Source organism: Capsicum annuum, chromosome 7 (genome assembly GCF_002878395.1).
Source record: "Capsicum annuum cultivar UCD-10X-F1 chromosome 7, UCD10Xv1.1, whole genome shotgun sequence".
In the NCBI taxonomy this organism is placed as follows: Eukaryota; Viridiplantae; Streptophyta; class Magnoliopsida; order Solanales; family Solanaceae; genus Capsicum; species Capsicum annuum.
In genome coordinates this window covers 201076502-201148590 of record NC_061117.1, presented here as the reverse complement: position 1 = coordinate 201148590, position 72089 = coordinate 201076502, and positions in this window count along the sequence as shown.

Here is a 72089-nt window from a genome sequence, read left to right as displayed (position 1 = left end):
AATTCAAAACTCGTTACAAAATAAAGAGTGAAAAGAATAAAAATAGAAAGATAGAATTATTTCGAGTTTATAAAAGACAAATTAATACCTTTAACGTTAAGTAAATTTTTTTAGGCAAGTTAAAATATTTGTTTCGATTAACAATGCGGCGTACGCATCTTTCTGAGATGTTTAAAATAATTCGAGGATGCAATATTGCACTTCGACAAAGATTGTCTTAAAATTAATTTTCACTAGTTTAATACAAAAGTTTTAAATGTTTTTAGTATAATAAAAAATGAATGAATTTAGGCCTTAACATAATTTATCAAAAATAGTTTTAGTTAAGTATAAGTCAATAAAAGCGACCGTGATAGAATCACGGGACTCAAGAGGTGCCTCACACCTTCTCCTCGGTCAACAGAATTCCTTACCCGGTCTTCTGTTTTCGCAGACCAACTAAGAGTCATTTCCTTTTGATTAGGGATTCAATAAGGTGACTTGGAACACCATAACTCAATTCCAAGTGGCGACTCTGTAAATAGAATAATTCCTATTCAATAACCGTCACTTTAATTGGAAAAACCCTTTGACTTCGATCTCCCTTCGGGCGGAAAAAGGGGTATGACACGCACTATGCCACATCAGTGTCATGTTTGTAATTATGCTTAATTGAAACGTTTTGTGAAGGATTAAAGGGTTCAATAGGTACATGGCTTAATTGAGGTGGCTATACGAAAAAAATCGAATAGTTAAGAAGCCCGTATATGTATTCTTCCTCCAAAAATTATATACATGGAGGATGGGTTGTCCCAATGCCTCACATTCCCTAAAGAAAATTGAACATGGTCAATTTTGAATTTATTTTGATTCTCCACCAGCTAGGATGTACTACGCCAATTTATTCTTGGGTCTGAGAACATTTTATTTTCATTTTTTGTAATAACTTCCAAACTTAATTAAAGAGGTTGGAGGCGTGCTCGCAGACCCCTGACCTGTCTCCCATTACTGAAAGTGAATTTATTTTTAGTTATTCAAAGCTGACCTATCATCAATAGATTAGTTTAAGAAAAAAAGCTAACCAGAAGTAATCAAATTTTAAAATATCTTGTACATCTGTTAACGCGTCTCAAAATTACGTCTCAAAAGTATAGATAACCTCAAGTAAATTTCATATACCTTAACCATACATTATTCATAAGTCATTTAGCTATTAAATTGGTCCAAGCTAGTTGAAAGAGTTTGCAGGGTCTTGCAGTTTAACAGAATGAAGGCTTGAAATTGCTGAAACTTTAGGAAGTTTTTGCCATGGTCAAAATCATAATTTTATAAGTATCATCTATAAGTTGTTGTAGAACAAATCACAGTTAGTAATTTATCGTAGTATACAATCGAAACAAAATTAAAAATACTGAATCATATTAATTAATTCAGTATGATGACAATATAGTATTTTGAAGTAAAATTTTTACCCTACATAAGCCAAGGTCGAACAACCAACCGTACTTACTATATAATTCAAAATTGTATATATCAAAACCAAAATTAAAAATACCAAATTATATCAAATAAATTGATCAGCATTATAATAATATAATATTTTTAAAAATTAAAACTCAAAATATCGAACTGATATTTTCAGTGTACCATATAATTGTACGTTGAATATCCGTATTTGAAGCACGTAACTCAAACTTTATGTGGTTTCTGTTTATTGAAAAATCTGTGTAGTTGAATTTATCAGGAAGTCATGGAGACATGAATCGATTTAACTTAGATAAATGAAGATTAAGTTAATAGAGTGTTATTAAATATGAATATAATTAAAAGATGTTGATTGAATTAAATAAACGAACGAAACGTAAATCCTTGATTTATTGCTTTAGCCGAGGCCGATAACAACCTTCATAGATTTGAAATCGGATGGTCTGCGTAAATATCCTAATTAATTTGCCATTAATAACTTATAAATTATAAGTAAATAAAAAAGAATTGAGTGTGTATGAGTTCCAGTCTTGTATTGCTAAAAAACTCTATCCTTTACAAGTGAATGAGACAACTAATGAAATGCTTAAATCAATGAAATATATAGCCCTATTAATTTCATTGTAACTCATTCTTTCACTTTATTTTCAAAGCCATGGGTCTCCGATCCCATGTGATCACGTATTTATGATAATCTTTTCTATACAGTTTCTTTTTCTTTATTTAGGCTTTGAAGTGGTGTGACCTAGTAAATCTATTTGATCCGCATATAATCCGCGCACCCCCTATAAATGGTATCAGAGCCCAGCAATTTAAAAAGTACGGAAGAGAAATATATATTAGAATTAGATCTAGAGTTAGAGTTAAAAAATTTTAATTTAGAGTTAGAGTTAAAAAATTTACCTACAAAATTATTAAATTAATTATGCGAAGACCATTTAAAAATAGAGAAGCTTTTAGAAAAATTAAAGAATCTTTAATTAGTAATTATTCAGAATATATAAGTCTAAATAAAACAAAAAAAAACCCACAAAAATTAGCCTACTTAATTACATTAATATCTAGTATTAAATCAAAATTAATAACACATTTAAAATCCAGAAAAATGAAACACATACCACCTAATTATGATAAAATTAGATTTAGATATCCACCAAGATATTATAAATATAATTTAAAATGAATAAGGTACAACAATACAAAGAATTAAAACAAATTATCTCTGAAAAACGTAAAGAATTAAAAATAAGAATAAAAAGACTACATTATAATATATTTGCCGGAGTTAGTAAAAATTCAATAGATACACAAAAAGATGAAATATCAAAATTAGAATCACAAATAGATAGTTTAGAATATATATATATCAACATGACCTATTCACAATAAAATGAATAAAGAAGAATTTATAATAGATGAAAAAATATATGAAAACTACGAAGGATCAAAAATAAAAATAGTATTTTCTAATCTAGGACGAAGATATAAGAAAATAGGTGAACATTTATATCTAATGTTAGAAAAAGAAGAATTAAAATTAGAAGATAAATTAACAGCAATGGTAAGAATAGAAAAAGAAAATGAAGAGATAGATAGGAAAAAGGAAATAGAAAAAATAAAACAACAAACTACGGAAGAAATACGAAAAATAGAAGAAACTAAAAATAGTAGGATTGCTGAATTAGAAAAAGAACTACAAATATTAAAAGAGTTGTATGAACAAAGACAAAAAGAAAAAGAAGAAAAAAATAGAGAACAGGAATTACTGAACGAAATAAATCAATTTAAGGAAAAATTAGAAATAAAAAATGAAGAATTAGAAATAAATAATATAGATATTGAAGAGACAGAGACAGATAATTATGATTCCGAAGATAGTGAAACATATACAGAAATATTAACAAATACAAAAAATTAGAAATCAATGAAGAACAAAAAGAAATTAATGAGGAAAACTTAGAAAATACCCACACAGAAATAAATACTCTTGATAAAAAAGAAAATGAAAATATAATACCTAAAACAACAGAAATAAGAAAACCTATATATTACAAGAATAAGTTTAAAAAATATAATGAATATGACAAATGGATACCAAAACAAATAATTAATAAAAATTATAACTTTTTAGATCTAGACTGTGTAATAGATACAGAAAAAATAATACAATTATGGATAGGATATATGACAAAACAATTATTAGATAATAATATAAATATAACGGATGCACCGGAATATATAGAAAAAACCCTAATAGGATCAGTAAAACTATGGTTTGCAAATTTAACTGAAAATAGCAAAAAGGTATTAAGAACTAATAAACCTATAGAAGGAACATCATCGACAACAACTAAATTAACACCTATAGAATTATTAAAAAAATATGAAACAGCTATAAAAGATGAATTTGGTAGTACGACAACAATCGAAGAAGAACAAAATGAAGAAAAAGATACAAATAGGAATTTAATGTTAAAATTAGCAATATGTAATATGTGTTATATAGATGAATATACTTGCGCATTTAAAGAATATTATTACAAAGGAGCATATAGTATAGAAGAAAGTAAAGAAATAAGAAAATTATATTTTAATAAATTACCCGAGCCATTTAGTACGAAAATAATAAAAAGTTGGGAAGAAGCAAAAATAGTAGATACGTTAGGAGCAAGAATAAAATTTTTACAACAATGGTATAGAAACTTATGTGAAAAATATAGAGAAGAGTTAAAAATGGAAAAAACATTAATAAGAAATTTAGCATGTTGCAAAAATAAAATAGCACCCCAATTTGGATGCGAAGAAAGATATTATAAGAAAAGAAAAAGGCATAAGAAATATAAAAAATATAAAAAATCAAAATATAAATATAAGAAACCAAGGAAAATATATTATGTAAAAAATTATAAACATAAAAGACCATGTAGAAAGAAGAAATCTATAAAAAAATGTACTTGTTATAATTGTGGAAAGTTAGGACATTTAGCTAGAGATTGTAAATTACCTAAAAATCCAAAAAATAAACAAATATCAGAAATAAAAATAGATAATACCGAATATATGCAGATAGATTATATAGATTATGAATTAGAAAGCGAGGATAGTATATATGAAATTTCAGAAAACGAAACAGATAATGAAATAGATAGTGAAATAGATGAATCAAACGACTGAAGAAGATATAAAAATAATAATAAAGGAAGAATATTTACATGATGAAGGAACGGAACAAAAAATAATATTTGATAGTAATATATTTGATGAAATAAAAGGAAAAGAATTAGATTTAAGTGTAGAAAAAATATTTAAAATACCAACAATAAAAAATATTTTTACTAGGAAAAAGGATGAATATTATGTAGTATGCCAAAAAGAACATGTAATAGACTGCAGATATGCAAAAGGAAAAGCTAGTATACCACTGGTAACAAAAAGAATAATTAATAAAGAAATAAATGATATAAAAAGTAAAGGAGATCCAATAAAATATGTACACCTTGGAGGTACAGAGATATTAATAAAAACATGTTTTAGAGAAGGAATAGATACACCAATAGAATTATATTTAGCAGACGATAGAATTATAAAACCTATAGAAAAAAGCATAATAATTGCCGTAAAAGGAAATCTAATATATCAAAAATTTAAATTTATAATAAGTGCAAATTATTCAGTAGCAGTAACAAATAGAAATATAGATAAATCATTAGTATTATATTGGAAAATATCAGGAATAGAATTAACCCCAGGAAGTAAAATATTTACAGCAAGATGCAAAAATCTATATGTATTAACAACAAAACATAAAATAACAGGAAAAAATAAGATTAACAAAATACAAATAGAAAGCCCATTCGAACAAATTGTAAAAACAATAGATTATAATGATTATACCTATAGAGACATAGATACAGAAGAAAATTTAGAAATAGTAAATGATAGAATAAGTACAACGAAAAGAATAGCTAATGAAAAACCAGAATCATCAAGCTCATCAAAAAGAACAAGTTATGAAACAAATTCAATAAGTAATTTAAACCAATATTACATAACAGGAAAAATAAATGAAAAAGAATATCTAATACTTTTGAATACAGGACAAGAAGAAAATTATATAGCAAAATATCTAGTAAAAAATGAAGAAATAAAGACCGACAATGATATGTGCCCAGATCTACCACAAAGTTTAATAAATAATAAAAATATAGCAGAAAAAATAATAATAATAGGAGTTAGGAAAATAAAAATAGAATTCGAAGTAAAGGAAGAAATGCAAAAAGCAGATATAATATTAGGAATAAAATGGTTAGAACAAGTAAAACCATATAATATAGAACATACACAATTAACCTTAACATATAACAAAGAAAATTTATTCTTAAAAAGAGCCTTAACATGAAATGAAGATATATGTATTAATGAAGCTAGTAGTAGAAGGATACTACAGTAGATATTATACGCCTATGATAGATACAGGAGCAGAAGCTAATTTATGTAGATATAATTGCTTACCAGAAAGCAAATGGGATAAATTAAAAACACCAATAATAGTTAAAGGATTTAATAATGAAGGAAGCTTAATTACTTATAAAGCTAGGAATGTAAAAATACAAGTATGGGATAAGATATTAACAATAGAAGAAATTTATAATTATGAATTAACATCAAAAGATATACTTTTAGGAATGCCATTCTTAGATAAATTATACCCACATATAATAACCAAAACAGACTGGTGGTTTACAACACCATGTAAACAAAAAGTAAGAGCAAAAAGAGTTAATAATAAAATAAGAAAGAAAACTGATTGGATAAAAGGAAGTGAAAAAATTACACAAAAGTTTGAAAATATAAAAAATACTGAAGATACAATAGAACTAGTAGTATTTTCGATAAATAAAACAGAAATAACTATATTTTCAATAAATAAAATAGAAATAATTCAGAAAAAATTAGAACAATTATATAGTGAAGATCCATTAAAAGGATGGGAGAAACATAAAACTACTATAAAAATTGAATTACTAGATAAAAATAGCATAATAACCCAAAAACCATTAACATATAATTTTGATGATTTAAAAGAATTTAAAATGCACATAGATGAATTATTAGAAAAACAATATATACAAAAAAGTAATAGTAAACATAATAGTCCAGCATTTATAGTAAATAAACATAGTGAACAAAAAAGAGGAAAAAGCAGGATGGTTATTGACTATAGAAATTTAAATGCAAAAACTATAACATATAATTATCCAATACCAAATAAGATATTAAAAATAAGACAAATCCAAGGATATAATTATTTTAGCAAATTTCATTGTAAATCAGGATTTTACCACCTAAAGCTAGAAGAAGAATCTAAAGAATTAACCGCATTTACGGTACCACAAGGATTTTATGAATGGAACGTGTTACCATTTGGATATAAAAATGCACCAGGTAGATACCAACATTTTATGGACAATTATTTTAAACAATTATCTAATTGTATAGTGTACATAGATGATATATTATTATATACAAAAACCAAAGAAGAACATTTAAAATTATTAGAACAGTTTACAGATATAATAGAAAAATCGGGAATAAGTCTAAGCAAAAAGAAAGCTGAAATTATGAAAAATCAGATAGAATTTTTAGGAATACAAATAGATAAAAGTGGAGTAAAAATGCAACAACATATAGTACAAAAAATAATAAATTCGAAAGAAGAATTAGATACAAAAAAGAAATTACAATCATTTTTAGGACTAGTAAACCAAGTAAGAGAATATATTCCAAAATTAGCAGAAACTTTAAAACCACTACAGAAAAAATTAAAAAAGGATATAGAATATAACTATGATGAAAAAGATAAAAAACAAGTTCAAAAAATAAAATTACTTTGTAGAGAATTACCAAAATTACAATTTCCAGATGAAAATAGAAAATTTATATATATAGTAGAAGCAGATGCTAGTGAATATAGTTACGGAGGAGTACTTAAATATCGATATGAAACAGAAAAAATAGAACACCATTGTAGATACTACTCAGGTACGTTCAACGAGACAGAAATAAAATGGGAAATAAATAGGAAAGAATTATGTTCATTATATAAATGTTTATTAGCATTTGAGCCATATATTGTATATAACAAATTTATTGTACGAGCAGATAATACACAGGTACGCTGGTGGTTAACAAAGAAAATACAAAATTCAGTTACAACAAAAGAGATTCAGAGATTAGTTTTAAATATATTAAATTTCACATTTACAATTGAAGTGATCAGTACTAACAAAAATGTTATTGCAGATTACATATCAAGATAAAGCTACACAGATTGAAATAATAGAAGAAGATATTCTAGAAAAAATACTTAACACCCTAACTACGCTTTCAATGAAAGTGGACAGTATGGGTAATGAGATAGAAAAGCTAAAGACTAATGAAGATAAACTGAAATCTATAGCTACAAATCAGTTAACTCAGTAGTGTGCAGAACTATGTTGATCGGAAGACATTAAAAATCCAGAGCTAGAAGGAGACGTTGGGACACTCCATAAAACCCATAACATTTATCAATCTACTTCTGCAGGTACAAGCAAAGGAGTTAATCGACCCAGATACCAGAATATGAATATGAATAAAATATTTGAAAAACATTTACACCAAAAACACAAAAAGACCATTTATTCATACCCCCACAAGTTAACACATACCGAGATAGCCTAAATCAAGACAAAAAAGTTTACAACTACACCGCCCAGAAATACATAGAAAATATATACAGAGTACAAACCTTTCTAAACCACAACCCCAGAGCTACAAATATCAAAGAACCAAATACCAACTATATAACCCAAAAATTACAAGGATATAATAAACTAATTGCACTACCCAAAACTAACCCAAGCCTAGTTAAAACCTGTTTTGACTATGGACTACTAAACACCATATATACCCAAGACGGAGAAGAGCTAACAGCTATGGAAGAATTATACAAGATATTCACCACCTACAAAAGAATAACAAAAGGAAATTTATTTTATATAAAGTGTTATACTGCACCAGCAGAGATATTATATGACGAAATAAAACCAGTTATACAAGTTGTAAAGATAGGATTAACTAGAGATATAATTATACCAGAAGATATTACGCAACAACCAGAGATACCCAGAATTGAGATACCATATTTTTATGCAAATAAACGATTTATTGGACTAGCTACTATCATTCAAGAACTGGCAAATAACTATACTAACGAAAATCCAATATGGAGCTATTATTCAAGAGATCATCAAATGATTTACTCAAATTCAAAAGAGCTACGAAAGCAGATATGGAAGATGTAAGACAATGGATAATGACGCTACTCAACTCAGAAAAACAATCTACCGCAAGAGCAATAAAAAAAGGATTTATTTCAGACGGACTGCTAACAAGATATTGTAAGATAATTGGACATAAATATCCAGATCACCAATGTTCGAGGTGTAATGGAGAAGATAATATTATTCCAGAGGTACATCTAGAATAAAAATCAAGAAGACAAAATGCCAGCTGGAAAGATAAAATAAGGAGCAATAATGGAGCAGATACGACAAAATCAACGGAGACAAGATACTGTACAAAGTCTGAATTATTGAACAAAAGTCTTGATTGAATTATTGTACATTGATTGAAAAAAAGAAAAAGATGAAATCGAAGAAAAAAAGATGAAAACACGTGGACCACTGTCAGCTACGGAAAAAAAATCAAAAATAAAAGTTTAACGTCCATGAAAAAAGAAAAAAAATACCGTGTCGTTTAATTATTCTAATATTTTTAATCATTTAGAAAATAATGAAAAAGCTCCTATGGTGAATAATTTCTCTTCTCCTGTGTGTAAAGCCCTTTCACCACTCAAACTTACATAACCTTCACCCCAATCATCCACAAAATCCTTTGGAAATTAACCCCTCCACGTCTAACCCTCCAATTCTTAACAATTCCATCCCCACACAACATACTCCAACTACGTATACTACTACTACTACTTGAGAAATCACATCAAAGCACCCTAATACTATCACCCCTAGTACCTATTCTAAACTAAAAGCTGCCCAAACTTATCATAGTACTACTACAACTATTACACAGAATAGTTGTAACTCCTACAATCCTCGTAGTACTCCCTTCGTTTTGAAATAAATAAATTATTAAATTTTGACACACAGATTAAGAAAAAAATATCAAAGATATACATTTAATTTAAATTTTTATTTTTACCCTTGAAGTCTCTTTTACCCAAAAAACAGAAAAAGTTGTAGTCTCTTTTCTTGTCAAGTCCTAAGGGTAATTTTGAAAAAAATATTAACGATTCACTTATTTTAAAACATCAATAAATATTTCAACAATTTATTTATTCCGAAACGGAGGGAGTAACTCCTTGTCCTTCCAAACTACTCCTACTTACTCAGCCTCTACATCCTAGTCCCCAACGATCTCACGTATAGTCCAAACCTACCCCAAAACCCTCTAAATTCATCCAAATCCTTAGACAATACACACCAAATCCCCTAATAACTCCTCTAAGTACCACATCAAATCCCCCAGACACATCTCCTCATAAGATTGGACATGGAACTAGACAAGTCTTTAATACTTGTACTTCTAAAAATGATAAGGACAAGAGAAGAGTTCGGAAAATAGTCACTACCATTAATTAAAAACTGCAAAAAATTGAATCCTATGAACTACCTAAGGCACCCGCATCTGAAACTCCCATCATTAAGCCTATTGCTATACTACAGAACCTATAATTTCTTCTACTATAACTCAAGACACACCAATGGAAACTGTCAAACCCAACCCCATTCGTACTCAAAATGCCACGAAGATATCTAAGAAAAAGTAGACAATTCAACAACACTTCAAACACTCTCATGGAAAACAACATGCAAGATCAAATATGGAATGACCAAGCCAGCAACTTGAATGCTCCCAATCCAAATGTGCTACCCCCAACAAATAATCCAAAACGTACCATTATACCAAGCAACTGGAGCCTTCCAATACCACAAAACCAGCCTCAATCTCTTCCTTATCTTACTCCACACGACAAATTCAAATTATGAACATGAACTACAGGTAGAACATGAACAACTTTATCCCGATGGAATTCATGTCGTCGATGGAGACAATGCCAGAAATGGTGCAAAGCTACCAGAACCAACATCTCATAGAAATCGAAAGGAATATGATATATATATAGGCCAGCAACATGATGTCACAGATGGAAAGCTTGAACTCATTTTCACCCCACCAATGAGCTACTCGGAATGGTCACTTCCTCAACTACCAGACACACTGGATGACATATACTCACAAAAACGAGTATATGTCCTCCAGTGTGTCTGGTTGTTGTGGAAGTAACCAGTTTGAGTAGCTTATTGGTGGGGTGAGAATGAGTTCAAGCTTTCCATCTGTGACATCATGTTGTTGGCCTGTATGTATATCATATTCCTTTTGATTTCTATGAGATGTTGGTTCTGTATGAAGTGTGCATGCAGTAGGTTCTGGTAGCTTTGCACTATTTATGACATTGTCTCCATCGATAGCATGAATTCCATCGGGATGAAGTTGTTCATGTTTTGCCCGTAGTTCATGTTCATCATTTGAATTTCGTCGTGTGGAGTGAGATAAGGAAGAGGTTGAGATTGATTTTGTGGTGTTGGAACTTGGAAGGCTCCAATTTGATTGGTATAATGGTACATTTTGGGTTATTTGTTGGGGGATCAGCACATTTGGATTGGGAGCATTCCAATTGCTGGCTTGGGCATCTGATCTTACATGTTGTTTTTCATGGGAGTGTTTGAAGTGTTGTTGAGTTGTTTGTTCTTTCTTGGGTATCTTCTTAGCATTTTGAGTAAGAGTGGGATTGTGGTTGGTTCTCAAAAAGAATTTGACCCCTCTTATTATGGAAACGGACTCACAGGTACCTATTCAAATATTAAACTCGAAAAATGAAGATATCTCACATATGATTTCTGATTGTAGATTCATCATTAAATTGTTGAATGAACCTGAAATTCACCACGTCTACAGGGAGGCAAATGTCGTAGCGGACAAGTTGGCATCATTAGGAAAGTCACATCTGTAGTGCATGGAGAATAATTCAATAACTTTTATTTTTCCCGTCTTTTATTTTGCAAGCACTTCCAAAAGACTCTCAAAGTTTGGATTCTACCCGAACAATTTCAGATTGTAATAACCTATAGGTTTCGTTCTAATAAAAATTCCATTTTCCAGCCAAAAAAAAAACAACACCTCCTCATGAAAATCATGCGCCAGGGCAGGTATGTACATCCACAGCCGCAGTATATATATTGTAACTGAAACTTTAGAAAACCATGCTCCAAAGCCACAAGAATTCACAGCTAAAAGCCTCTAGTTTTATTGAGCCATACTCACCAATATATTCAGAAGCACCAAATCCCTGAGAATTGAGCTAAAAAAAAATATAGTATCCAAGTCCATACAAGATCACTAGCCTTCTAAAGCAAATTAGCTAAGATTTTCAAGAATCAAATCAGAAAATTATGAGTTCAACAAGCAAGGCATGGATTGAGGCACTGAAAGATCAAGGACTCTCTAGGTGGAACAGCACCATGAAAACAATAAATCAGCACGCGAAGAACAATGTAAGGTCATATTCACAAGCCAAGAAGAACTCTTCTCAATCTTCTTCTTTGGTTTCTGCTAACAGTAAAGCAAAGCAATCCGAAGAGTCTCTTAGGACAGTCATGTACCTGAGCTGTTGGGGTCCCAATTGAATCCTAATAGTAGTTAAGTTTAGTGTTATCTTTCTGTAGTTTTAGTTTGAGGCTGAATTGTTGACTAGCTCGTACATAAATTAATGGAAAGAAATATTTCTGGCTTTCTACAATCTAAGATAACTTGTTATTCTAACATCACATCATTTCACATACTTGATTAACATTATTCGTTTAATTAGTTTTGAAAAGCGAATTTACAAGTAAATGTTGAATGGTACTACTTGTTTCAGCTCACAATATACATAATTAAATTGTCATGTATCAAATGGAATCTTTTTTGAATGTACACGTCCCTAATCTAGCATTTCGCCATAAATTTTAAAAATTTATTTTCAAATATTGTTTGATCATAGATTTTGAATTAGATTTTGGCAATCCATCTTTAAAAAATTTTCAAGTTCCAAAAACTAGTCTAGACCAATTTCAATGGAAATTTAACTTTCGCTTGCAAGAAGCTCAATTTTTTAATTAAAATGCATATCCAAACATAACTTCGAATTTCAAAAACTACAACTTCAAAAACTCAATTTTTCAAATTTCAAACTTTAAAATCTATAATTGGAGAAACCAAATTAGTGCCTTGATTTTACTAATTCTAGCACATAATTATTAGAACCTTGTATCTGTTCTTTTCTTTTCAGATTTATTTATCACTATTTTCTTAATTTAATTTCTATTTTTACTTGTCATTTTTGATAAATTTTTTCTCATATTTTATTCTTAGCGTTAATTACCTATTCTCCAAATCATAATTTTCTAATACCTATTACTCTCTCTATTTCATAATAAGTGAATTGATGAGGTAATGCACATCTACTTAAAAAAAATAAAATTAAGACATAAATCAGACATTATTTCCATTTTTGTCCATTTTTATTATTATCAAACTACTCTTGAAAATTCAAAACATTAATCATGATAATTACTCCTAAACTGATTTTCATGAAAATAATTCTAAACAAATAGTAAATAGGAGCAATTTTTGAGCTCATCACACAAAAATTTCAAATGAAGGGTAAAATTGAAAAAAAAATTTCAATATTTTTGGTAACCAATCAACTTGTATTAATCATAAGTGGGAAATTCAAACACCACAGCATAACCACATTTCAGTTTGCTGTCTTGAAGAACAAAAAGGAAACTTTTGCACCTATACAAATACTTGTTAAAATGATTACTATTCTACTCAATTTTGTCGGGGCTTTGAGCTATAGGTGATAAAAAAATTTTAAAATAAGGTGTAGCTGACTCAAGTTTTAATAATTGAGTGTGGGTGACAATTACTTTATTATGAATTAAGAAAGTTGGTGAAGTTTGAAAATAACCCACAAGTTTTTTAATTTACACTTTGATCCAAATATTAGTTAATATAACAGGAAACGGAAGGAAAAATGCGTGTTTCTCTCCCTTTTCATTCGTTGTTGTTTTCTCTCTCTTTACGATTATTGTTGTTCATTGTTGTTGCTACTTTATTCATCATCTTCTGCTTCATTATCATCATCTTCTACTTTATTATCATCTTCATCTTCTATTTGTCGACCATTATTATTGTTGTTGTTACCACTACTGCTGCTATTTGACCAATTTCTTAGGTCAAATTTTGTTCCTACGTCACTTTCCACTTTGGCATTACTTCATAGGTGACTTTGGTATGTAAGATTATGATTTTCATTCGAATTTGTCATCTGGATACACAATTACTGCTGTTTTTTCCAACAATGGATAGAACCCGATTATAAATCCAATATAAGCGCCCACAATTTAAACAGATCACTCATCTGGTGCATCAGATGAGTAATCTGTTGCAACGGAAGACCCATATGTTAGATTCATGTTTATGGTTCTATAGTACCCGTAACATGAATCGGACAGATGGATAATCTGTTGCAACAAAACAGTTATTTTTTGCAATAGACCAGTTATCTATTACAATAGATTTATTATTTGTTGCATCAGACTGATTATCTGTTGCAACAAATGAGTAATCTATTTGGAACAACATAAATCAGCCCCTGCTACAAACCCAACAGATAACCAATATGTTTCAACTTTTGCTATTGCTACTGGATTCAAAATTATTCCTTACATCCAATCGTCAACATGTTTGTTGAGAAGATAATAGGCAGAATGAAAATTAAATATGAATTAAAACGTCAAAGCTGATGAACAGACTAGTCTGTTGCAACAGACTAGTTATCTGTTACAACAGAGTTATTATCTGTTGCATTAGACTGATTATTTGTTGCGTCAGACTACTTATCTGTTGTAACAGATGAGTAATCTGTTGCAACAGATGAGTAATCAGTTGTAATAGATGAGTAATATGTTGCAACAGATGAGTAATATGTTTGGAAGAACACAAATCAGCCTCTGCCACAAACCCAACAGATAACCAATATGTTTCAACTTTTGCTATTGCTACTGGATTCAAAATTATTCCTTACGTCCAATTGTCAACATATTTGTTGAGAAGATAATAGACAGAATGAAAATTAAATATGAATTAAAACTTCAAAGCCGATCAAACATAATAATTTTATTAAACCAAAACAAATAAAAATACATAGACTAAAAGTAAAAAAATAATCTAATAATAATAATAATACTAATAATAATACTAATAATAATAATAATAATAATAATAATAATAGTAATAATAATAATAATAATAATGGATCCTTGTCATATAGTATCAGAGACCGGTTATTTCATAGTTATCTGATATACAGATGTGACAGTTTTGAGCATAGGCATGAAATTTTAAGATATGGATCTGGGAAAAGTTAGTACAAAAAGTACTAAACGTGAAGAGGTAGATTTACCTCAAAATCTCAATTTATTAAATAAATGGACTCTTCCAAAAATCGACATAAAAATTATTTATGAATACAGATATTTTGATAAAATTCTGCATAAACAAATTGTTAAAACTACCGAACAATCTATTGCCTTAAATGCTGATGAACAAACTATTCACTTGCTTAATAAAAATGATGTAGATACTTTTAAAAATCGTTATAATTTCATGCATATTGGCTTAGTACAAATTTCTTTTAAACCCCTTACTCTGAGAGGTCTGCCAGAAACATTTTTAGCGGCACTACGTGATGCTAGAAATCTAAATTTTAGACAATCTTTAATGGGAACTATTGAATCTACTCTTGTATATGGCCATGTATATTTTAATGTTCAACCAAATTTACAATTATCTTTGACTGATAGAAATATTCTTGATGTTTTGACCTGAAATGTAAAAACCCATGGTTATAATTATGCCCCTGGATATGAACTCATAGGAGTATCTTATCGCATTTATTACCTGCTTATGACTACAATGACTCCTAAATGTAGATTAATTGAAGATCCTTCTGATTATACCATTCTTATAGAAATCAATTTTCTAAAATCCAAGGTTAGTACCAGAAGGCCTATAAGATGGGAAGAAATTAACTTCCCTGACACCTGGATTTTAAATTTGGTCGTTTCTTCCAAACAGCTTGCAGGAGAAGTGACCAATTCAGAATTAACTCATGTAACTCAAAACTCCAATGGAAAAATTTGTCTTCAATTTGATGATAATTCTACTATTTCTTATCGAAATTCCTTTGCTATGTCTCGTAGTATGCCTTCTAGATAATATATTTCTCCTATTGAACCTCCTGTTTATGGCCCATCTAGGAATCGTGTTGCATCATTGCATACTCTAAACTCTGCAGATTTGGATAATTCTTTTAGAAGTGTTAAAAAGGTTAAAATCAATCCTAAAACTCATATAGTTTAAGATAATGATAATATTTTTGATAAAGAAAATCCATCTCCTTCGGAGATGGAATTTGATGTTAACAGTATTTAAAATTCTCATATTGATTTATAAAAGTTATTTAAATAATTCCACATCAAATAGATTTTAGTCCTGGTTCACAGACAAGAAATTATGTTAGAAAAGAATTCTTTGATAAAAAATAGAAAAGCTTTAGAACATGGTTTTTCGAAACATATAGTCCTGACGATATGAGAAATATTTCTGAAGAGTTCTATGAAATGCGTGCATTGTATAATCAGATTATTTATTTTGCACCATGGTTTATATCTGCATATTTGCCTAAATATATCAATGTGATAGAGAGATCCTACCAAGATGTTAGTGGAAACATTATTGAATGTGTTTACCCACCCCAGTCATCTTTTATACTTCCTAATAATACGGGTATTACTTATTCTACATTTCGAAAATTCATTGATAATGAGGTTGGTCGAATCACTATTGCAGAAATTAATAAGTTGATTGCTCAAAATAATTATTTAAGTCTCTATGTGAAAGTTCTTGGAGAACACATTTCTTCGCTTGACAAAAAACTTGATGAATTGATTAAAATTGTGAAAAATCTTAATAGTCCAAAAACTTCTAATGTTGCTTCTACTTCAGAAAGTAAGTATGATGAATTAACTGTTAAACCTTGTGTTCAAAGACCTCCTGATATTGAAGGCTTTGCAAAACTCTCTTATGTAGAAAAACTAGAAAAATTGCTTGACGAAAAGTTTTCAAAATTAAACATCAATCCTATGGAGTTTTCTAGCGAATTTTTGAATTTACAGCAACTTAAAAATACTTTTAACAATGATTCTTCTCCTCTAATAGACACCAATTACTCAGAGATTAATAAGCTCAGAGGAACAATTAAAAAACAACCCAAACGATATGCTGATCTTCCCAGTATGTCTGCTACATATTATCCACGTCTTACTCCTCCAGATGTGTTAATAGAGGAAAGATAATGGAATATGACTAATACGTCATATTGTGGAGAATTAATTTATGAATGGAATATTGATAGATTGAGTTAAAAATAAATCTCGATCCAAGTTCATCGTATGCTTATGTATTCTACTATAGAAAAAGCTACTGTATCTGCTGAAAATAAAGAAAAAAGTACTGATTCTGAAGTTTGTAAGATGATTATTGCTGGTTTTACTGACCAACTTTGAGGTTGATGGGATAATTATTTACAAGAAGAAGATAGATTAAAAATCTTCAACTCTAAAGCTGCTACTGCTAGAAAAGATAACATAGGAAGAGATCTACCAGCAGGAAAAGAAGTTATTGTCTACACTCTTATGTTAATCATTATGGAATATTTTGGAGGTAGATTTACCAACCAATATGAAAATACTCGTACCCTCCTTAATGGTCTTAGATGTAGACATTTATGAGAATTTAGGTGGTATAAAGATACCTTTCTAAGTCGAGTTATGGACCTACCTGAAAATAGCCTACAATACTGGAAGGACAAATTCATAGATGGACTCCCTCCTTTATTTGGTGAAAGGGTTAGAAAAAAACTTAGGGGATCATCTATTGATATACCCTGGAAAGATTATACTTATGGTCAGCTTATAACAATTACCACTGATGAGGGCTTAGCTTTATGTAATGAATTAAAATTGAATAGACAAATTAAGATGGATAAGTTTAGAGAAAAGTCTCAATTAGGAGATTTTTGTGATTAGTTTGGTATGAACCAACAGGCTTCTACCTCTCAACAGAAAACTCATAGGCATTCTAAGTCTTATAGAAAAAAGAATTACCGATTAAGGTCTAAATAAGAAAGAGAGACTCGAAAAGCCCGTCGTGAGTCTACAAGATTTACCAAAAATAGGTCTAAGAGAGACTTAGCAAAAATCAAGTGTTACAACTGCAACAACATGGGCATATAGCTCCAAATTGTAAACTCCAAAAAATCAAGTCTCTAGGTCTTATTGATGAACTCCTTGATCAAATTATATGGCTTATTATATACTTTTGGTTCTGAGTCTGATTACAACTATGAATCTGAATCAGAAAATGAGATTGAATTGCCTGAATCTTCTGATAGTAATCATGAAAATGAAAAAGCTTGCCCTGATTGTCCTGATAATACTTGTGCTTGTAATGACATGTTTTATAAATTGCAATCTCAGTTTGAAGACTTAGATTTAAATATGTAAACTTTAACTGCTGAAAATGTTTATGAATTATTAAAGAAATTTCTGATGAAAAACTGCGGGAAAAAGTTATTAATCTTGCTGCAAAAAAATCTGCTAATAGCATTCCTATTAATATTAGAATCATATGGAATTATTATTATAATTATAATAATAATAATAATAATAATAATTATTATTATTATTATTATTATTATTATTATTATTATTATTGCCAGTCGACCAATCTTAACCAGGTAGCAGCAAGGCCCTCCTCAACTTGCGGATCTCACGGAGCATCCTTGCTCTAACTGCTCCTAACTCCGATTGCAGGTTACGAACCTGCATCTGAAGTTCATTCACGACGTGTTGCAGAAAAGCAACGTCCCACACTGGACCAGTCATATCTAGAACACACATGAATTGATAAAAAACAAAAGTAAAGAAAAAATATTCGAATGTAATACAACGTATACTACAAATTGGGTATATTTACACACAAAGCAAGAAAAAAACTTACCTGAGTCAGGGAAGAGAAAGCAGTGGAAGGTGTAGAAAGAAAGACAAGATGCAATAAATAAATAGAGTGTAGTTGAATGAACGATTAAGTAAGGAGGGACCTATTGTCATACCCGATTTTTACCTAAGGTCCAAACGAGCACGACATTATGGACTCAAAAAGAATTAATTTTATACAGAGTCGCCACCTAATTTTTGAGGAAAAAATAGGAAACCTATTTATTTATTAATAAGTATGACTTTATTTAATCCATGAACCAAATTAGATCTTAGGTAAGGATTCAAATTATTCCGAAGGAAAGGCATTAGGCACCCTTCAGAATCCACAAATGTGGTTCCCGACCAGACTTAGGTTTATTAAAAGAAAAAGAAAAAAAATTAATGTTTGTAAGTACAAATACAAAAATGTGTATTAAAACAATATACACAATTTATATATAAAGAATGTGTAAATTGCATATGTTATCGTAAAAATATGAGTATAAAAAAGTGTATAAAAATAAACAAAAATACATGAGAATATGTATAAAAAAATGAAAAGATTAAATAAAGACAATTTGTTCAAAAGAAAAGATTATGTAATGTTTTTAGTGTAAAAATATGAATTATTCTATTAAATATCTAAATCAATTTAATTCTTTTATATAAATAGTAACAACCTAAATTTGCCTAACGCGTGATGAAAATTGCGTAAATAAACAATATCCCTCCCAACACCCCAAAAATAAAGATTTCACAATAATTTAATATTCGTACAAGTGTAAAAGTATATAAATACAAACATAAAAATTAAAGTCTTCTTTGAATGCTATTCCCCGTGAGTATTCCCAATAACTTGTACAAACACTCGTAGTAAAATGTTAGTAACAAATAAATAATTATCAAAATAAATTGAAAAGATATGTATAAATGTATATTTTAAATATAATTTTTGTTAAAAGCGTGAGCTCAGATTAGATTTTAAATACGGCATGGCTACGAAGAGGTTGCTAATTTATTAGCTGTCCTAAATCATCTTGCCAAGATACGAATCATAAAACTTTTGCATTATTATAAAAATTTCATCATCGCCCAAATTTATTTATTTTATTACGTATTTATATACGTAATATCAGTCTTTTATTTGTGCAGGACTGGAAAAGCGACCGAGAATTTCTTCATCGGCCAAGTGTCGGCCCTTAATATAAAATAATAACTTTGATAAAATAAAGTCCGTATTTTGTAATGGAGTGGCCTCAAATATTTGATGGAAAGATAATGCCATTGGCCATGTTTAGTGTAGAATCATGTTTCTTATCTGTTGAATTAAATATAAAGGACAAAGTCGTCCTAAGCAGTCCCGCAAAATAGTAGCAACTCACCTAAGAAAAATCATAAGATTGTGCTAAGTCACTCAACAAGTAAAGTAATAACAGAAGAGAAATGCAACATGAATATAGTAGCTAGAATCAAAGAACAATAATAAAACAGAAACGCAAAAGGCATAAAAAATTAGCATCTAAATATAGCAAATTGTCTAGCATCCATGGAGCTTGTGGGTTTTAGAGAGAGAAAAAAATAAAAGAAAATATGTGAGAGGAAAAATCTATGTTTTTGTATGTGTATTGTGAATGTGTGTTAGAGTATTTAAAAGGAAAAAGTAATTGATCAAATCTATATTTTTCAAGCATATCCCTTAGATTTAGGAAAGTAGGTGTGGGAAAGTAAAAAAAGTGGAGGAAATAGGAAAAAAAAATTAAATTAATATTATTTGTGTTAATGTGACAAGACACCGAATTATTATTATACTGTGTATTGAAATAACTGATTCAACTCAACTTTTGCACGTCGTATTAAAAAACATATAAAATAATGAATGCCGATATTTAAATACATAAAAAAATAAAAATATAAATAATAAATAAAAAATATAATTATCTTAAAAAAATATATTATGTTATAAATAATTAAAATTATGCGGTAAAAAATTGCAGTGCTATGTTGTGTACGTATGTAAATGACTGTGCAAAAATATTAAAATAATAATAAACTGATCAAAAATCCTAAATTTTACGAAATTAAGGGTGTGAATGTTTGTGTGTGTGCTTTCTGTGTTTATTGTGTGTGTGGAGTATTTAAAAAAGGAAAAATAATAAAAAATAATATTCATATCTACTTTTTCCCAACAAGTCCCTTAAATTAGGGATAGTGGGTGAAATAAAGTCAAAAAAATAAAAAGTGATAAGACTTCGACTTGACTAATTTACATTTTATGTATTAAAATAATTAGATCGACTTACATTTGTAAGTCGTATTATATAAAAAATTATGAATGCTGATGTATAATTACAGAAAAATATAAAAAACAAATAAAAAATACAATTGTCTTGAAAAATATATTATGATATAAATGATTAAAATTATACTACACTATAAAGAATTGCAGTGCTCTGTTGTATACGTATGCAAAGGACTATGCAAAAATATTAAAATAATAATAAACTGATAAAAATCTTAAAATTTATGAAATTAAAGGTAATTATCAATAAATCATGTAAAATTAAAATATGACAATAAATGAGTAAAACTTCTAAGATAATGATGATTATCAACAATTTATTAACAATTGCAAAAAAATATGTGAAAAATTACATATTGTGCCATTTAACAATCAAGGGGCCTAAATACGTTAATTTTATGTTTGGAGAGCCAAAATTGGATGTCAAAAGTTTGCCCCTTTTCGTTTGAAGATAATGTAGAAGTCTTCAAACGAAACGTTGACGTGTAACCAATTTTGCTCAACAAAAAATATTTTTGATAAAAAATTGAGTGAACTACAATTTAGAGTTGCATACATTTTCGAGTTGCATAAGGATCAGATCGGGTATAGCTCCAAAGTTATTCCAACATGTACTATTTTGGGTTGGAGAAACCCAATGCATCCACAAATTCTATACCTGCTAAATTTATGAAATGGAAAAAAAACAGTAAACAAACAAGTAACTAAGCTTGATTTTTTTTGTTTTTTAAGAAATTCAAAAAATGACACGTAGTGCGTAACTAATGTAAAGATAAATAAATAAATAAATGTATTGCAAAATTTTAACCAAAGACAATAAAGATCTTATTAGAGGGTAGACTATTTCAAAATGTCCTGTTTTAAGGTGGACGGACCCAATTTATACACAAATTAATTGCTTGCAAATGCATTAAACTAAGAAGTACTACTCAATAAAACACAAAAACAATATTAAGATTAATTTTTTTCTTTTTTCTTTGAGAAATTAAAAGATAGCATGCAGTGCTTAACCGATTAAAAGATAAAAAAAATAGTACCGGCAAAGATAGCATTCAATGCTTAAATGGTAAAATAAGTGTATTGTAATATGTGCAGGTAAAGACAAAGCATACAGAGCTTAAATAATAAAGTAAATGCATTGCGATGTGCAAGTAAATGCAAAGATGAAATACAGTGCTTAAATGATAAAATAAATGCATTGCAATATATGCTGGTAAAGGCCACGATGGCATGCAGTTCTTAAATGATAAAATAAATATATTGTGATATTTGCGAGGCATGCTTTGCCTACATGATAAAATAAATGCATTGCAATATATGTGTGTGGTGCTTAAATAAGAAATGCATTGCAATATGTGCGTGCGGTGCTTAAATAAGAAATGCATTGCGATATGTGCAGACAAATGCAAAGATGGTATGCGATGCTTAAATGATAAAATGAATGAATGCTTTGCGATGCGTGCAAGTAAATACAAGAATAAAATGCAGTGCTTAAATGACAAATAAATGCATTGCGGTATGCTGCCAACAAAGGCAAAGATGCATGCAGTGCTTAAATGATAAAATAAATGCATTGCAATATTTGCGAGGCATGCAGTGCCTAAATGATAAAATAAATGCATTGCGATATGTATGTCCAGTGGTTAAATGCATAGTAATATGCACCGATAAAGACAAAGATGACATGCGATGCTTAAATGATAAAATAAATGCACTCCGATGCATGCAGATAAAGACAAAGAGAACATGCGGTGCTTAAATGCATTGCGATGCTGCAGATAAAGATAAACATAGCATGCGGTGCTTAAATGATAAAATAAATGCATTGAGATATGTGTCAGCAAAGGTAAAGATAACATGCAGTGTTAAATAATAAAATAAACGCATTGCGAGATGTGCAACTAAAGACAAGAAAAACATACTGTGCTTAAATAACAAATGATAAAACAAATACATTGCGATGCGTGCAAGTAAAGGCAAAGATAACATACAGTGCAAAAAGAAATAAATGAAGTGTGATACGTGCAAGTAAAGACAAACAAGTATAAATATTAAATTGAAGAAACATGTACAATTGTCTTTGGGAGGGCAGACTGACCCAATTATCCTATTTTAAGGAGGACAAAGCCCTATAAAAAATGATTATTGAGCAAAGAATTATTTGAATATGAAAGTGTTCATATATTCCCCATGCTGCTTTCAAAATTGCTCCAGTATCGAGCTGTGAGGTGCTGGGGATGCAAGATTGTGGACTTGCTGGGGTGAAAGAATGATTATGAAATTGTAATGACCAAACTCTGCATAGAACTTCCTACATATCTCGAGTGTCACGAGAATCAGGCCTGTAGTTCGAAATAAAAAAATAAAATAAATTTGAGGCGGCTCTCAAAATTTTTCCAGTGTATAATTTATGCTAACATTGACTTCTTCTAATAAACTAAAAAATATTTTTGCTATTGCAGATTGAAAAGATGCATGACATCTCCGATTGTCTATGAAGACTGAGGCCCTCAATTAGTGAAGTGGCTGAACTCTAATAGCATTTCGACTGATAAGACTATAAAAAATATAAAATACTCAAGATGAGTGCCTGACAAAAAGAATAAAATGCCGATATTAAAGGTATGTGCTTGAAAGAAAAAGTCAAATGCTCGTATTTCAAAATTAGGCGCCTTGAATGAAAAGTAAAAAATGCATGTATGTAAAGTGAGCATCTTGAATGAAAGGTAAGAAAATGTCTATTTGTGAAAGTGGGCCTCTTAAAAAAAAAGAAAACTATTATATTTTTTCTTAAAAAAATGTTGAAAGATGAAGAAGGCACAATCGTTTCTTGACTTCAGTTGGTACCAATAATTAGTAGTGTGCATAAGAATTTCCCCATCTCTTGCCCATCTAACCGAGATCGACTTTAGGGTAACTCCTATAGTTTCAAGTGGTACCTCAGGCACGCCTAAGCATCGACAAGATTTGCTCGTCTTGCTTCAAACAAAGGTTTTGAGCTATGTTTATTCTCATGTTTCAAGTGCCCTCTCCAGAAAGAAAGTCTTATTTCGCAAATATTTGATCAATTTTCTTTTGAATACAGGGACGTCTAGAACATACACTCACACTCAGAAAGAAATTCAATGCATGCAATTGTGATACCATAGGCTTGACCTTCATGTAAGTATCCACTAATGTGAGAACACTTGGAATAGGATCTCGTAGGACTTGCTATCGGCTTGTAATGTAGACTTGGGGACGAGTAGAATGATATTTGGATGAAAGTGACTAATCTCTCAATGAGCATTACACTACATTTATGCTTTCGACGTGTGTTGCGCTTTGACGCGTGATCTTCTAAGTTGTGCTGCGTTGCCCCTTGTTTTGTATTTGCTTCAATTTATTTTGAATCTTGTGTTGGATTTTCCCCTTTATTTTTTCAAGGAAATATGTATATTTTTTGTTCTTTTTGTTCCTTTTTTTTTCATTTTTTGTAGGGGTTTTGCTACTTTTGAAGTCATTTTTTTTTATTTTTTCATATGGAATAATATATCCTTTGTGTTATGCGTCTTTGATTTTGAATCTTCATCTGCAATTTGCACGTATTTAATACGCTCAAGGAGGTAAGGCCAAAAGAGGGATAGTGCATGTAAGCACTCAAAAGGTATAGGCTCAGATGCGGTTGTCCAAAGAAAAGGTCTTAGACTCAAAAGAGAGAATGCTAGGGATTAATGTCATTTGGTGGCTGTAAAAGACTTAATCGGGTCAAAGAAGGCCTAAGGTCCTTTCCTAAATCAAGTGCAACTCAGAATTTCGCCTCAACAAATATTAAGGTCAAATTCTAGATTAACAAAGCAATGCAAGGAATTAAACTAAAGCTCACCACACAATGCACTTGAAACGATGAGGTTGGATTCGTTTTTGTCTTAGATGTGTGCAAGAGAATTTTTAAGTATTACTTAGGTGTGATAAAAGGTACCAAAAGAATCTATGGTTTGTCATGAAATCAATCCTTTACATCAGACCAATTTATTCTTTCTCATGCGCACTCTTAACTGTGTTGGTACCAACTAAGTCAAAATTTTATTATTATTATTATTTTTAAATGGGATCGAACCCAAATGAGGGTTGCATACGTATCTTGTGAAAACAAGAATCAGGTCTGCGTAGTTTAGGCAAATTTGCAAATTTGTATGTGCAATATATGATTGTTAAAAAAATAATGTTCATCCTTGAAAATAATATGAAAGACGGACAGGAAATAACCGCTTTTAACATCAAAATTATATTAATCAAATGATCAAAAAAATGAATGTAAAGCATGGGGAGAGCTTTGACACAATTCATTATGCTGACAAGATTGAAAAAGTTAGACATTGAAGAAATTATGACATTATTTCACCGTAGTTGGAAAGATTATTATAACTGAAAAAAATATTAAACCCTTGTTTTTTAAAGTGAGGATTCATATGCCATAAATTTAATGATTTACGACGTTCGAAAGAAGAAGCTAGGTATTCTTTCTCAAAAATCAGGTGAAGATCTGGAGATAGGCCAGCTAGGCACTAATGTCAATGGGATTTGGATTTAAGGAGCTATTAAATTGCACTCTTGAAGGAGCGTCTTTGAACTATTTCAGAAAATTGCCCCAGTTTAAATACCAGAGAAATTATTCTGAAATAGTGAAGAGACCGAACCCTAATGCAGGACTGCCTATGTATCTTGTCAGTGCAAGAATCAGGTCAAAACGTAGTTCAAACCTATAAGAAGCTAGACGTAATGTTGCTAAGGTGCATTTTTTAACTGATGCAAATCAAATGTTGGACTACACCTTCTCACTAAAATATAATCAACTTAGAACAAATAAGTATGTACAAATACAATAATCCTTCAAATATGTACAAAATTAAAATAATGTGTTAATTGGGTCATGAACCCATAAAATTGACTAACGATGCATGCACCTAAAAAGATGTTATTTTAGCTATAACCTATACTGACTAAGAGTGGGTAGACTCGAACTTGGATTTTCTATATGAGAAGACACGTAGTCCCACGGCAGTAAAACTCCCGCTCACCACACATATGCGTCAACTCTCTAAAATAAAGTGATTTGGGTAGGGCCGGGGTTTGGGGGTGGGTTAGGTTAGAGATTCGAAGTACGAGGTTTTAAGGGAGGGGATAAGAGAGATGATAGGTTGAGGGTAGGGTCGTGGAACATAGGGACCCTTCAGGGTAAGTCAATAGAACTGGTAAAGATTCTTAGGAAGAGAAGAATAAATATTGCGTGTGTCCAGGAGACCAAGTGGGTAGGTTCTAAGGCTAGGGATGTTGATGGGTAAAAGTTGTGGTACTCGGGTAGTGAGAGGCGTAGGAATGATGTAGGTATCTTAGTGGGCGAAAATCTTAGGGGGCAGGTAGTGGAGGTTAAAAGGGTTAGTGATAGGGTGATGTCTATCAAGTTAATTATTGGGGGGTCTTTTGTGAACATCTTTAGTGCATACGCGCCATAGGCAGGCCTGGACGAGGAGGAGAAGAAAAAATTTTGGGAGGTTTTTTATGAGGTGGTAAGAGGCGTGTCTACTTTATAGATGATTTTCATAGGAGGGGATTTTAATGGGCACATCGGGTCTCTGCCGATGGGTTATGATGATATGCATGGAGGTTTCAGGTTCAGGGATAGAAATGCTCAGGGAGCAACTCTTTTAGATTATGCGAGGGCCTTTGGGTTAGTGGTAGTGAATTCCAACTTTTAGAAGAAGAAGGAGCATCTGGTTACTTTTTGTAGTAGGCTAGCCAAGAGTCAAATTGGCTTTTTGCTGCTTAGGAAGGGGGATAGAGCAATGTGTAAGGATTGTAAGGTTATCCCGAGCGAGAATCTTATAACCCAGCATATACTTCTAGTGATGGACTTGGGTATCAAGAAGCGAAAGAAGAGACGGGATGGGGAGGGCCGTCCTAGATTTAGGTGGGGTGGACTGACTCCAGCTAGTTCCCTGAAGATAGGGGCAAAGTTGGAAAGGATGGGGGTTTGGGAGGATAGTGGGGAAATGGATAATATGTGGGATAGGGCTGCGGGATGAATCAAAGAATCTGCTAAAGAAGTATTGGGTGTCTCGAGGGGCTGGTCGGGCCGGTATTGAGGGGATTGGTGGTGGAATGAAGATGTTAAGAAGGTGGAGACGAAGAAGGTGGCTTATGTTAAGTTGGTGGAGGGTAGAGATGAAGATGAGAAACGGGTTAGTATGGAGGAGTATAAGTTAGTTAAGAAGGAGGCTAAGTTAGCAGTTACAACTGCTAAGACAACAACTTTTGAGAGTTTGTATGTGGGGTTAGAGGAGAAAGGCGGGGAAAAGAGGTTGCTTAGGCTTGCCAAGGCTAGGGAGCGGAAGGGTCGGGATCTAGATCAAGTAAAGTGCATTAAGGGGGGAGATAGCAGAGTATTAGTGGAGGATGCCCTCATTAAGAAAATAAGACAGTCGTATTTTCATAAGCTCTTGAATGACGAGCGGGACAGAGGTGTTGTGCTAAGGGATTTGGAGCATACCGGGGAGTGTCGCACTTTCAGCTATTGTTGACGTTTTAAAGTAGAGGAGGTCAGCGAGGCTATTCGTAAGATGTGAAGGGGCAGGGCGACGGGGCCCAATGAGATTCCGGTGGATTTTTGGAAGTTTTCTAGCGTGGCTGGGTTAAGGTGGCTGACCAACCTGTTTAACAACATTTTTAAGTCCGCAAAGATGCCTGAGGCGTGGAGATGAAGCACGATAATTCCTTTATATAAGAACAAGGGTGACATTCAGAGTTGCAATAACTACTGGGGTATTAAGTTGTTGAGTCACACGATGAAGATTTGGGAAACGGTGGTGGAGCAGAGGTTGAGAAATATTGTTTCTATTTTGGAGAATCAATTTAGATTTATGCCTGATCACTCGATGACTGAGGCAATTCACCTTGTGCAGAGACTGGAAGAGTAGTATAGAGAGAGAAAGAGAGATCTTCACATGATGTTTATTGACTTGGAAAAGGCATATGACAAGGTCCCTAGGGAGGTTCTATGGAGATGCTTGGAGGCAGAGGGGGTCCTGTGGCATACATTAGAGCAATTAAGGATATGTATGAGGGGGCGAAGACTCGAGTAAGGACGGTGGGAGGAGATTCTGAGTACTTTTCGGTCTTGATAGGGTTGCATCAGGGATCAGATCTTAGTCCGTTCTTATTTTTCGTAGTGATGGATATGCTGACGCGGAGTTTACAAGGCGAAGTGCCTTGGTGTATGCTTTTTATGGATGATGTAGTTTTGATTAATGAGTTGCGGCAAGGTGTTAATGATAATCTGGAGGTTTGGAGACAAACTCTAGAGTCTAAAGGTTTCAGATTGAGTAGGACCAAGACGGAGTATTTGGAGTGCAAGTTTAGTGACTTGATGCAAGAAGAGGAGATGGTGGTGAAGTTGGACTCTCAGGCAGTTTGTAAGAGGGATAGTTTTAAGTATCTTGGGTCTATGATCCAGGGAAATGGAGAGATAGATGATGATGTCTCACACCGTATTAGGGCAGGTTGGATGAAATGGAGGCTCTCTTTGGGGATTTTATGCGATAAGAAGGTGCCTCCCAAGCTTAAAGGCAAATTCTATAGAGTTGCAGTCTGGCCGACTATATTGTACGGAGCGGAGTGTTGGCCAGTTAAGACTTCCCATATCCAAAAGTTGAAGGTGGCGGAAATGAGGATGTTGCGTTAGATGTGTGGTCTTACAAGGGCTGACAGGGTTAGGAATGAGATTATTCAGGAAAAGGTGAGAGTGGTATCGGTGGAAGAAAAAATGCGGGAAGTGAGGTTGAGATGGTTTAGTAATGTGATGAGGAGGGGCACGGATGCCCCAGTTCGTAGGTGTGAGAGACTAGCGTTAGATGGTTTCAAGTAGGGTAGGGGTAGACCAAAGAAATACTGGAGAGAAGTGATTAGACGTGACATGGAGCAGTTACGTCTCATTGAGGACATGACCCTGGATAGGAAGGTTTGGAGGAAAAACACTAGGGTAAAGGGATAAGGTGGGTGGATGAATCGTAGTCCGTAGTTAGGAGGGTTTTGGTGTCTTTTGTTTGGTATTGTACATTACTTTTGTGGATGTCGTATCTATGTTAGTTTTATCATGTTTCATGCTTTCAATATTTTTGTATATTGTCCTGTGTCTTGAGTCGGGGGTCTATCGAAAATAGTCTCTCTACTTCTTTAGAGGTAGTGGTGTGAACTGCGTACTTTCTACCCTCCCCAAACCCCACTAGGTGGGAATATACTGGGTTTATTGTTGTTGTTGTACAATGTACAATCCGCGTGTACAATGTTTGTGAGTATCATTTTTTGAAGTGGAGAAAATATAAACGGAATGACAATTTAATAAAGCGATAAACAAATAAACTATCTATATAAAATAATAACAAATAAACAATTTATGCCACACAAACAAGATAAATAAAGACAATTAGAAAAAACAAATAACAGTGTATAAAAGAATATAAATATTTACCTAAGCCTGTAATGGTTAGAACCTTTGTCTCCAGCAGAGTCGCCAAACTGTCATACCCGATTTTTACCTAAGGTCCAAACGAGCACAACATTATGGACTCAAAAATAATTGATTTTATACAAAGTCGCCACCTAATTTTTAAGTAAAAAAAGGAAACCTATTTATTTATTAACAAGTATGACTTTATTTAATCCACGAACCAAATTAGATCTTAGGTAAGGGTTCAAATTATTCCGAAGGGAAGGTATTAGGCACCCTTCAGAATCCACAAATGTGGTTCCCGACTAGACTTAGGTTTATTAAAAGAAAGAAGAAAAATTAATGTTTGTAAGTACAAATACAAAAATGCGTATTAAAACAATATACACAATTTATATGTAAAGAATGTGTAAATTGCATATGTTATCGTAAAAATATGTGTATAAAAAAGTGTATAAAAATAAACAAAAATACATGAGAATATGTAAGAAAAAATGAAAAGATTAAATAAAGAAAAATTTGTTCAAAAGAAAAGAGTGCGTGATGTTTTTAGTGTAAAAATATGAATTATTCTATTAAATATCTAAATCAATTTAATTCTTTTATATAAATATTAACGGCCTAAATTTGCATGTTTATTTAAAATAAATTGAAAAGATATGTATGCATGTTTATTTAAAATATATTTTTTGTTAAAAGCGTAGGCCAATATTAGATTTTAAATACGGCATGGCTACGAAGTGGCTGCTAATTTATTAGCCGTCCTAAATCGTCTTGCCAAGATACGAATCATAAAACTTCTGGTTGTTATAAAAACTTCATCATTGCCCAAATTTATTTATTTTATTACGTATTTATATACGTAATATCCGTCTTTTATTTGTGCAGGCCTGGAAAATCGACGGAGAATTTCTTCATCGGCCAAATGTCGACCCTTAATATAAAATAATAACTTTGATAAAATAAAGTTCGTCTTTTGTAATGGAGTGGCCTCAAATATCCGACGGAAAGATAATGTCATTGGTCATGTTTAGTGTAGAATCACGTTTCTTATCTGTTGAATTAAATATAAAGGACAAAGTCGTCCTAAGCAGTCCCGCAAAATAGTAGCAACTCACCTAAGAAAAATCATAAGACTGTGCTAAGTCACTCCACAAGTAAAGTAACAAGAAAATAATTGCAACGTGAATTTAGTAGCTAGCATCAAACAACAATAATAAAATAGAAAAGCAAAAGGCATAAAAAATTAGTTAAAAGCGTAGGCGCAGATTAGACCCAATAAATTTTGTTACTATTTCTATTTTATAGTATTTTCTTATTGGTTAAACTGAAAATCGAACCATTAAGGATCAAAAACAGATAAACCGAAACCGATTAAAAAATATCTTATTGGTTGGTTTTTGATTTTACATATTTAAAAATTAAAAATCGATAAACCAAACCGGTAACACATAAAATCCAATCGAACCGACCGATGCACACCCCTAGACGTGGGAAAGTAAAAAAGTGGAGGAAATAGGAAAAGCAAATTAAATTAATATTATTTTTGTTAATGTGACAAGACACCGAATTATTATTGTATTGTGTATTGAAATAACTGATTCGACTCAGTTTTTGCAGGTCGTATTAAATAACATATAAAATAATGAATGCCGATATATAAATATATAAAAAAATAAAAATATAAATAATAAATAAAAAATATAATTATCTTAAAAAAATATATTATGTTATAAATAATTAAAATTATGCGGTAAAAAATTGCAGTGCTATGTTGTGTACGTATGTAAATGACTGTGCAAAAATATTAAAATAATAATAAACTGATCAAAAATTCTAAATTTTACGAAATTAAGGGTGTGAATGTTTGTGTGTGTGCTTTCTGTGTTTATTGTGTGTGTGGAGTATTTAAAAAAGGAAAAATAATAAAAAATAATATTCATATCTACTTTTTCCCAACAAGTCCCTTAAATTAGGGATAGTGGGTGAAATAAAGTCAAAAAAATAAAAAGTGATAAGATTTCGACTTGACTAATTTACATTTTATGTATTAAAATAATTAGATCGACTTACATTTGTAAGTCGTATTATATAAAAAATTATGAATGCTGATGTATAATTACAAAAAAATATAAAAAACAAATAAAAAATACAATTGTCTTGAAAAATATATTATGATATAAATGATTAAAATTATACTACACTATAAAGAATTGCAGTGCTCTGTTGTATACGTATGCAAAGGACTGTGCAAAAATATTAAAATAATAATAAACTGATAAAAATCTTAAAATTTATGAAATTAAAGGTAATTATCAATAAATCATGTAAAATTAAAATATGACAATAAATGAGTAAAACTTCTAAGATAATGATGATTATCAACAATTTATTAACAATTGCAAAAAAATATGTGAAAAATTACATATTGTGCATTTTAACAATCAGGGGGTCTAAATAAGTTAATTTTAAGTTTGGAGAGCCAAAATTGGATGTCGACACCTATTTATAGAGGATTGAATTTGAATGAGTTAGGGAAAAAGGCGCGGCTGCTCACCTCCATTTATTAATTACATTTTTTATTACTGTGAAAAGTTATGACTTAATTAAATTAAGCAATATTGTGATAAGTCATGACTTTTTAGCTTATTATTATTAATTAGTTCTTTCCAAGAACCCTTTTTATTGAGTTGTGACAATAAATTATATATTTTTTGTATCAGATAATTCATCTGTGACAATAGATATATCATCTATTGCAACAAATCGACAACCTCTTGCATCAGATAATCTATCTGCTGTAACATATAATCTATCTTTTTTTTAAATTATCATCATATCATTAATCCAATTTTGCTGACTTTTTTATTATATAAATTAAAAAATAGATTTTAAAACAAAAATGTTTTTTGTGAAAATAAATGACGCCTATTTAATATTAACGTCAATTATTCAAATTAAATAACCTTATTTTTACAGTTATAATTTATGTTTATCATTTATTTCCTTATTGTTTTCTGTGAAAAGAAATGACTTAATTAAATCAAGCTGGTGAGTTTTTTATTATTGTGACAAGTCATGACTTTTCCACTTATTATTCTTAAATAACCTTTTTCTCAATTTAAAATTCAAAGACACCTTTTCAATAATCGTTTCTTTAATAAAATAATAACCATTTTTATTGAGTTATGGCAACAGATTGTATATCTGTTGCATCAGATAAATCATCTGTTGCAACAAATTGACCATCTGTTTTAATAGCTTTTTTTATTTCTTCTAACAGTTGATTCATTAGTCGCAATAGATTGGGAATTTAATGCATTAGCAACATTGTTGAATGTGTTTTAGACAAAAAGTCACGACTGTTCAGCTTTTTCTTAACAATCATCATATAACTTAATTAATCCAACATTGTGACTTTTTTTTATTATATAACAAATAAATAATTTTACAAAACAAATTTAATACTAAAAATTGTGAAAAGTCACGATCAGTTATTAAAATTAAATAACCATTCTTTTACGGTTATAAATTGTGTTTATCATTTATTTCCTTATTATTTATTTACGAACCGTTTTTCATATTAAATAATCGAAAAGTCATGACTTTTCACCCTTTCAATAACAACAATAACCTTTTTTTATTAATAACCGTTTGTTGCAATATATGATCCATCTGTCGCATCATATTAACCCCTGTTGCCACAAATGCTCAATTTGTACTACCAATCATCGACATGTTGAGAATAAGGAATAAACAAAATGAGAATTAAATATTATATAAGAATTAAAAATTCAAAGTTGACCAAACATAGATTTTTCAATCCCTTAGGTAGATCCGATATAAAAAAGGAAAATACATATGCTAAAAGAAAAAACATAACCTAATTATTATTACTATTATTATTATCATCATTATTAGTATTAGTATTACTATTATTGTCAATAGAACAATTTTCATCCGGCAGCAGCAGGGCCCTCCTCAGCCTTGCTCTGAAGTCGGTCAAATCCCTCTGGAGTTTATCAAACTGCCTTTGAAATTCCCGCAAGGACTCGATATGAATCTTCTTGTACTAATCTGGATCAACCATATTTGTAAGTGTAGTAGAATGAACGAGTAGGAAGGACCTATTTATAAATAATTAAATTCGGAGGAGTTAGTCAAAAAGTCACGACTGTTCATTCCTTAATTAAATAAAACTGGTGACTTTTCGAATATGTAAATTAAAAAAAATGGATCTAAATACAACATTTTATCTTTTATTGTATTTCGAAAAGAAAAGACAATTGCGTTAAAATAAATATAACAGATGGGTAACCTATTGCAAAATATATTTTATTTGTTAGATAACTTGCAACATATTGACAATCTATTGCAATAGATGGATATAACTGTTTGATTTTTCCAACAGATATGTCAAATATTACAATAGATTGATAATTTGTAGTAACAGATGTCTGTAATTATTTGACAATTTAAACAGATGTGGCATTTGTTGCAACTTATTAGTCATCTGTTTATTCAATTTCAGCCATAGATGGGCTAGGAAGAATAAGGTGCGTGCAAATGGATGGATCCACTATCATGTGTGGGAGTTAAGTATTACTGATAAGGTCATCTGAAAAACACACACAAAGTATAATATTTTTGTGAACGCAGTTTTTAATCGATTAGATACCGATCATTCAAACAAGATCCTGTATTATACAGTTAAGTATGATAGGTTAGAATTAATAAGGCCGAGGGCCCCATGAAGATGGTGCAGATACCCTGTTACGAATTACTGATAGTTGTTGCTAGTGTTTATGCATGTGAAGTTTTGAGAAGGGAGCAATAGTTGGTGTCATTGCAGAGATTCAATAGCGATTGGACTTAACTTTATGTGTGGATTAGACTCTGAGAAGGCCTTCGAAGCCTCGTACTGCATCAAACAAGAACAAAAAATCAATAGAAATTCCCCTAACCTAAATTTATATGAAAGGGTTGTTCGAGAAGATAATTATACGCCAGAAGGAGCCGAAGGAGAATGCTTGCGAGGGAAAAAGTGTATGAATATTATTTGTAATACATACCTCCCACATATGAAGTGGTTCCATCTGGAAGCAGCTTATTCCTCGGAACCCATCTTTACTGTAGCCTCTTGTGTTGGTCGGAAAAAAGTTGATCAACTTTCAGTTCTTTATATCTACATAGAAGAGGAAAAAAATTGATGTCAAACAAGCCTTGCTAGTGATTTAATTTGTTCCAACAGTTGCTCCATTTGTTGCAACATCAACAACAACATAAACTACAAAGAAACAATAAATAAAAAACATCAACAACAAAAAAATAATATCATTTGTTCCAACACCATCAACAACATCATCAACAACAAAGAAGTAACATCCTTTGTTCCAACACCATCAATAACACCACACAACAAGTTCCAACAACACCAACCCTACCAACAACATCAATAACAACATCAACAACAAAGAAACAAATAAAATACACAAAAAAATGATACTGCCAACAAGACTTTTAAACTTCTCCCAACAGATAACTTTTTCGTATATTATAATAAAAATATTCAATTTATTTATTCAACACTTAAAGTTTCTTCAAATATTTTAAATAAATATGATATGGGTAAATGGTAATTAAATAAAAACAGATGTAAATAACTTGTAAAGAAGAAGACGAGAATGATAGAACAATAGTGAATCATACTTTACCTGCAATGTCAAAAAGGGATCAAAACAACAATTTCAGTCGAGGAAAGATATGGATCGGTTTAGATTCGAAAGGATCTTTATGAGAAAGAGGAGAGAAAAGAGAGAAAAAAGGTTGTGATAACCCTAAAGAGGAGAAAAAGAAAAAGATGAGAGATGAATAAAATAAAATTAGTGTTGAGAGATAATTATAGATGTAGACATGGGTTTACATATTCATTAATCACTTGAGAAGCACGAGGATGACGGGTGACATTGAAAAGCTAAGACTACTCAATGAGATTTTTGAGTTATCCAAGAAATATTTTTTACCGCCTTTAGTAAGTAGTACTATTTTATCTTTCTTCTTTCGGACAGAAGCTTGCGTTAAAATTAAAAGAAAAAAAAATTCAAACGGATATGTCATTTGTTGCAACAGATATAAAAATCAGTTTTAAAATATCCAATAGCTCAATCATCTGTAACAATAGATGCAAATGTTCAGTTGATAATTAAATCAGATATGTCATCTGTTGCAACAGATATTCAGATATGAATATCTGTTTGAAAAAATCCAACAGCTCAGTCATTTGTAACAACAAATGTAAATATCCATTTGATAATTAAATTAGACATGTCATCTGTTGTAACAGATTTAAATATTTGTTTGAAAATTTCCAATATCTCAGTCATTTGTTACAACAGATGCAAATGTCTATTTGATAATTAAATCAGATATGTTATCTGTTGTAACAGATATGAATATCTGTCTGAAATTTTCCAACAGCTCAGTCATTTGTTGCAACAGATTTCATTGCAATTGATTTAGGTATAAATAGGGATGGATAAGCTCATAGGTCAACTACAACATCAATTGAGTCTTTGTAATTGCATGGTGTTGGTATTGCATTCATCTCGACTCGAATCATCGATCGATCACTCTGAGTTGAAAAGATTCTCATTAACTTAATGCTTAGCTAGTACCCAAATTGATTTTTACATAACTAGGGATGAATGAGTGCATAGGGTCAACTACAACTTTAATTGAGTCTTTGCAATTACATGATGTTGTGATTGCGTTCATCCCAACCAGAGTCGTCGATCGATCACTCTGAGTTGAAAATATTCTCATTAGCTTAATATTAAGCTAGTACCTAAATTGATTTAGGTAGAACTAGGTATAAGTTCATAGGGTCAACTACAACTTCAATTGAGTCTTTGCAATTGCATGGTGTTGGTATTATGTCCATCCTGACCCGAGTCGTCATCGGTCACTCTGAGTTGAAAAGATTCTCATTAGCTTAATGTTTTAAAACTATATCTTTAAAGTTTTAAAAATTAATTAAGATCAATTCGAACCAAATTAACAATTTCAAACCTTGTCATTCTTTTTCAAAATTACAAATCAACCTATACAAATCATCCATTTACGGGAAAAACTTTTCCTTATTTAAAATCTCAAGTTCTCGCTCTTCTTCCTCTCTCTTTCTCAACAATATAGATAAAAAATACTTAACATATTGCTCAACCCTTCAAAACAGATCAATTTTCTTCCCATTTCGATCACGTAGTTGTTATTTTCGACTTTATTCTCACTTGTATCCGTCGTTTTCTCTGTCTTTACAGGTAACAGAGTTCTGAAAGAGTTCTATATTTGTTCTTTATTCTAAAAATTAGGGATTTTTAGGTAATGATAAAAAATAAGACTTTTAGTTGTATTATCTTAGAGAATCGGTTAACAATTTTAAGTTTTGATGTTAAAAATGTAGGAAGCAGCCGAGAAAATCCTAGTTTTTGTAACAGGGTTTTGTTGAATATCGTGGTATTGTTGGATGGTGTTTGTGGCGTTGTTGTTGGTGTCGGTATTTGTGGTTTTGGTGGTGGTTTCAGTGGTCTTGGTATTGGTATTGGTGACATTGGTGGTAGTGTTGGCGGTCTTGGTATTGTTGTTGGTCTTGGTGGCATTGGTGGTGGTCTTAGTGGTCCATTTGTTACAACAAGTGGAAGATTTGTTGGGAGATATTAAATAGGTCTTCAAACAGATTCCCCATCTGTTCCAACTGATGGGTTATCCGCTGGAGTATTTTTTTTATAATGTAGCGTATAATAATTTATTGAAATTTATCTTACCTTTTTAAAAAAAATTATGCAGACATCAAATGTAATGTATTTTTTATTTTTCTATTGTTTGTAGTTAAAAGATGTCTCCCAAAATAAAAGAAACTGAAACTGAAAGTGAATCAACTTCTGACCACCCAACAAAAAAGGCCAGAGTATAAATAGATTCAGAGGAACTTCTTGAACAATCTCAGTCAGGGCAAAATGAAGCTGAGGAAAGTGAGAACTCCTTCTCACCAATGAGGCATGAATTAATATCGAAATCCCAGCATGATCTATCAAAACCATTAGTATTGACAGGTTTCGAGTTGTGATGCCGATAGATATACCTAAAAAAATAACTGGTGATCTTGTACTTAAATGTCAGGTGGGGAAAGGTTTTGATGATTTTTGGATTATTATGAAGAATGAAAATATAGACAGACTTTTTAAGAGGAGCTGCTTTGCATAGTTTCTTAAGCTGCCTGGGGACCACACTCTCCGTTTCCAAATGAGCATGGTATATGGTCTTCTCAATCACAGGATCAAGTACGCAAGGGATGATAAAGATTCGAAGGAGGGCCAAAAAAGATGGATAAAATCTGGATCAACTACTGTGGCATGCCAGTTTGTTTTGAATTGAAAGAGTTTGTCATACTGACGGGGGCTTGAGATGCAATTGTCCAGAAGAACCTCTTATCAAGGAAACACCCCATAAAAGGTCCAACAAATGCAAGGAAAAAAATATAGGTTGTTGGGCATTGTTGGATATAGCTACAAAGCGGGGGATTTGATAGTAGATATCAAGGATAAAACCATACCAAAGCAGTACATGGAGAAATTGTGCTTAGTTTGATTTGTCCATTCCGTTATATTGGCAAGAGACGTCAAGAAAGTCATAGAGGATGATTTGTTGGCACTTGCAGATGATTTTGAGAAATTCGAAGATTATCCCTGGGGATATGACAGCAATTACTTGACTGTCAAATTTTTACTGACAAAGCTATCCCCAAGGAAGATTACATTATACTGCTTTTCTTGGGCTTTCATGGTAAAATTAATCACTATTTTTACACATTCTTTAATTTATATTGAATATAGTTATTATTACTTTTTTTTGCTTGCTTCCTGTTTACATCTGTAACGCCCCGAGTCTGGTACCCAGAACGCTACACGGTGCTCATGACCCCGAAGGACCACAAGCTAACCCATGACTGATATCTGTAACTGAGCACTGAATAATAATAATAATAATATCGTAAATGCAGAAACATAAACTAAAAGGCCATAAGGTTCAATACTGGTACATAACTAAAAATATGGTATAACAATACCAAAGCAACTGAAATAACTGTCTAAACATGTTGTAGTCTAAAAGCCTCTAACTGTCTGAATAAATAGTTGATGGGACATGTCCCCAACTAACTCCATATACTGAAATAAATGAATACTAAAAGAATAACATAATCAAATAATAACATCCTCGAATGATGAGGACTCACTGCTGACCCTGACAGCTTAAATTGGAATGCTACTAACGCTCTGGAGTGCGTGCTTCCAAACCTATGGTATAAAACACCATAGCACAAATGCGTCAGTACAATTAAATATACTGGTATGAAAGTGAGGTAGGCTGAATGCAAAGGGCTTATATGCATGAACAATGCTGACTGATTGAATAACATGAACGTGAGAATACATGCATGCCTACATAACTATAACTAAGGTCGTGATAGGACTGAATACTGAGTTTAGACTACTGAGTCTACTGACAACATGGATTTACTGATATCTGAGTATGTGAATACTACGATATTGAATAACTGAGTCTATTGATATTGATATTTGAGTCACTAATAAGTGAGAAACTGATATTGTATTACTGAATACTGAGGGACTGATACTATGTTACTGATACATAAATAACTATTTCTAATAGTTTTGGTTATGAAGAACTGGTTTGGTTGACTGTATCTGACAGTCCTAAATCTGAAAAACTATCTGAGTTTTTTTACTATTACTAAGACTAAGACTAAAACTAAAACTGTGGGAGGTAATCATCTAATCGACATGCCCCGAACCTGAACTGGTGGGGTCCAACCTGTAACCCTAGCTGGAAGGGTGTCAATACCGTGCCACGGGTAAAGACTAGCTGTGAGTATACCCTCTCTGATAGGGAGCTCTTCCGTCAACCCCTCCCAGTAGGTAACCCAAATGAGATGTATATATCCCTAAATGCGTAGGGTGTATCTCAACCTATGCTGGCTACGTATTTCTAGAACACAAGAATTTCTTTTAAGGATCATACCCTCCACTGAATAACAGGTGAGTCCCCATCCTTGGGTTCACTCGGTGTTGAATCCTACTCCCAACTGAATAGATACTGAACTGATTAACTTAACTAAACTGATACTAATGGTATTGATTATCAGAGGTAAAATGAGTTCCCTAAGTTCCGTTGACTAACAGAATGCTACTGAGATCTGAGGCCTGACTGAGAGTAACATGAAACATGACACTGGATCTAGGCACACAACTATATTTTTTTTGGTATAAATACCCCCAAAACTCGATAGAAGGAAACTGACAAGACATGACACTTCTTAAACACATGACTAACATCAACAATCCATACTACAATAATTTGGGGGTTTCATGAAGTACTTGATTATCACAATATTGTACATAGGTAGGAATGCATATAATCATTTCATAAATTCATCCATCTAACCTCATGAGCATTCCATCAACTAATATCAACACAACAAGGTCTCGGGTTTGGACACCCAAAACTGAGAATGAACACAACAACAATAATAAGATAGAATGATAGATAACTTGACACACAATGCACAAACACTATGAACCAAAGTGTATATTGAGCACTAAGACCCAAGAATTCATACAAATAACATCAAGTTCTTACAGTTAACTCAAGGGAACGGAATCCCCAAACACTAGTGATTCCACACTTGTCACAAGTTATATCCACACTTGTATGAACACTCTCAAAGAGCTCTCAAAATATCATCTAAGTTGTGAACAAAATACCTAATATGTTCTATTTATAGTCTAGGTTATAACTTATTACAAAATGACTATAATGCCCTTAATGAACCAAGACAAAGGGGCGACCTTCGAGTTTGCATATTGAACGGCTTTGGAGTGTTGGGACTTTTTCTCTACACTTCAAAGCTTGTTCCATTGGTTGGGAAGTCACCCGAGCTCAAGTTTTTACGTATTGGTCCACAATCATGATCGTACCTGTATCAGTATATTAATAGGGAGAGAGAGTAAAGTTATTAAAAAAGTGGGAGAGAGTGTAATTACTTTTAAAAGGTTGGTATTTATGTTATTTATACTAGACTAAAATTGTAGTTTTAGATTAAATTTAATAAAATATTTATATTTTATTTATAAATTATATATAAAACCAAACCTAACTAAACCAAACCAAACGTCGGTTTTTTTAATCGGTTTGGTTCAATTTACGATTCGATTTGGTTTTTAACCAAATCCATGAACACCCCTAGTGGTAATTACAACCCACTAGGTGCTATTACGAGTAATTTTCCCTTTTTTTATTTCTAATTATTACATTTATTAGAATACTTGCTATGGAAGATTTGATGAATGAATTTCTCATGTGATGATTTTACTATTTATAGATATAAGAATATGCAAATAATTATATTAATTATTAAATTTATAAACAAGTCAAAGATTTTTGTGACTTTAATTACTTTCTCAAAAATTCCAAAGTTATCCCGTGAAAAATGGGATTAATTTCATGAATTCCCTTAGACTTAACTATTATTCCAAGAAAGTAGGAGTCTTGGGCTCTAGGTGACAAAAGAGTTTTAAAATGAAGCATGGGTGACACAAGTCTTAATAATTGAGTGAAGGTGACAATTACTTTATTAAGGATTAAAAAAGTACGAAAACTTTAAAAATAACCCACAAGTTTTTAAATTTATACTTTGATCCAATGTAAAACCTAATATAACTAGAAATGGAGGGAAAAAGGCATGTTTCTCTCTCTTCTCATTTATTGGAGTTTTCTCTCTCTTCTTGATTTTTGTTGTTCATTGTTGTTGTTTCTTTATTCATCATCATCTTCTTCATTATCATCTCTTCTTGTTCATCATCATCATTTTCTTGTTGTTGAATATTGTTGTCACCGCTACTATTGCTACTTGATCAAATTCTTTTAGGTCAAATTTTATTCGTATATCGCTTAGGAATTACTTATAGGTGATTTTAGTAAGTAAAATTATAATTTTTAGTTGAATTTCTCATCTGGATGTATCTGCTACTACTGTTTTTTCAACAGTAGATAAAGCATGTAACGTGAATCCAACAGATGAGTAATCTGTTGCACAGATGAGTAACCTGTTGTAATATATTGACTAATCTGTTGCAATATATTCACTAATCTGTTGCAACATATTGACTAATCTGTTGCAACATATGAGTAATCTGTTGCAACAGATTACACATCTGTTGAATTTATATTATAGTGTTGTAACATGAATCCAATATATGGGGCATCTGTTGCAACAGATTAGTCATATGTTGCAACAGATTACTCACTTGTTGCAATAAATGACTCATATATTGGATTCATATTGCAGGTTCTATCCATTGTAGCATTAGCAAATATACCAAATAAAAAATTCAACAAAAATCATAATTATACTTACAAAATCACCTATGAAGTAATGTCCAAGTAATATACGAACAAAATTTGACCTAAAAATATTCTAAAAATTTCAACAAGGGCACAACGAATTAGTGAAACACATGAAAAAATTCATGAAACAGGTAAAGAACACAAAAATAGTGTATCATACATCACATGCAAAAGGATTGAGGGGACAAACGTTTGAGTTCTCCTAAAAATATTTAAGTTCCCTAGTATTTTAATTGCTTTCTAATGGATAACCCATCTATTATAACAAATTTTCTATCTGTTTGATAATTTCCAATAGATGAATCTTCTGTTGAAATATGTCAGTCATCTGTTGATTCAAATTAAACAATTATTAGTAATTACTTAATTGATTTAGCTAAAATTAAAGACAAGTCTTTAAGACAATGGGACAAACATTTGAGTTCTCCTAAAAATGTTTGAGTTCCCTAGTATTTTAATTATTTTCCAACAGATCACCTATTTGTTGCAACAAGTTAGTCATCTATTGCAATAAATGATTATAACAGGTTAGTCATTTGTTGATTCAAATTAAGCAATTATTAATAATAATACTTAACTGAAATTGAAGACAAGACCTTAGACAAGGGGGAAAACATTTGAGTTCTCCTAAAAATTATTTGAGCTTTAGTATTTTAAATTATTTTTCAACACATACTTTGTCTATTTAGTAATTTCCAACAGATGAGTCATATGTTGCAAAAACTTAGTCATCTGTTGTAACAGATGTCTATATCTGTTTGATAATTTTCAATACATGAATTAGTTGTTGCAACAAGTGAGTCATTTTTTGCAACAGATATCTATATCTGTTTGGTCATTTTCAACAGATATTTTTATTTGTTTGGTCATTTCCAATAGATTACTCATCTGTTGTAACATCTTAGTCATCTATTGATTCACATTAAGTCATTATTAGTAATAACTAAATTGATTACTAAAACAAAATATGAATTAATAAGTTCAATTATAGTTTCAATTAATCTCATGGTAATTACACGATCAACTAAGTATGTTCGTCCTGAGTAGAGTGATCGATTGACTAATTTTATTTGAAATGATTCAAACTAAGTCATAATTAGAAATAACTATATTGATTTAACTAAAACTAAAGATGAATTAGTAAGTTCAATTACGATTTCAATTAATTTCATAGTAATTACATGATCAATTAAGTGTTTCATACTAAGTAAAATGATTAATTGACAAATTTTATGTGAAATAATTCAAATTAAACTATTATTAGAAATAACTACATTGATTTAACTAAAATTAAAGATGAATTAGTAAGTTCAATTACGATTTCAATTAATCTCAATAATTAAATGATCAATTAAGTGTTTCATCCTTAGTAGAATAATTAATTGACCAATTTTATTTTAAATGATTTAAATTAAGCCATTATTAGTAATAACTATCTTAATTTAACTAAAATTAAACATGAATTAATGAGTTCACTTACAATTTCAATTAATCTCATCGTAATTACATGATTAACTAAGTGTATTCATCCCGAGTAGAGTGATCAATCGATCAATTTTATTTGAAATAATTCAAATTAAAATATTATTAGTAATAACTAAATTGATTTAACTAAAATTAAAGATAAACTTACAATTTCAATTAATCTCATAGTAATTAAATTATCAACTAAGTGTATTCGTCATGATTAGAGTGATCAATTGACCAATTTTATTTGAAATGAATCAAATTAAGCCATTATTCATAATAATTAAATTGATAAAACTAAAATTAAAGATAAATTGATAAGTTCACTTACAATTTCAATTAATCTCATAGTAATTACATGATCAACTATGTGTATTCGTCTCGAGGAGAGTGATCAATCGACCAATTTTATTTCAAATGATTCAAATTAAGTCATTATTAGTAATAAATAAATTGATTTTGACTAAATTAAAGATGAATTGATAAGTCCACATACAATTTCAATTAATGTATTCATCCTTAATAGAATGATCAATTGATAAATTTTATTTAAAATGATTCAAATTAAGCAATTATTAGTAATAACTAAATTGATTTAACTAAAATTAAAGACAAGACCTTTAGACAAGGGGACAAACATTTGAGTTCTCTTAAAAACATCTGAGCTTTACTATTTTAAATTATTTTCCAACATATATCCTATATGTTTAATAATTTTCAACAGATTAGTCATCTGTTGCAACAACTTAGTCATCTGTTGTAATAGATGTCTATATTTGTTTGATAATTTTCAATAGATGAGTCATTTGTTGCAACAGGTTAGTCATTTGTTGCAACAGGTTAGTCATCTGTTGCAACATATGTCTATATTTGTTTAGTCATTTCCAACAGATGTCTTTATCTGTTTTGTCATTTCCAACAGAGGTCTTTGTCTGTTTAGTCATTTTCAACAGATTACTCATCTTTTGCAACATGTTAGTCATCTATTTGTTCATATTAAGCCATTATATTAGTAATAACTAAACAAACTAGGGCTTCGGTATAATCATCAAAGTAACCCATAATCACAAACTAAAATCATAGTTTTCAACTCACATGACAACGTAGTTTCATAAAATCACATAAAGATTTCATCTTAGGAATCATACAACAACATAATTATGGTCATCGTCAATCTATAACATAAACATCATGATATATAAGTTAAAAGTGGATTCTTGGACTTCATGGATGAAAGGAATTTATGAATGAACACTATGCATACCTTAGAGATTGAATCTTGAAAGAGAATTGACCTTTCTTAAACTTTCTTGGATTGGGAATCTTAATTCTTGATTACCTTATGGAGAGTGTGATGGGGTCTTGAAGTTAATTGAGAAGAAACCCTAAGTTTGCTCTTGGGAACAAAGAGGGTTAAGAGCTATTGAAAATAAATCAAAATAGCTAAGTACGTGTTTTTGGCATTTTATATCGTGAGGGTAAGGTTTAGGGTGAGGGAAAATACCAAAATACCCCTCTAAAATTACTTCCCAGTTGCTGAAATTTTTAGCTGACGACCAAGGCAGATAAACCGTCAAATCTGTGATAGCCCATTAGCCCAGGTCGTCACCTGGGAGCTAAAATTGATGGGTTTCTGTCTAAGTCTGATGACATGGGTTGATAATCCGTCATATCTGTGATAATCCATCAGCTCATGTCGTCACTTAGTTGCCAGGCTGACATACTGGAGTAAAATATGTATAACTTTTTGCTCCGATATCGGATTTGGGAGAAATTGGTATCATTGGAAATTTAATTCAATTATCTATCTATTGGTGGATCATAAGCTTAAAAATTCATAGTATAACAAGAGATATGCTCATTTGAAGTTGACTATAGCAATATCCTTCCCAAGAATTCAATCGGTAAGGAATGTTTTGATCCGTCTGATAGCTGGGAGTTATTTGAAGCCATAATATACATATAACTTACTCATAAAACTATAAAAGAACCAAGATGTACTATGGATGATCTTGAAACATGGTGCTAATATTGGTTTGGATTTTTTGGGGTATTACAACATTTCTTAGGCTTGGGCATTTGAAGCCATTCCTTCCCTGCGTAAGCAGTTTAAGAATTAGCCGGATGAGGTTTCTTATCCAAGGATCCTTAGGTGGTTGGCTGCAAAGAGCAGCAAAAAAATTAAGGAGGCTGATCTCTTTAACCTCCCCGAATAATGCAGTACATCTTTTTTCAACTAAAATAATTTGCCTTCAAGAAAGATATTGAAACAGATGTACCATATGTTGCAATAGATGGGTCATTTGTTAGAATAGATTACCCATAAACTACAAATGGTGCAATAGATGAGTAATTTGTTGCAATAAATGATCCATATTTCGTAACAGATTAATGATCTATTGCTCTGGTTCTCTGAACTTGAACCAACAGATTACCTATCTACTACAAATTATGCAACAAATAGGTAATCTGATGCAACATATTTCCAATCTATTGTGATATACAGATCAGCTATTGCGGCAGCTAGATCGTCTATTGCATAAGTTGGTTGTGTTAACATATAACCCAACTAACTATAAATTATTATTATATGCTTTAAATGTCTCCAATCTTTTTTTATAGTTTGTGCATCCTTGGATCATGCCTACTGAGCAGGAGTTGGGGATAACTTCTTTTATTACTCTAGGTCTTACTGATACAAAATCAAACCCAATGGTGGAGTTAATAAAAAGGAATTGGCTGGAGCAACAGTTATAAGAAGAGCAGTTAGGAAAGGTCAGCCTAATGTTGAAGCACTTCATGACCAACCTTTTACTGCAACAGATCCAGGTGTTTCTTCTGGGGGTGTTGCTGGTGGAGTTGTTGATCCGGGTGCTTCTCAGGAAAAAATAAATATGTTTGAAAACACCCCTTAGACAGGTCCCTCTCACCATTTTTTACCATCATGTTCTCATTGCAAATGCAAAGTGTGCAAGGACAAAGAGGATAAACTCCTAGAAAAACTAGAGGCTATTGCTGAAGCAGTCGACTAATTGAAATCCAAGAGAGGTGTCATACCATCCAAGAAGGTGAGGGAGCCATACACTCCTACACTGCGGTTAAGAGAAAGAAAAGAGCAATTAGCCAAGTACTCTCCAATTAGAAATCTATAAAAATTGCAACTCCTCTCACTCCAAGAGTTGTTGAAGTTCAGGGGCCACTGAAGAAGCTGGACATATATGCGGCACTTGACGATAAAGAGAAGAAGGAACTGAAAGAAATCATGACAGATAAGACAAAACCTCCAGAAGAATAAACCATGCATTCATTTGACACCCAAGACTTCAGTAGTATGACATAATGCGTGTGTGGTATGTGGACAATGTAAGTTTATATTTGCTAACCTAGCCTTCCAATCTACTCCGTGAAGAAGAAGCTACGTAGTAGATGTGTAATCTGTTGCAATAGTTAGGTATTCTGTTGCAACATATGTCTAAATTTGTTTGATAAGATATGTCGTCTGTTGCAGCAGATGTATTATCTTTTGGGATATTTGAATCTAGTATTCCATTTCAATTAACATGTTCAAAAATAAGGATTAAATTATATTCAGAGACAATATAAAATAAATTGAAGCCTTCAGAAATTACATGAAATAACTCAACAAATAAATGAAATGTAAAAAAAACCATTATGGGTGCAAATGATCTACTCTACAAATAAATCAACAAGTTAAACCAAGGAGGATGGGTTATTACACTGACAGACTCAAGATATACAGATCTACTTAATATGGATAAGTTGTTCTTCATCTGGTGCTACAAAATTCGGCTTTGGTCGTTGTGGATTTTTAATGTCGCTTGCATACAGCTTTTGAGCTTTTACTTCTCCGTATTTCCATAAAAGAGAATCATATATTTTGTGGAGTAATCCAACATCAAGTCCATCATTTGGTACTTGTAATCCATTGCTCAAATACTCGGCGTAGGCGGCAACAAAAAGACCACAATCCCTGCATTTTAAAAAAATAGATAATCCATATCTTGCCATTCATGTAAGCGTTGTGAAATTTATGAAATGAAACTAAATTATGACACATACTCACAGGCTACCAATGGTTTGTTGAGAAACTCCTTCAACATATTGTACATCAAATGGATTACCCATTTTATCCTGGTATGCTTCAATCATCGACCAATCAGTACGAACCTTTAGGTCCAAAAATCCATTCATATCAAGGTAAGTAGGTAATATTTTGGCCAGCTTTTGTATCTCAGAATATTTCCTTCGCGACATCGAGTCATAAACTGAGATGCGCCTCTCTTTTAGAAGGATGAAAGCCAACACCCAATGGAATTCATCACCATAATTGATTGGGATGTACACTTCGTTGACCAAATGTCAAGGTAAGCCAGCTAGAATGTTAAAACATTTGATTATGTTGATTAAGCATTCCTTATTTCGGAAAACTTCGGGCTGTTGTTGACAATACCTATCATAGGCATTATTAATGTAAACTTTGTACAAATAATTATCTGTCGTGTATCTGTATTGTTCTTGTGTTTGCAACTTGGCCTTCTTTTGGAGGTAGTAAAAAGTGACATCGATGTGCTGCACATATTATCAAACATTTCAAATTACATGAAGAGAAAATTAATACACAAATGCAATTAAATAAAGTATTAATTAATAGTAATATGTATGATATTTAAACCTCATCATTCCAGCAAGTTTGGGACTGTGACATCAAATAGAACCAATTCTTCATTCCGGGATATGCAACAACAAAGTCAAATATATGAAAACCAAGACTCGATTTGTTCACTTTGTAGTGTTCGTCATTTTGTTTTCTACATGATGATTTATATGTCTTAATGTCATGTTCTTACAACAAGAATTGTATAAACCAATATCTTTAAAACTAATTTATGTACCTACCAGCATGATGATTTAACAACCCATCGACAATCCATTCTGAATAGTCGTTGATCAACTTTGTTAGTTTTTTTGGAGCCTTATCCAAGATGTTGAAACCTTCAAATAGGTAATTCTTCCATTCTCCCGAACTGACAGACTCCACTTTTTCTTCTTCTTTGGAAGTAGTTGATGGATTACCAACTATGATATTATGCTCTTCAGCATTAGTGTAACGCCCCGAGTCTACACCTCAGACGTCGCACGGTATTTGCGACCCCAAAGGACCACAAGCCAACCCATAAATGGTACCTGCTATGAGCACTGAATGATAATACTTAAATAAATATAGAAGTTAGGCTGAAGTTGCCATAAGGTTCATAACTAAGAAAGAAATAAATACTGAATACTGATAAACAAAAACTGAAAACTGAACATCTGTCTGAAATAGTCTAGCCCAAAAGCCTCTAACTGCCTAAATATGGAGTTGATGAAAGAAGTCCCCAATTAACTCTGACTACTGAATATACTGTACTACTAAAATACTGAAATAATAACTCTGTCCTCGAACTATGAAGACCAACCACTATATCTGCTGCTGGTAGTCTGAGCTGCTAAGTACGGTCAGGAGCCCGTGCGTCTGAACCTATGATATAAGACATCATAGCGCAAAAGAACGAGTATGCGTTAGTACTTAGAATGTACTGGTATGCTAAGTGAGGTAGGCTGATATGCAAGGGTTCATATGTATGAACAACAACTGGCTGAATAACATGAATGTAACTGAATGAGAGTACACGTATGACTGAAACTGCTAAAACACTGATTATGTAATACTATGCACATAACTTGTACACATACTATTATGTAATGATTTTACTATTCAACTCACATGAACATTATGTCAAACACTTGGGGAGCATAATCTAAGCACATAGTAATGAACAACATGTAGGTATCATGATTACCAATCCCAACTTACAAATTCAAGGGGTTTGAACATGAAACCATATAACACTACTCAAATTTTATCTAATTCACATCAAATTTGCAATTAATCATGGATTAGAAAACCCAAATAGCATCATAATCATAAATACAATTTAATTCAAACATAGAATTCATGAAATCAATCAACTTGTAATTTAAAAGGGGTTGTTGAACTCCAAGGGTGGAAGAAAACCCAAGGATGAACACCTAACATACCTTGGTAATTAAATTTGTGAAGATTGATGGTGTGTTCTTGAAGATTGACTTTAAAATTGGATTCCCTAGGGTTTGTTCTTAGGAAAATTTGAGAGAGAATGAGTGGTTTAGCCTTTAGGGTAGTTTAATCTCATATTTTGGGGGCTGAATAAGGGTGGGGAAATAACCCAAAGACCCCTATGGATGCGGACTTTTAATTACTGAAAACGTGCCCAGTGACGCGCAGACTAATACGCCATATCAATGATGTTGATGCAATGACCAACATGCTGCGTCGAGTTTATGTTGGGTCACTGGAATTTTCACTATAGCACTGGGAAAAATATCTGTCGACGCAATGTGTCCAGATCACGTCGACCCACTATTGTGATCACCCAAACATGCTTTAAACGAGGTCCGAAAAAATCTAAAACTTACCCGAAGTGACCTATTGACACACCTGATCATGATTCAATCCAAGGATTGACATTTTAAGGTCATAAGGGTCATAAAAATCATGAAATTATTGAGGTCCTAAAATGAGACTTAAGTTTCATTACTTAGCTGAAATTTTCTAAGTTTGGGACCTCTTTTCATGCTCTAAAGGATTGAGTTAAGCTAGGATTTTACGGGGTCTTACAATATTTACTTCTTAGGAACATTCGTTCTTGAATGAGACTGACTAAGTTGAGAAGACTGCTAGACTGAGTTTACATACTGAACATACACAACTGAAGCATGATCACGTGACTGAAACTACTGATATACTGAGTTTTCATACTGAACTTGCATAACTGAAGCATGACTGGATTTTGAAGGCATGACATATGACTGAGCTGTTTCATGAAGGTATGCATGATATGAGAATGTTATGCAACTGAAACCAATACCGAGTTTGTAAAGGTAATCTAAGCATGAAACTGAGAAAATTTAAGGAAAATAGTTACCTTGAGCTGAGTCTGAGTTTGCAGAGAAGAGGTGAGGATACTTGGTCTGCATATTTGCTTATGCTTACCAAGTACCTCCCTCAATAAATTGATTCCTCCAAAGAACTTTGACTAGACGAACTTCTTTGTACCTCAATCTGTGAACCTGATAATCAAGAATTTTGACTGGAACTTCTTCATAAGAGAGACTTTTCTAAATATCTATACCCTTTATAGATATTACTACTACTGGTCCCCAATGCATTTCTTAAACAAGGAGACGTGAAACACTGGGTGCACTAAATCTAAGTCTGAAGGCAACGTAAGCTCATAAGCTACCTTTACAAACCGACTGAGGATTCGGTAAGGACTGACATATCAAGGACTGAGCTTCCCCTTCTTGCTAAAACTCTTCACTCCCTTCATATGCGAAATTCTCAAATATACATAATCACTAATCTCAAACTCGACATCCTTTCTTTACATATTTACATACGATTGTTTTCGGCTCTGAGCTGTCTTAAGCCTTTCCCTGATCAACTGAACTTCTTCTAAGGCATCAAATACCAAGTCAGGCCCTACCACTGTGGCCTCACCCACTTCAAACTAACCAATGGGAGATCTATATCTCCTCCTATAGAGCGCTTCAAATGAAGCCATCTGAATGTTGGAATGATAGATGTCATTATACGCAAACTCAATCAAAAGAAAGTGGTCATCCTAACTACCCTTAAGGTCAATGGTACACACTCTTAACATATCTTTTGAAGTCTGAGTGGTCCTTTCTGCTTGACCATCTATCTGAGGGTGGAAGGCTGTACTGAGGTGAAATTGGGTACCAAGACCCTTTTGGAAGGCTTTCCAAAAATGAGAGGTGAACTACGTACCTCTATCTGAAATGATGGACAATGGAACTCCGTGCAATCTGACCAACTCTCTAACATAGATCTTGGCATAATCCTCATCTAAATAAGAGGTATGAACTGGTAAGAAATGAGCTGATTTCGTCATCCTATCCACAATGACCCAAATCGAATCATGCTGGCAACGCATATAGGGAAACCCCATCACAAAATCCATGTTCACCTCATCCCACTTCCAAGTGGGAATACCGAACTCCAGAATATATCCACTAGGATTCTGATGCTCAATCTCAACCTACTGATATGTTGAGCACTTAGCTACAAACTCTGCAATGTCTCTCTTCATCCCACTCCACCAATAGACTTCCCGTAAGTTGCAGTACATCTTGGTAGCCCCTGGGTGAATCAAGTAGCACGCACCATGTGCTTCTGCAAGAATTTTCTATCTCACACCATCCGCACTGTGACACCCCAAAATCGGGTCCCGAGATGTCACACGGTGCTTAGGGTCACAAGTGACCCCAAGCTAACCCTTCTACTGACATAACTCATAAGTAACTAAATAAAATTCTTAAATCTCTATAAAATCAGCAAAAACATTAAACTTTTTTGAACTTGATCAATACAAATTTGAACTTTACAAGATTACAACTCTGCTTTTACAAAACAAAACTGAAACTGAATACATTAACTCTACTAACTGTCTATGAAGTCTCAACTAGTACTGACTTTAGGTATTCGGGTCATGACTCCCAACTACCCAAACTCAATACAACTGAATAAAGAAAATACAATACTTCTCAAACAGTATAACTGACTTAAGCCCTTAAATCAAAAGGACTCATCACCTGCTGACTGGAAGCTGCGAACTGACTGGATATGATATATGCGCTATAACTTGTACCTACATTATGAGATAATGTAGCACATAGACATATATGTGGATCAGTACTTTGAGGATGTACTGAGTATATGGGGGTGCAATGCATTTAAGTAAACAATATCATTAATCTTTATGAAACCATGCATGCTGATATAAATGACTCACATAGCTTGAATAAAACTTAAATATAAATCTCATAAATTATGAATGATGCAACATATAGCATAAATCTCGTGAGTTATTATACTTAACTCAAAAATCTGTATTCTTCTCTTATTCTCAAAACTTGTAAGCTAAAGGAATCTTTAAACAATACTTTCAAAACTCATACATTTATCTAAGGAGAATGGGACTTCTTTGAAACTCAAAGACTTAGGACTTTAGAAACTTCAAGACTTGAGAGAAACTTTAAACTCTTATGGACTTGGGAAACTTTAGGAGTTTTTTCTAACCGACATAAACCATGTGAGAAACATGGAGTCCAACGCCTTGCCCACGTTGTGGAGAGTTTTTCTACCCTTGCCATCAGAATAGAACCTTAACTTTAGTGATTACTATCTTAACCCACTTGGGTTAAATCAAATCCTATGGTGGCTCGTAGTTCTGGGGCATGAGACCACAGAATCAAGACCAACTCGGTGCTAAATACTACTCCCATTCTAGAGCTTAGAACTTTTAGGAAATCCACCTTAAAATTACTCAAGGGTCTAAAAATGAAGACCAAATTCTTCTTCTCTTTTCTTTAATTCAAAATGATGTGGATTCCTATCTTAGCTTAATATCAAAATATCAATCTTGACTCAATTCTTGGTAAGCAATTTGCTAGAAGAAAACTTAAGATCATAACATTCTAAAAAATTCAAATCATTCTTGATATGGATATAATAGTTCAAAATTTTCAAGAACATGGTCTTAAAATTTCAATACTTAATCTTTGGACACAAGAAATGCAAGATTTAAAGTCATGAAAATTCACAATCATACTTTAGGCTCAACATCATTCTTGGAAAACACTTGAAATATCAACTCATGGTAGGAATATGCAATTCATAACATTAGTACCCACTTTAAAACATAAAATAGGTAAAATATCATACAACTCAAGGATTTAGCAACTCATAAACTCATAAACTCATAAACTCAAAATAAAGTAATTTGGGTATAAACCCACTTGCAAAAACATGAAATTCATTGATAAAAATTAATACTTTTGGCACAAGAACGAAAGGAGTGTTCTTGTTCAAACCCCACATACCTTGGATTAGTAACTTTAATGAACTCTTGCTTTTGGGACTTTATTCATACTTTTGATGAGAGATTTTTGAAGCTCTTGGTCTGGGGATTTCAATTCTTGAAGAAATTTTAAAAAATTATGGTTAAATCTTGAGTTCTCTTGGGTTTTTGGTTTGAAACCCTAGGATGAGTCCTTGATGAATTTGAGAGAAAAGAATCATATTTTGGTGTTTTGGGAGTTTAATCCCGTGTTATGGCTTGATAGGGGGTGGAAAATACCCATTTTACCCTTAATGAGGTGGAAACATAACCTAAAAATTTGGTGCATGCGATAGAGCATGTGTCACACGCTTATCGTGGAATGCTACCATCTCGGCCACGAAAATGGTCAGAACTTCTTGGTCGGGTGTCGGATTTTTGCGAAATTGGTATCGTTGGAAAGTTAATTCAATTATCTACAATTTGGTGGGTCTTGAGATGAAAAATTCTATGTATATAAATAGTTATACATATTTGAAGTAGACCCTTATAGAATCAAATATCGAATTTTGGACGAATCAATTGATCTTAGCTCAACTTTGTTCTAAGTCATTGCTATGAACATTTTCACCACTAAACACATCATATACTATGATAATGATCATGAAACTTATATTCACATTCAACTCATTGGGATTAGAGCTTAGATGCGTAGGAATGACGGTTAGAATTCTAGCACAAAAATATGGGGTATTACATTATCTCCCCCTTAGAAACATTCGTCCTCAAATAAAGATTATTAAGATTAAACATAGAGGAATCTTAGTCTTTAAGCTATCATGTACAACTTATATAAATTGAATCACTAAATCTCAAACATAATGAGCGACTGAACTGATCTGCAAGTGCATGAATTCTCATGAAAATAGCTATATGGCTAAGATAGAAATAAGGGTGTCAACTTATGAGTAACCATTACTTTGCGTTGGATCTGATCTCATAAAAAAGGATGAGAGGTTTATGACATAAAAACTTGGGGTATTACAACATTCCTCCCTTGGTATCGTTCATTCCCGAATGATAATGATTTGGTGGAAATACTTGAAAGAGACTGAGATGCTACACAGGATACTTACAAACTGAATCATGACTTAATATCTGAAACTGAAATTGATGCATGAACTGAGCTGAATTCATAATTTACATGGACGCAAACACATTACCTCTTGGAATCGACATATGCATGAAACTGCGGATAGTAAGACTGGGTGGAAAATTAAGAATCTATAGGAGCTTATCTGCTTGCTTGCTAAACTGGATTGCAGGCTATAAGGACTGAATCATACTAACTGCCCATACTCAAATGGAGTATTTCTTCAGCACTTTTCTACAAAATTCTATTGACATTAGGGAGCAAAGAATTTTGGGCATGATCTGAACAAGACATTTGACTAAGGAATCACAACATCGATATATCTCTATAGCATGAAATATAGACATATAACTCAGGGGCTAGTATAGAATTGCTAGGCCTCAGGCAACGCAACTTCTTACTTTCAAGCTTAGAAACACTTCTCAAATACTCTCTCAACCATACTATTCCCCTTATATACCATACCCATTTGATTCAACTTATAATTCTCACATGGGCACTGATAAATCTTTCTACAAGGTCTAAACTAAACAAAGCCCTCTCACCAAGGTCAAGACTAACTCAAACTCATAAGATACAACATGCCACACCACAATACTAGTCTAAACCACATGATTCAATATTCTATATCTTCTTTGAGCTTACACCCTAAGCATAACATTCCTTACTACTTCAATGACTAACTCAAAACTCTTGATATAGATTCACTAGCGCATATTGCATTCATCCTCTTACACCAAACATGACATTCAAGCCTATCATTAAAATCACATATAACTTTAAGGCAAATACTCATAAAGGCATACTTCACATATTCTCTAAACCTTTATCAATAACAACTTTCTTGCACTATTCTTAAGAATATACACACAAATTTTAACTAACCATGACATGTATCGAAGACTTGGCCTCAATATTACTTCATACTTTAGCCTTAGATAGAAAAGCATAAATAATCTTTCTTAATGACGATCCTCAACTCTCTCTCATCTAAACCATTTCTTATCCACTATCATCACCACTATCTTAACATAGAAAGAGGTCACTGAAAGGCTAACACATAAGAACCTGAGCACGAAAGACTACTATACATAACTTTAACACTTAACTGAGGCCTGAGGAATAAAATGTCAAAGGCATGGATTCATTAAAGAGATATAAGCTGAGGACATACATGATATAATGCGAACTTAACTAGTATCATGAGTTCTAAAACTGGTCATACTCTGAAACATGAGTTCATACTTATCATAAGCTATTCAACATAAGACTAGAGTCCATAGATTTTTTAGGGATAACTCAAATTATAGAGTGAAACTGTTACTTAATTACTAAAAGTTGAGAATGAACTTGAATACGCATAAAGTATATAAATATTGGCCCTTAGATAGCTGAAACAGGAGCTGGAAAAATAAAAGAGCATGCTGCGGAGCGTGCATCACACGCTATGGAGCACCAAAATGAAGCGTGCACCGCATGCTCTATCGTATCCTACTAGGGGTGGAATGGAGCATGCGTCACACGCTAATCGCATGATGACACTATTTTGAATTCCAAACATGTCCTAAACGGATTCCAAAAATTCTGAAACTCACCCAAGATGTACTATTGACTCCTTCGATCACGAATCAACTTGAAAATTAACTTCCGAAGGTCGGGAAGGTAGCAAATAAATTCCTCATAGTTTGAGGGATTTAGAAAAGACTAAGTTCTAGCACTTAGCTGAATATTTGTAAGTTTTGAGACCTATTTTGTCATGCAACAAGGAACTAAAATGAGCTAGAATAGTAAAGGGTCTTATACTATCTCCCCTTTAGATTAAAGCTATCTTTTGAACTTATGGATCTATTTCACATTCCTAGGAGTGAGTCACTACATATAAGTGCTAAACTCACACGCATACACTATATTGAACTTACTGACTTTATTCTTGAACACCCTTCCATATACCATCCTTAACTTCCTCTATCTTTTATAATCATCATTATAGACTTACACTCTCTTAACTTGAAAAAAAAACATATCTGCCTCACTAAACACGTACTCATAGTCTAACAAGATCATACTTCTATACTTATGTTTTTCCCCAACCACAAGAATCAAAATCATACTTAAAAGACTCAACACTATCAATCCATAACTCCTTAACTTGGCTATCCAGAGTACCATGTACTAGACAACTATGCTTCTTCCACTTAAAACTCAAGGGTACTACTAACCACACACAATACTTAATAAACTTAGAAAATAATGCAACCACAAATCACCTTGGGCACACCTCTACCTCATACCTACAACATCATACTTAATCTCAAATCAATAAACTTAAATTCTTGCATTCACTGTTTCAAGCCTATTAGTTCACCTCCATATAAATAGCATCACTAATCAAGCAATCGTTATCCCCACCTTGATCATCATCTACTATTCGAACTTAGTATCTCGTACTAGCTATGATTAACCACAATCTTGGCAACTATTCTTACCTGCCAAACATCCAAAAATACTAGTCCGCTAAAACCTCATAACATAATGATCAATTGCAATCCTATGGTCTATCTTATTATGATTTGATAGCACCTCCTCCTTCTACACCTCATTACCATTTACCCTTTTTATATATCTAAACTTCTTCATAGCTTTATAAGTTTCAACTAAACTTCCTCTTGCAATCTCAAGAAAGCCTAAATTAACAACAGCCATCGACCAAGTACTTCCATCAAAACCTATACTTTCCTAGCACAACAAAGAACATCAATGATCTTTCATACTTCAAGTAAACAATAACTCTCCTTAACTAATAACTCCTTCTTTACCTTTCACTAAACTAACAAACAAGGATTTATCACTTCATTACTAACTCAATCATAAGCGAAAATTCAGCTATACATATATTCAATAAATAGCCCTTACCACCTTTCTTGTCACTACACCTCTAAAACTCCAGTTCCAACCAGCACAAGAACAATAAGATGAACAACCAGTTGTTAGTGAATCAAAATAGGCCTCAGACGGCTTCACTAGACTTTGATTTTGTGTTTTGAACAAGAAAATGAGATTAATAACAAGGCAACTATGCTTGTCCCCCACACAGCTTCACTAGACTTTTAGTTTCAAAAATACAATGATAACAAGATTACATAATACAAGAGATAGAAACTTGACACACAATATTCAATGAAACTTGACACACAATATTCAATAATCTAAGAATACACATCTTACTCTGTCTTAACTAAATAACTCATAAGAACGAGGGTATAACTTTAAAATTAAGGGACTTATAACACACTAGAAGACTCCTATTAAGCCTCTTTGTGAAACTTTTGAAATTTCTTGCTAGCAAGTCTAAGAACATTATCAGGGAAGGAAATTAGAACTTGCCGATCATGTTACCTCAAGAACAGTACATAAATAGAGAAGGACAGATTAACATTATGGATTCTGAGGTGGAATCTGAAAGCATATCTGACTTGGGCTTAGTGCACGATTTTTACAAATATGATAAAGCACTTTAATCTTCGGAACTCAAAATCACTAATGGGATACTTTCTAGCCTTCTTATAATCTCAATACTATCTATACAGAACTAAGCTTAACTATTTCTGATACCTTAAAAATAAGGCAGAGATGGCCTGAATAAAGTAAGATGAGAATGTGTATAAGTTTCTTGAAGAACCTTTGTATAGCACGATCTGAGACTTGAAAGAATAGAGACATTTCCCAAATGCCTTGTAGCCTCTCGAATAAAAGTATAGACGTCTCCATACCGTTTCTCAAGACTCTACTATTCACGGCTTCAAAGACGCCCTAGGACACTTGAACTCTGAGCTCTGATACTAAGTTTGTAACGCCCTGAAATCGAGTCTCAATACATCACACGGTTCTTAGGGTCACAAGTGACCCCAAGCGGTCACAAGTGACCCCAAGCTAACCCTTCTACTGACATAACTCATAAGCAACTAAATAAAATTCTTAAATCTCTATAAAATCAGCAAAAACATTAAACTTTTTTGAACTTGATCAATACAAATTTGAACTTTACAAGATTACAACTCTGCTTTTACAAAACAAAACTGAAACTGAATACATTAACTCTACTAACTGTCTATGAAGTCTCAACTAGTACTGACTTTAGGTATTCGGGTCATGACTCCCAACTATCCAAACTCAATACAACTGAATAAAGAAAATACAATACTTCTCAAACAGTATAACTGACTTAAGCCCTTAAATCAAAAGGACTCATCACCTGCTGACTGGAAGCTGCGAACTGACTGGATATGATATATGCGCTATAACTTGTACCTACATTATGAGATAATGTAGCACATAGACATATATGTGGATCAGTACTTTGAGGATGTACTGAGTATATGGGGGTGCAATGTATTTAAGTAAACAATATCATTAATCTTTATGAAACCATGCATGCTGATATAAATGACTCACATAGCTTGAATAAAACTTAAATATAAATCTCATAAATCATGAATAATGCAACATATAGCATAAATCTCGTGAGTTATTATACTTAACTCAAAAATCTGTATTCTTCTCTTATTCTCAAAACTTGTAAGCTAAAGGAATCTTTAAATAATACTTTCAAAGCTCATACTTTATCTGAGGAGAATGGGATTTCTATGAAACTCAAAGACTTAGGACTTTAGAAACTTCAAAACTTGGGAGAAACTTTAAACTCTTATGGAATTGGGAAACTTAGGTATTTTCTTCTAACCAACATAAATAATGTGAGCAACATGGAGTCCAACATCTTACCCACGTTGGGGAGAGCTGTTCTACCCTTGTCATCAGAATAGAACCTTAACTTTAGTGATCACTATATTAACCCACTTAGGGTAAATCAAATCCTACGGTGGGTCGTAGTTCTAGGGCATGAGACCTCGGAATCAAGCCCAACTCGGTGCTAAATACTACTCCCATACTAGAGCTCAGAACTTTTAGGAAATCCACCTTAAAATTACTCAAGGGTCTAAAACGAAGACCAAATTCTGCTTCTCTTTTCTTTAATTCAAAATGATATGGATTCCTATCTTAGGTTAATATCAAAATATCAATCTTGACTCAATTTTTCGTAAGCAATTTGCTAGAGGAAAACTTAAGATCATAACATTCTCAAAAAATTCAACCCATTCTTGATATGGATATAATAGTTCAAAAATTTCAAGAACATGGTCTTAAAATCTCAATACTTAATCTTTGGATGGAAAAAGTGCAAGATTTAAAGTCATGAAAATTCACAATCATACTTTAGGCTCAACATCATTCTTGGAAAATACTTGAAAATATCAACTCATGGTAGGAATATGCAATTCATAACATTAGTACTCACTTCAAAATATAAAATAGGTAAAATATCATACAACTCAAGGATTTAGCAACTCATAAACTCATAAACTCAAAATAAAGTAATTTGGGTGTAAACCCACTTGCTAAAACATGAAATTCATTGATAAAAATTAATACTTTGGACACAAGAATGAAAGGAGTGTTCTTGTTTAAACCCCACATACCTTGGATTAGTAACTTGAATGAACTCTTGCTTTTGGGACTTTATTCGTACTTTTGATGAGAGATTATTGAAGCTCTTGGTCTGGGGATTTCGGTTCTTGAAGAAATTTTAAGAAATTATGATTAAATCTTGAGTTCTCTTGGGTTTTTGGTTTGTAACCCTAGGATGAGTTCTTGATGAATTTGAGAGAAAAAAATCATATTTTGGTGTTTGGGGAGTTTAATCCCGTGCTATGGCTTGATAGGAGGTGGAAAATACCCATTTTTCCCTTAACAAGCGGAAACATAACCTAAAAATTTGGTGTGTGCGACAGAGCATGCGTCGCACGCTTATCGCATGATGCTACTGTCTCGGTTACAAAAATGGCCATAACTTTTTGCTCGGGTGTTGGATTTTTGAAAAATTATTTCGTTGGAAAGCTAATTCAATTATCTATAATTTGGTGGGGCTTTATATGAAAAATTCCATGTATATAAATAGTTATACACATTTGAAGTAGACCCTTATATAATTGAATATCAAATTTTAGACGAATAAATTGATCTTAACTCAACTTTTCTCTAAGTCATTGCTATGAACATTTTCACCACTAAACCACCTCATATACTATGATTATCATCATGAAACATATATTCACATTCAACTCATTTAGATTAGAGCTTAGACGTGTATGAATGAAAGTTAGAGTTCTAGCACGAAAATATGAGGTATTACACACACATGGTACACATAGTCTACCTTGGCAGTGTAACACACCATCTCCCCCTTGGGAAAAAACCTCTACTTTCTGATCTCTGACTGACACTTTTAGTTTTACTAAACTGGGATCCTTGTCTTGCTTTTCTTTTACTTCAAAACCAGAGATGATTCTGAACTATTCTGAACGCATACGCTACTCTCTGTTGAATCGACTAAGCGGACACCCAGTAGGGAAAGCTGATGAACTTCCTAAACTAACTTCTTCTTACCATCCTCCACGTGAGCAACACTACCCATAGATATCCTACTGAGAGCATCAGACACTACATTGGCCTTGCTCGGATGATATAGGACTCTCATATTATGGTCTTTCAACAACTCTAACCACCTTCTCTGATGCAGGTGTAGGTCTTTCTGAGAAAATACATACTGCTGGATTTTATGGTCTGTGAACACATCAACATATACTCCATAAAATAATGCCTCCAAATCTTTAAGGTAAACACTACATCTGCTAACTCAAGATAATGAGTGGGATAGATCTTTTCATGGGGCTTAAGCTGTCTAGACACATAGTCTTTGACCTTATCTCTCTGCATAAAAACATACCCCAAACCAACTCTAGAAGTATCACAATATACCACAAACCCACCTAAACCATCTGGTAAAGTTAACACTAGGGCTGTAGTGAGTTGAGTCTTTAGCTCCTGAAAACTCTTCTCTCAAGAATCTGACCGCTTGAACTTGACTTTTTTCTGAGTCAATCTGGACATGGGAGATGAAATGGATGACAACCCTTTCATAAACTGTCGGTAATAGCCAGCCAAACCCAAGAAACTTCAAATATCTGACAGAGAGATGGGTCTGTGCCAGTTTCTCACTGCTTTAGTCTTTTAAGGGTTAACCTGAATGCCATCACCGAAAATAATATGACCAAGGAAAGCTATTGACCTTAGCCAAAATTCGCATTTACTAAATTTGGCAAACAACTGATGGGAGTAGAAAAGAAGGTCATCAATCAAGACAATGAAGAACATGTCCAAGTACTTCTTGAACACACGGTTCATCAAGTCCATGAAAGTTGCTGGGGAATTAGTAAGACCAAATGACATAACTAGGAATTAGAAGTGACCATACCGAGTTTTGAAAGCTATTTTTGAAATGTCACATTCTCTGACTCTGAGATGATGATAGCATGATCTGAGGTCTATCTTAGAAAAGTAACTGGCACCCTGAAGTTGGTCAAATAAGTCATTGATTCTGGGAAGTGGATACTTGCTCTTGATAGTGACTTTGTTCAACTGACAGTAGTCAATACACATTTTGAAAGAACCGTCTTTCTTGCGTACAAATAGAATGGGTGCACCCTAAGAGGACACACTAGGTCTGATGAATACCTTATCTAGGAGATCCTTCAACTATTCTTTAACTTTTTGACTTTTGCTGGAGCTATTTTGTATGGCGTGACAGAGATAGGCTGAGTATCAGGAAGAAGGTCTATTCCAAAGTCAATTTCCTTCTCGGGAGGAACTCCAGGAAGATCTTCAGGAAACACATTTGGAAATTCACATGATACTAGAACTGACCTAAGACTAGGAGTCTCAGAACTAGAATCCTTAACTCGAACAAGATGGCAGACAAACCAGACACAAACTCATCTTAGATCTGCTATCTGCTACCACATGAGGGGCATATCTGGCTAACTGAGTAAACTTGAGAGAATACTTTGTCACTGTCATATTGCCTTGTTTCATATTAATAAACTCCAAAACCTTATCTTTCCTCAACTCTAGTAGGAAGAACCTATCAAGGAAGACAGTAGCAAAATTCTCTCATTCTATGGGCCCTGCATCTGCGTCCCTATTTTCACTACTTAAACCATGTATGAGACACATTCTTCAATTGATATGCAGCTAACTCAGCACTCTCACTGGAAGTCATCCCTATGATATCTGTGACTTTCTACACCATGACAAGGAAATCCTGCGGTTTCTCCTCAAGCCTAGACCCTATAAATGCTGGAGAATTCATTCGGGTGAAGTCCTGAATTCTAACTGCGGTAGTATTAGCCACTGGGTTGGCCTGAAAAGCAGCTGGGCATTTATTCAAGGCTACCACATAATGAGGTAGAGCGGTAAAAGCTACTCTAAATTCTATGTGGGAGACATGCTCATCCAGGGGATATGCCTGAATGGGCGGAGGTACTGGCTAATTTCTAATTCTTCTTTGGTTGGTTCTTTTGGGAGGCATATTCTGTAAACAAAAGGAAACATTGGATTAGACATAGAGTTTAACGTGAGATCATGCTCACTCGCATGATATGAACACTGATAGAAAGGAAACTTTTCCTAAAAATACCTCATAATCTTTTATCCATAAGTGTGGCACGCTACACACCCATGCACAATACTCTACTAGATGAAGCTATCAGACTTCCTAGGAATCTATTGAACCTTAGGCTCTACTACCAATTTTGTAACACCTCAATTCTGCACCTCGAATGTTAAACGAGGCTTGCGACACCAAAAGACCATAAGCCAACCCATGACTGGTACCTGCTGTGAGCACTGAATGATAATACTAAAATAAATGCAAAAGTTAGGTTGAAGTTGACATAAGGTTCATAACTGAGAAAAAAATATTGAATACTGATAAACAAATACTAAAAACTGAACATCTGTCTAAAATAGTCTAGCCCAAAAGCCTCTAACTATCTGAATATAGAGTTGATGGGACAAGTCCCCAACTAACTTCGACTACTGAACATACTACACTACTAAAATACTAAAATGATAACTCTCTCCTTAAACTATGAGGACCCATCACTATATCTGTTGCTGGTAGTCTGAGCTGCTAAGTACAGTTAGGTGCCCGTGCATCTAAACCTATGATATAAGACATTATAGTGAAAAATAATGAGTATGTGTTAGTACTAAGAATGTACTGGTATGCTAAGTGAAGTAGGCTGGTATGAGGGTTCGTATATATGAACAATAACTGGCTGAATAACATGAATGTAACTGAATGAGAGTACTCGAATTACTAAAACTGCTAAAACACTAATTATGCAATACTATACACATAACTATGTATACTGTAACTGAGATCATATTAACACTGGATACTGAGTTTTTATAACTAAATGGCTGATATCTGAGTTTATTGATAATTATATGACTGATAGTTGGGTGACTATTTCTGACAGTACCAATCCAATAGAACTTAACTGAGTTCTATACTGAGCTGGTTGATTGTGTCTGATAGTCCTAATTCTGTAGAACTGATTTTAGTTCTATACTGAGCTAGGTGACTATGTCTGACAGTTTTAATTTTATAGAATTAAACTGAGTTCTATACTGAGTTTGAACCAGAAACTGTAACTGTGAGATTGTTCATCTAACTGACATACCCCGATTACAAACTAGGTTGGGTTCCAACTTATGACCCCAGTTGGAAGGGTGTTACCACCTTGCCAAGGGTACTAACAATGGTTGTAAGTTAACTCTATTTGGCAGGAAGACATTTTGTCAACCCTCACCTATAGAAAAACTCGTACGAGATGTATTAATCCTTGTCTGAAAGGAAGATATCTCAACCTGCGCTGGCTACGTATTTCTGTAATACAAGAATTGCTACTAAGGGTCAAACCCTCTACTGGTAGGAATGCCCCCATCCCTGGGTTTGCTCGGTGCTAATTTCTACTCCTAACTGAATAGACACTGAACTGATTTATTGATTGTTCTAGGCTTGACTAAACTGTTACTGATTGTGATGTCTAACTGAACTGTACTAAGTTCACTGAGTTATGTAACTGACTAAGTACTACTGTTCATGACATTACTGAGACTATTCTACAACTACTGAAATTTTAGGTAAACAACTAGATTTTCGGGTATTGAATATCCCCAGGACTCGACAGCATTAAAAGTAAAACATGGCACAATCTTGAAAGTATAATAGCTAGTTACTTTGTCACAATTCATTCGTTGTGGCATTTTTTCAAACACTTGCATGGCATAAAGTTGTACACATACTATTATGTGATGATTTTACTATTCAACTCACATGAACATTATGTCAAACACTTGGGGATCATAATCTATGCACATAGTAATGAACAACATATAGGCATCGCGATTCCCAATCCCAACTTACAAATTCAAGGGGTTTTAAAATGAAACCATATAACACTACTCGTATGCTACCTAATTCACATGGAACTTGCAATTAATCATGGATTAGAAAACCCAAATAACATACTAATCATGAATATAATCTAATTCAAATATGGAATTCATGAAATCAACCAACTTGTAATTTAAAAGGGATTCTTGAACTCCAGGGGTGGAAGTAAACCCAATGATGAACTCCTAACATACTTGGTAATCAAATTTGTGAAGATTGATGGTGTGTTCTTGAAGCTTGAATTTGAAAATGGATGCCCTAGGGTTTGTTCTTGAGAAAATTTGAGGGAGAATGAGTGGTTTAGCCTTTAGGGTAGTTTAATCTTATGTTTTGGGGCTGAATAAGGGAGGGGAAAAGACCTAAATACCCCTCTAGATGCGGACTTTTAATTACTAAAAAAATGCCCCACGACGCGCAGACCAACATGTTGCGTCAGTGGTGTCGACGTAATGACTAATGCACCGCAACGAGTATGTATTGGGTCACTAGAATTCACACACTGGCACTAGGAAAAATATTTGTCGATGCAATGGGCGACGCAACGCATCGAGATCGCATCGACCCACTATTTTGGTCACCCAAACATACTTTAAATGAGGTTTGAAAAAATCTGAAACTCACCCGAAGTGACCTATTGATACACCTGATCATGATTCAATCCAAGGATCAACATTTTACGATCATAAGACTCATAAACAAAATCATGGAATTACCGTGGTCCTAAAATAAGAGTAAGTGTCATTACTTAGCTGAAATTTTCTAAGTCTGGGACCTCTTTTCATGCTCTAAAGGACTAAGTTAATCTAGGATTATGCAGGGTCTTACAAGTAGATTCTACTATGACATCCACCTGGAAAGCCAGAATTGTAAATGCTAATTTTAGATATACAACAGATTGCCCATCTGTTGTAACAGATAAGTCTTATGTTGCAATAGATGGTTCATCTATTGGGAAAAATTCAAATAGGTGACCCATCTGTTGCAATATAAAACTCATCTATTGGTAGAAATTAAAACAGTACAAAAAACTATTTGATTTTCTCAGACAGATGGACATATATTGCAACAGATAACGCATCTGATGTAACAGGTTAGACAACAGTTACAACCTATGTATATATCTGTTTGATAATTTTTAGTAGATGTATCATCTATTAAAACAGATATGTGCTTGTTTGTTTGTTGGAACTGATGTACATTCACCTTTTTCAGCTCATGCTGCTCTCCTATGGCCCTTGCACATTGAACAGCGGTGCAAGCCAAAGACAAAGGCATTGAAATATTGCTTTGTTCGATGTTTGATGATGCCTTAGAAATATCTTTCCTTCTCCTCTTAGTCACCTTGAAATCTAGTGGACTGTATGGATATGAAATCCTCTTTGATGGAATGAAACCTCTCTTAAATATCATTTCTTTTTAAAAGTAGTTAGTGCATTAATAGCATTAATCACTCCATTATATTTCGCCTTGCAGTCTTGACATTTGAATGCAAAACATTCGCTAGATATGGCAAAATCTGGAGAAAAATTTGTATAACTAGTATGATCATAATCATAATGGCTTATTATTTCAAAAACTTTAAGAGTAGCATCATTAGCCCCAACAGAAGCACCACTACTACTACCACTACCATCATCAACAACAATAAGCCCACCCTCCAAAATTATTTTTCTTGTGATGGTTGTTGTTCCAAACAATTCTATTTTTATTTCATCAACAAACTTAGTGTTCGATAAAGTTTGCAAAGACCGTAAAGTAAGGAAAAATGGCATCTTCAACTCTCGATTGATCGAAACAAGCCACGTATGGACAATCTAAAATAAATCAGTACATATATTAGAATAATAATGAAATCATTTAGAATAATCATTAATTAAAACCAAAACTTGATTAGAATTAGACTTACTGTTTCCTTGGAGAGTTTAAAAATATCAAGAAATTTTGTATTTTTATCAGTTTTAGCCGACAACCATCTCAGGATTCTTGGACAGTGCTTGATTAGAATTAGACTTACACGGTGCTTGAGGCTATGAGTAGCCCCAAGCTAACCCTTTGAGCCATTTTTATTCAGCTCAACACGAATCAACGGGATTTCCATAAATAACCCTCAAATATCAATAGAGTAATCAACATCCAAGAATAAAAGAATTTCATAAAGAAAAAAAAAATACAACTTATTAGTCAACTCCCAACATCTATACTAGTCTAAAAAGCCTCTAAGAAAATCAATAAAACCAGCGAGCCATTGAGACATGGCCCAACTGACTCATACTTAGTTATCAAATGTAAAAAATTCCATGAAACCAATATCAGACATCACATCCTCGGAACATGAGGACTCACCACGACAGAGGATGTAGAACAGCGTGCTCGAAGAATCACTGTCGAACCCAGAACTGAGCACCTGAACCTACATTCCGAGAAAATGAAGCCCACATCTGAAGATGTGGGTTAGTACCATGGAAAGGAACTGAGTATATAGGGGTGTATGCAGTTTTATAAACATCATCATCATAAATATTTATAAGAAATATGCAGGATGTATGAAAGACTCACATAGCCCGAAGAAAATCATCATAATCATGAGAGGATGAAATAAGTATAATAACACATGTGAGTCATCATATAATTTGTCAATCACTTTCAGTTCATCAAGAATATCAATTCTCATAATGTAAATATCATTTAAATCTTTTGAAAGAATAACTTTCACAATTCCACTTTCAAATCACATCACCGTTCACCATAGACACAAGGAAACACACACACACTAGGAGATCCTATAACCGACATAAACCATGTGAGCCACATGGAGTCAGCCGTCCTATCCTTGCCATCGGGGTAGGACTATCGATATCAAATCCACACAAACTAGTGATCACTATATAAATCAGCCTCAGGCTCACTCCTACGGGGGCACGTAGTTCTAGGAAAGTAAGGTCGCTTTATACCCCCCACTCAGTGCTAAAGATTTCTTATGGACTTAGCTCAGATCATTTCAAAGAAAATCCACAACAAAACAATTTCAGTAATATATAAATATACATTGGGAGCTATCATGCTTCCCACTTTCACACTCAAGTTCAAAACAACTCCATTAAGACCAAAAGGTCAAATCATTCAAAATATCTCAAATATTTAACATCAATGTGCTTATAACACACACTTTTTCAAAAAAAACACAATTTCCAATGGGGATTCACGACCCAAATATCAAAATCATGATAAATATCATTCAAGATTCATGCTTTATATCTCCACACATGTAAATTCATATTTCAAAATCATAAACATCAAGATTTAATAATAATCATCATAAGATATAGGTTCATGCTTCAAATTCATAAAAATCAAATAAAAATCATGCCTTTGTAAAGAAAATTACTTTTGGGCACAAGAACGAAAGAGAGTTCTTGTTGAAAAACCCCACATACCTTGAATCATGAACTTTAGATCGATACTCATTTTTGAGATGTTAATCGTGCCTTTGAATGATGGTTCTTGGAGTTCTTGAACTAGGAACTTGGAATCTTGAATAAATTTGCAGAATTAGTGGTGAACTTTGGAGGTTCTTGAAGTTGGATATAGGAGCTTAGGGTTTTCTTTTTGAGAGAATTTGATAAAATATAACATATAATGCTTCTAATAGGCTTTAATATAGGGTTTGTATGGATTTTAGGTGAGGGGGAATGACCAAAACGCCCCTAAAAATCAAAAAAATTCTCTAATCTGTCCGTTGGTGGACTGTTTTGATAGTCTGAAGTAGATCAATCATAATGTTTTACTCCGATATCCAAATTGGATGAAACCAATTTCATTAGAAATAGGACTCTCATATCTTTCCGTTGATATATATCTCACCCAGATCATTGTGTACGAGGAGTTATGATCGTTTGAAGTTGACCCAAAAATTCACTTTTGATAGGCTGAAGTAGATCGACCATAAATTTTTGTTTCGATACACAAATTGGATGAAACTAATTTCATTGGAAAGAGGACTCGTAGAGCTTTCCGTTGATATATATTTGATCACCCATATCATTATGTACAAGGAGTTATGATCATTTAAAGTTGGATCAAAAATACGTCAGGCCTTAGTACTTTTTCCTGCACGTTTTACACTTCACTACTATTCACGGTTCGATCGGAATGTTCATAACTCATCACTCGGGTGTCCGTTTTGGATGATCCACATATCTTTAGAACTTTATTCGATACTCTATGCAATGGTGGGTCATAATCGAAGACATTCTGCATGGAAAATTTATAATTCATTCTAGAAGATAGAATCCAACACGTTTACGCACAAAATTTCAACGAAAAATTTTTTGGAGTATTACAGTTCACTTGTTGTCTCAAATAAGGAATGGCTTCAAATGACCAAGCCTATAACATAACGCCAATAAATCAAAATTATTATTGAAAAAATGAATTATATCATAATAAAATTAATATTTAACATGAAAACCCATGAAAAGCCATGTAAGTTGACTGACTTTAGCATTAATGGAGTCAACAAATATTTGATAGTCATTTTGAAGCTTTTATAACCCCCAGAATAGTTGTTAAATGCCTCAAGATCCTCGGAGAGATTTATTAAATCGAGGCTTATGTTGTTGCTAACACCTCTCGCGCAAAGAATATTATGTACAAACCAAACCAAGCACAATGATTGCTTGTGCTTCTTTGAAAGTCTTTTACCTTTTAATGCTTCTATCAAATTTTTATTTTTGAAGCTTGGACCAATAATGGACACCAGATCATTATGATCACTCGATTTGCCTTTATTTTTTGGGTGTGCGGGGTGCATTTTTGGGTCAGAGTAGGTATAACTTGAGAAGGAGAAGAGGGATAACATTTTAGTCCAGTAACTATGGCAAACTCCTTCCAACCAAAACAAACAGACATGCTACAGTAATTTATCCATACCTCATCCATCTTATTTTTGTTTCCAAACATAAACCTAGACTTGAGAAGATCATATACCATTTTCATCTGGAAACAAGCATTGTTGTCCTCCGAAAAATCAAGATATTGCCCAAAGCAGCTTTCCCTGAAATAAGAATCCAAGTTTTATTCTTGAAGTATTTTTCTTAAGGCGTCGAAAGATTTTCCCATGGAGGACTTAACCACGAAATCACCTATTAAATCTGTGGCACCATCGCACTGTATTCTAATAGGATAATAATCAATGTTGAAGGTTTTGACCAACTCATCGGTGGAAGGGATATTAGCATTTGGATCATCTCTTTTGAAATATTCATCCTTCCCGTGTTTATTATCTTCTGCTCCTGATTGAGATAACACTTGTAAAGTAAGATCATAGAGTGGTAGATGTAGCCTAGCTGCTTCACTTATTCCTTTACTTGGACTTGATTCAGTGTTTTTCTATTGGGAGCCATATTATCTTAAATTACCAGGAACATAAAATAGATTATAATTAATTAATGCATCATTAAAAAGGATAACAGTAAATCTAATATGCACAACAGTAAAATAACAGTTCCAATAGACCACATATCTGTTAAACTAGGTATGTTATCTGTTGCAACATATAACCAACCTGTTGTAACGGATAAGTAAACTATTAGAAATAATAAAAATAAATCACTCATCTGTTGCACCAGAAAGGTTATCTGTTGCAATATATAACCAACCTGTTGCAATGGATGAGTAATCTATTGGAAATAATTATAACAGATCACTCATCTATTGTACCAGGTAGGATATCTGTTGCAGATAGATCATCTGTTGCATAAGTTGGATGTGTTCACATGTAACCCAACTGACTGCAAATTATTATTATATGATTTAAATGCCTTCTGTCTTTTTTATAGGTTGTGCATCATTAGATCGTGCCTATTGAACAGGAGTTGGGGATGACTTCTTTTATTACTCTAGGTCTTGTTGATACAACAGCATACCTAATAGTGAAGTTAATAAATAAGAAATTTACTGGAGCAATAGCCATAAGAAGAGCAGTTAGGCAAGGTCAGCCTAATGTTGAAGTTCTTCATGACCAACCTACTGCAACAAATCTGGGTGCTTCTTCTGGGGATGTTGCTGGTGGAGTTGTTAATGATGGTGGACGCCATCCTACTGCTGCTACTGCCAGTCGTAATTATGAGCATGTTGATGCTTAGGAAAAAATAAATATGTTTGGAAACACCCCTTGCACAGGTCCCTCTCACCCGTACACCGATCCTTCCCACCCTTACAGTGGTACCTCTCACCCCTCTTCACCCTCATATTCTCATTGCAAATACAAATTGTGCAAGGACAAAGAGGATAAACTCCTTAAAAAACTAAAGGCTATTGCTGAAGCTACCAAGGAGTTGAAATCCAATAGGGGTGTCATACCATCTAAGAAGGTGAGGGAGTCATACAATCTTACAGTGGTGGTTAGGAGGAAGAGAAGAAATATTAGACAAATACTCTCCATTCTGAAAATAGAAAACATTGCGACTCCTCTCACTCCAAGAGTTGTTTAAGTTCAGGGGCCGCTGAAGAAGGTAGACATATACGCGGCACTTTGCGACGAAGAAAAGAAGGAACTGGAAAAATCATGACTGACGAGATGAAACCTCCATAAGAATACACCTTGTATTTATTTGCCGCCTAAGACTTTATGAGTATGACAAATACGCATGAGTGGTACGTGGACAATGTAAGTTTACTTTTGCTAATCTAGTCTTCCTATCTACCCCATGAAGTAGAAACGACACAACATATGCGTAATTTGTTGCAATAGCTGGGTATTTTGTTGCAACATAATACATATCTCTTGCATAAGTTGCGTTAGCTAGGTAATTAGTGAACTGATTCAGAGAACCCTCTGCAATAGAATCGTTCCACCATGTTTTTCTTCTTTACAATTACTATACTAACCTATTTATAAATTTTCTTATTATACCATAGTATGTTGATGAAATTCTCTGCCTCATGAGGGGCAGGCAACTAGCGTACCCGAATGCTTATGATGTTGTTGATAGGACAATGGACCTCAACTTCTACAATAATTTCAAGAGTAGGTACAATACTCTCTGTTGGCAAGTTGGTCTCGGTGGCCGGGGAATTGGTAAGTTATTTTCT